The following is a 72,089-nucleotide window of genomic DNA, read 5'->3' on the forward strand; positions in this document are numbered from 1 at the left end:
CACAATTGGTGAAAGAAAAGAGAAAAGTGGTGGTTGAATGAAATTTCATTTTTGGGCCTTCAAAATAAATTGGTGTTTGTTGAATTAAAGGAAATGAGTGAATCAATGTAAATGAAGGTATAAGGAGTTTTGATCATGTAAAAGAAAAAAAATCTAATCGTGATGATTCGAAGTCTTGTAAATAATTATTTGATGCTCTTACATTGCGAGTTCCTTGGACTTTGTATTATCCATACCTTTCATTTCTTACTCACCTTACACCCTTGGCCCAATTACAACCTATGTTAAAGACCTAAATTGATCTTAAATGTCATATGGTTGAATTGCATTCATTTTTCTACTTTTAAGTGTTTGGCATCCTTCTTGAGATCATATTAATGCAAGTTCTTCATCTTTCTATTTCGAGTTAAGTCCTTATGGTTTAACTCTATTCTCATGTTTATAACTGAGTGATGCATTATAGCCCTCTTCTGAGTGATTCATTTGTGAGAGGACAACTTTGGTGAGATTTAAAGTTGAACTTATGCTTTGTATGATTTTTGAAATTGTGTGAAAACTAAGATTGGGGAATTTGTTGCATTTGGCTATCACACTACTACACTTTGAGCATATTGTGTTTAGAACTTTGCCGCTTTGTAAATAATGTCTAAAAATTGAGCTTTTACTGTTAAAACGTTTAAGTCATGTGCATGAGTCATTTCTCTTCAGAAAATGTTCCGAAAAATTGTTTTAAGTTCTTTGTGTTTTTTGTGTTTGTTTTTGTTTTTGGTTTTGCTTAAGGACTAACAATCTTTAAGTTTTCTAATTACTTTGTTTTACAGAGTCAGTAAAACGTTTGTGGGTATCGTATCTGTTAAACCCTCAGGAGACACAACTCCTCCTACTAGGGATGCCTAGAGGTTTAAAGGCTTGTTGCATATGCTAAATGCAATCGAGTTACCTACGAAAGTGGTTTAGTTAACTTCTAGTTTTGTTTTTAACTTTGTTTTGTGTTGTTTTGCTCGAGGACTAGCAAAATCTAGGTTTGGGGGTATTTGATCGGTTCATAATTGTATATTATTTCTTACCCTTCTAGCTTATGATTTGGTTATGTTTTTGAGTTAAACTTGTGCTTTTAATCCTTTTTGTGTTTATCTTTCAGTTAATTGAGCTTTAGGTAACAATGATGGCTTTGGAGAACATAATTCATGCAATTCAAGCATGTTAAGGCCTAATTTGGATGAATTGATGAAGAGCTTAAAGACAAATTCATTATGGCTACAGCCCCTTGCCAGTCCAGTTCCGTAGGTCATATTGCAAGCTTTGTTTCAGCAACCTACATAGCTCGGATGAGGCCACATTCTTCATGAAAGTTGTTCCAATGGGTGTGTACTATAACATATCCAAATTTCAGGCCCATTGGATATATCTGGAGTCTGTTACCTAGCAAACACAGAGCCATGCTCAGGATGGATTGTTTTCAGCGCGGAAAATGAGTTAGCAATTTGTTTTGGCCTTAACTTCTTACTCCGACCTTGGATTGGCCCAAATAACATATGGCTGGAAAGAAGACATTCTGAACTTCAATTTCAAGTGCTTAAAGTCCTAATTTGATTAAGAGAAGCCCAAGTTGTAAGCCCTTGAAGTTGCTGGTCATGCTGATCTCAGCATGTGCTGGTTGGATGCTTGGTCATGGTGAGCTAGGCATGAGCTATCATTTCTGGTTGGAAGCTTGGTCATGGTGACATGAAGATGAGCTAGGGCTGCTGGTGGGATTTATTGGGGAAGTGCATCACCCAATTTAGATTTTCTAATACAAGTGCATCAACCATTTCAGATTTTATAAAACAAGTGTTGTATGCATTAGCCATATTGAATTCAGATTTTCACTTCTCCTAGGCCTATAAATAGGGAGGTTCTCTAAGCTTGTAATAACACCCCAAGGGGGGGAGCTCTCAAGCACTTCTCTAGAGCTCCCTTCCCTTCTCTCCCTCAAATTCTCTTAGTTTCCCTTTGTAGTTCTCAATTGTTGTAATAAGATCATTCTATTAAATTTTCTTTGTACTAAATATCAAACACTTTTCCTTTCTCTTCTTCTAAATTCTTCAAATACTCTCTTCTCCAAACACTTCCCAAACACTTCTCCCATTTCCTTCATCAAATTCTCTAAAGCTTTCAAACACATGTTCTTCCAAAATCCTCAAAGTTCTCAAACATCTCTCTACTTCCCTTCTCTTCCAAAAGTCTCCATGTCTCAAACACTTCACAAACACATTTCTCTTCCTTCCCTAAGTTCTCAAATTCTCCAAGTTCACAAACATCCTCCAAGTTCTCAACCACTCTCTTCCAAATTCTCAAAGTTCCTAAACACTCTCTTCCAAAATCCACAAAGCTCTCAAAACACCTCTCTACTTTCTTCTCCAAATCCTCCAAGTTCTCAAACACTCTCTTCCAAATTCTCCATGTCTTAAACACATTCCCTTCCAAAATCCTCAAAGCTCTCAAACACATGTTCTTCCAAAATTCTCTAAAGTTCCCAAACACTTTCTTCTCCCTCCTCAAAGTTCTCAAACACTTCCTTTCTTCCTCAAAGTTCTCTTAGTTTCCTTAATGTTTTCTTAGTTGTAATTTATTTTTCTTTGTTATGTAAATTCTTTTCTTAAGTTTTCAAGTTGAATTAGTTTCCAAGTTTCAATTATGGTTTTTGTTCTTATTCATTATGCTTATAAGTTAATATGCTAGTTTGAATGATTGATCACCATTTAGGCTTGCATGTTAGCTATCTTGGTTTGAATTAAGAGTATACACCATGCTTTAATTCGAATTGAACTATGAATAGGAAGAGTATGTATGGACATTCGACAACAGGGATTAGATACATACTTGGTTGTTTAAAATGTTCTTCTATGCTTAATGGGTTCCTAATGCTTAATTTTAGGTTAGACAACAAATGATCAAATTAGGGAATTAGGAACACAAGGTTATGACCACACACCATGGCTTAATCATACTTTAGCTAGAATCAATCCATTAATCTAAATTGAACTTGGGAACTTATTTGCTTGAGTTACTTTCTTATTTTCTTCCTTCTTTCATGTTCTTTGTTTTTGCTTCTGTTTTGTGTAGGAAAACTGAATTGGATCATTCAATCACCAATCCCTGTGGAATCGACCTCGCACTTACATACGCTAAACTACCAACGGTTCGTGCACTTGCGAGTATCACAAGTTGAGGATGCAGCTTAATCCATTTTGGTGGAGCTAAATCTACGCAACATGTGCCACATGTATTTGTGTGAACCCACAACTTAGATGAGTCAACCTTAACTAGTCAAATGGTAAACTTTAAATTATTGACCACTAAAATTTTGATATTGTTAAGGTTCAAGAAATCCAAGGTTGGGCCCAGGCTTATTTCTGGACCAGCACAATATTTAACTGGGAGAGAAGCCCAACTGGGACATGCGAGAATTTGTCAAACACACCTGCGCTAGTTGTGGGCCACATGCCACGCCAAGCAAACGCACAAACCCGCCATGTAGAAGGGTCAAAACGAGCTCATAAGACCTATCGGCTCTGTGAACCCGCACTTGCTAACCCGTTAAGTGCTATTTGGTCCGGGCATGGCCTATTATAGCACGATAGAACTCAAGCATGAATGTGCCAAATAAACACACAATGCCAAGCAAAAGACCGCTCTTCTAACACCAAGCCACACTACAAGCTTAAGTGGGCCCAAGCCATGTGAATACCTAGGGCTTGCTGAGAAGGTTGTGGTATGGATGGTTACGAGTACTCACAAGGCCCATTGAGGGTTCAAGGGATGGAAGTTATGGGCTACTTGGGAGCACCAAAACTCAAGCCCATTTCTTGAGCCCAAACACATGGGTAAGCAATAAAGAGAAAGAGAAGGTGGCCCAAGGCCTTAGGAGAATATACAATAGTCTGCAACACTTAGGAAAGCCACACATTAGCTAAGGCATCCAGCACCTCATCAAAAGGTAGAGCAAATAAGCTACTTCCAGCAGCTTGATGAAACCATAGAAGACTTAGCAGACTGCCAGAAATAAGATGCCAATGACCCAATGCTTAGGAAAAAGCCCAGCCCAGCGCCTTATAAAAAAATCTAGCATCGTATCTAGCCATTAGAACCAAGTTAAACAGAAGCCATCGCAAGGACTAGAGGAAATTCATAGGATAGGAAGGATACCCATTAGATTAACATCCCTACCCTTGCATCTCTCTTCTCCAAGCTCTAATAGGAGAACCAGAGGAAAAAATGGGTGGCGCCTCACCCACATGAAGAGGTTTAGCTGCTTGAGGACTTTGGAACCCCAAAAAGCTGCATGCCTATGGGTTCAGGTTGGGAAAGTTTCACCAAATAAGATTAAATGGAAGAAAGTGAAGGAAAAGGGAGAGGGAGGCGTGATAAAATTGAGGGTTCCAGTGCCCATAAAAGGAGGCTTCTTCTACCCAGCAACACCATGATCCAGAGTGCGACCAAGCTTTGTCAAGCAATTGAAAATTTACTCAAGACACCCCATTCTCTTCTCCTATATATATCTCTCTCTTCTTTAGTCAAAATCTCTCTAGCTTGCTTTCTCCCCCACTTTGAACCTTCGTTTCTGTAAGAAATTCAAGCTTTTTCTCTCAATTGCTAAACTCGTGAAGGCTTAACTCCCATGCCACAAGCTTCTCAAGCCAAGCCATATTGTTAATTTGTCACATTTATTTGGCTTACTGGTGAAAGGAATCCAAGGTGTTTTCTAAAGTTCTCACTAACTTTTCAAAGCTCTCTTGGAGCCTGGTTCTTGAACTCAGATACAGGGGACAACTTTATCTGTCTTTTCTTTACGGCAGCCTAAGCCCATTCGTCAGGCTGCTGGAATAAAAAGACCCCTACAAATATCTACACTTAATAAAAACTTAAATAATTAATGAAGTTGAAGAAACACTTAAACAAGCACATAATGTGAAGTTGCAGAAACTTAGCAAAAGCTTGAATAATTAGTTTGTAGAAACACTTAAACTCTTGAATAAAGAATTCAATAGTTGCATAAGGACTTTCTTATTGAGGTTGCAGAAATACCTAAATCAAGAATCAAATTATAAATATATTTGTCACATACTTACACTGAAACAACAACAACAAAAATTATCATATATATTACATAACTTGTTCTAATTGTTTAATAATTGGAATCTAAATTGTTCCACATTATATTATTTTTACCAAACCAAATACCTTTTGTAAGTATTATTATAATGTAACAATGTGCATTATTATTTGTTAAAATTCCTTTAAATTGTAGAAAAAGTATTCTATAGTTTGATGAGAAAGTTGATCTATCAAGTAAATTAAAAAAAATTAAAAAAAAGGGTGATAGGTTATTGTATGAAATGATCTCATGCATGTACCATCGAACATGATGAAAATATAAGAGAAAAAATGTGGTAGGTGGCCATCAAAATTTAGCAGTTTGCCTTCACGAGTGAGATAATATTAGATAGTTAGAAGAACTAATTTAATAAGTGAAAAAGTATACAAGATAATTTTCATGAACCAATTTATTGATATAGAAAGAAAAAGAAAACTACACAGAAACACATATTTTTATAATTTTTTTCCCTTTTTTTTTCGGGCTGCAAAACTTTTCTAGTTTCTTGTTCTATAAGATCTGCAAGACAGAATTTAAAAAACAAAGAAATCTATACCCGAGGATGAAACACATTATTACACCCAAATTAGTCCCCACTTTTTTTTATTTATTGTTTCAAGCCTCTCTGCATCAAAAATTTATCACCATACACACATGTTCCATCAACTATAGCCAAGCATCTCCTCCTTCCTTGCTCTCCTCCATACTCATTTATCATAAAACACTCAAGTGGGTACTTGAACAAACTTAAATAGTGCATGAAAATCCAGTAGCTGGGTATGTCATTCTTGGATATGAAATACCCACAAAGAGAGAAAAAGAACCCATTGTCCCTGCAATTAAAGATGTTCCCAAGATATAGTTTGGCACAAGAGCACTAAAACATGCAACAAAAGAATTGGACATGAGAATTGATAACAAAAGTGAGATTTGCAGAAAGAGATAAGAAGGAAGAAAGCTAGGGAGAGAACACAGAGATTTCTAAGAGATCTTTACTGTTTGTATTTTATTAATGAACAAATACCGTACACACAAGAGCTTTATACAATTGCTTAACAACTCCTAAATGACCACAAGATATACATGTGATCTACAGCTAATATGCTGACTAGACATGTACAGTCATCATTCCCCCTCAAACCCAGCTGGGTTCCCCAATCTAAGATTAATACAGTGTTTGAGGAAAATAGGACTATGAAGACCTTTGGTAAATACATCAGCCACTTGTTCTTCAGTTGGTATGTATTGAACAATCAGGTCTCCTCTTTGAACTCTCTCTCTGACAAAATGAAAATCAGTATCTAAATGCTTGATATGTGAATGAAAAACAGGGTTAGAACTGAGTGCAATAGCTGACAAGTTGTCACAATGCAAAACAAGTTGCTGAGGCAGACGAACTTTTAAATCTTGCAACACTTGCCTTATCCAAGCTATATCAGCGGAGGTATGTGCCAAGGATCGATACTCAGCTTCTGTTGAACTCCTAGCCACAGAGGTTTGTTTCTTGGATTGCCATGAAATAGGATTAGGACCTAAGAAAACCACAAATCCCGTAGTAGATCGTCTGGTATTCACATCTCCTGCCCAATCTGCATCACTAAAAGCATGTAATTGCCAAGGACCACTAGAGAACTTCAATCCATGATCTAGAGTGCCCTGAATGTATCTGAATATCCTTTTAACAAGTAACCAATGAATTTCTGTAGGAGCAGTCATGTATTGGCAAACAGAATTGACAGCATAGGATAAATCTGGTCTGGTAAATGTTAAATATTGTAAAGCTCCAACAAAACTTCGATATAATGAGGGATCAGATAGAAGTGTACCCTCAGACTGCAATACTTGAGTATGTGGCTTACTAGGAGTTGAACAGGGTCTGCAGGAACTCATACCTGCTTTATGTAGAAGTTCTGTAGCATATTTCTTCTGACTTACAAATATATCACTCTCTGCATTATAATCAATCTGTAAACCCAAGAAATAGGTTAGCGCTTTCCCATGTCTTTCATTTCAAAAACTGAACTGAGGTCATCAACCACTTCTTGAATACAAGATGCCTTGGAACCTGTAAGAATTATATCATCCACATATAAAAGAAGAATGACAATATCAGATCCAATATGTTTGACAAATAGACTTGGGTCAGAATGAGAGGATTTGAAACCAATAGTTGGTAAATAACCAGTGAATTTAGCATTCCAAGCCCTTGGAGCTTGCTTAAGACCATAAAGAGATTTCTTTAATTGACACACAAACTCTGGATGTGCAGAATCTTCAAAACCAGGGGGTTGCCTCATGAAAACTTCTTCTTCAAGATCGCCGTGTAAAAATGCATTTTTAACATCTAATTGTCTTAAAGACCATTTGTTCATAGCAGCAATACTCAGAATTAATCGAACTGTAGTATGCCTAACTACAGGACTAAAAGTCTCACTAAAATCCAATCCAGGCTCTTGACTAAATCCTTGAGCTACCAGACGAGCCTTATGCCTAGAAACAGTTCCATTTGAGTTCCTTTTAATCCAGTAAACCCACTTACTGCCAACAACATTTTTATGGCATGGTTTTGGAACTAAAATCCAAGTACCCTGCATGTGTAATGCATCAAGTTCTTCCTGCATAGCTTTTATCCACACTGGAGATTGAGAAGCTAACTTATAAGTGGCAGGCTCAGTTTCATCAGGCAGTGAAGGAATAGAGGTATAATAGCATTGATAGTCAGAAAAAGGCTTTCTACAAACAATACCATCCTTGGACCTTGTAGTCATAGTATGGGTATTAACAGAACCACTAGGAACTGAAACATCACCATCTTGAGAACTAGCTGGTAGAAGCACTTGTAACTGATCATCCCTTAGCACGGGTACGGGTACTGACATAGAATCAAGAGGTACCCTGTCACCAATAGAAGCATTGCTAGAAGAAGCACTAGAAATCGGATCACTATCAGAAACTTGGTGAGGTAAAATGACATCCTGAGATACAGCATGTTGTAAACCAGACTGTAATAAACTCATACTATGCGCTGGAGCTGATGAAGACACAGGAATAGGAAGAGAAACCAATACTGGAGTTGTCTTTGAATTTCCATGAGACAAACCCAAAACAGATGAAGACACTTTATTTGCAAAAGGAAAAACTGTCTCATCATGCAAAACATGTCTTGAAACAACAAATTTATTAGTAAACAGATTAAAACACAAAACTCCCTTGTAACCTTGTGCATAACCCATGAACACACATTGAGCAGTCCTTGGTTGAAGCTTGTGCACATTATAACATCTCAAGTAAGGATAAACAGCGGTGCCAAAAAACTCTCAGATGCTGAACAGTAGGAGCATGGCCAAACAACTTAAGGAATGGAGATTGATGATTCAAAATTTCACTCGGCATTCTATTTATTAGATAAACAGCATGAGCAACAGAATGAACCCAAAACTTTGTAGGAAGTGAAGCAGCAGATAAAAGAGTTATGGCTGTGTCAATAACATGACTATTCTTTCTTTCAGCCAGCCCATTCTGCTGAGGAGTGTAAGGGCAAGACAAGTGATGAATAATGCCTTTAGAATCAAGAAAGGCAGTGAATAATGTGCTAGTAAACTCACCCCCTCCATCAGTTTGAAATATCTTAACTTTAGCATCATACTAATTTGTGAGCATAGCATAAAACTTCTTGAAAACTCCAAAAGCATCTGATTTATTAAAAATGGGATATAGCCACATAAAACCGGTACATTCATCAACAAAATTGACATAATATCTGTAGCCATCAATGGATTTTACAGCAGAGGGACCCCATACATCACTGTGGATACATTGAAATGGCATAGTAGCTCTAGAATGACTAGTAGGAAAAGACAACCTATGCATTTTGCCTTGTAAACATGCTGAACAAATAGCTGAAGACAGATCATCAGAAACAGAAATAGCAGAAGCTTGCAACATTTTCTTTGTAACCTCATTAGTGGTATGTCCTAACCTCTGATGCCACAGAGAGGACTTTATTTGCTGGCCAATGTAAGCTTTATGCATTGAAGAAACTGAAGATATTGTAGACTGAGGAAGCAGTGGAATAGGATATAAGCCATGGTCACTCTTTCCCTTGAGAAGCACCTGATGAGTGACTTTGTCCTGTATTAAGAAACCAGAAACATCAAACACAATATAGCAGTTGTTATCCTTACAAAGTTGGTGCACTGACAAAAGATTTGCTTTGAGTTGAGGAACATGGAAAACAGAGGGCATTGTAAGCCTAGATGTGGCACAAGAAAGATTAGAAGTGCCGATATGAAGTATATTCAGACCTTCCCCATTTCCAACTGTGACATTTTCCTCAGTAGCACATGGAGTCACATTTTGCAACTGAGACACATCACCCACCATATGATGTGCGGCTCCACTATCAGCAATCCATACTTGTTCAGGAGAATAGGAAGTCTGTGCTGTCAGAGCAGTTAAGGAAGAAGGAGGAGCTTGACCTTGAAATGAGTAATTCGACCTGTGATAACAGTCCAAAGCACCATGTCCACGCTTGCCACAGATTTGGCACTCAGGCACTGTAGAAACCGAAGATTGAGAATTGGCATGCCTATAGAAGCAGTTAATAGCCGTATGACCCCTTTTATTACAAATCTGACATTCAGGAACAAACTTGGAACCAGAAAATGTGTTGTGGCCTCGATAATCAGGAGTAATGCCTCTGAAATTTGGACGAGTTGGAGAGCTAAAATTCCTTCCACCATTGAACTTGCCTCGACCAAAACCAATATGAGAAACAGGACGAGGACCAAAAGACAGCGAAGGAGGTTGAGAAGATGCATTACCAGAATAACCAACATGAGAAGCAGGTGTAGGAAGCAAACCTTGTCCTGAAGACATAGAGACAGACGATGAACCACTTTGAGCTCCTTGAACCCCATAGCCAGAAGATGTATAAGGCACAAACATAGCAGAATGAGAGGTAATCCGAGCCTCAGCAGTTTGCTCAGCATCCAGTAACTGAGCGCGAAAATCTTTCAACGAGATTGGTGTATCACGAGCAATCAAGATCGTTTTGATTATGTCGTATTCATGTGGTAAGCCATTTAATGCAGCAATGATAAAGTCATCATCAGAAATCTTAGTACCAGCAGCATGTAACTGATCACGCAGATGCTTGAGACGAAGAAGAAATCGCTCAATGGAATCACCACCTTTTTGCACATTCTGAAATTCAGTTTTCAAATGATTGATTCTGGCACGAGAAACCGACGCATAACGATCGGTGAGACTAAGCCAAGCATCCCTGGCAGTCTTACAGCCAATAACATACTCAATTGCTTCGTCAGAGAGAGAAGCAATGAGAAGACTGAGAAGAGCTTTATCAGTGCGCATCCAATCCTTATACGCAGCAGTTACTTCCGATGTCACTCCCTCTTCATCAACAATCGCAAATTTGGGCGGAGGAAGAGCAGAGCCATCAAAATGGCCAAAGAGGTCGTAACCTTCCAGAACCGACTCAATTTGATAATTCCACTTAAGAAAATTATCATCAGTAAGACGAATAGTAAGTAATCCAAGGAGTTGTTCAATTTTGAGAGAAGATGATGAAGAAGCAGCCATGGCAGAAATCTAGGGTTTTCTGAAACAAAATTTTTCGATTTTGAGAAGAAAATTCGTCGAAGAAAGATGACGAAGACACAAAAGCAGAGAAAAGAACAGAGATATGCGCAGAAGAAGAATGGATCAGACAGCCACTGAGGGCTCTGATACCATGATAACAAAAGTGAGATTTGCAGAAAGAGATAAGAAGGAAGAAAGCTAGAGAGAGAACACAGAGATTTCTAAGAGATCTTTACTGTTTGTATTTTATTAATGAACAAATACCGTACACACAAGAGCTTTATACAATTGCTTAACAACTCCTAAATGACCACAAGATATACATGTGATCTACAGCTAATATGCTGACTAGACATGTACAGTCATCAAGAATGACCATTTAAACCACTAGTGAAAAATAGAGAAACCCATCAACTTCCTTTCACAATCCGACTAACCAGTAGACCAGGACGGCGAAAAGAAGAGCAACAATTAGAAGGAAGGAAAGGGAGGAACACTAGAGTGCTTGATATGACATAAGAGGAGACTCTATAAGCTCCTCTTGAGGTTTCTGTCATTAGTATCCTTCTTTCTCGCAAGTATATTGGGAGGCCTTCTGTTGTGCATGAAAGCAAGAAGGCTAGGCTGAAGGCGAAAAACCCCGTTAGTGTTTGTAGTTTGGCTCCTCTTGGGTCTTTTGCAGCATTCATAAAAGTAGTGCCCAGAACAAACGCAGACAACAATGCTTGCATTGTTCTTGCAACAAACAATTGTTTGGTTCCATAAATATTGCTGGTAAATCTCTGGCCCAATATATAAATTTATTTTAATCGAGGATTGGGGAAACGAAATTTATTTCCTTCAACCCTACATGTGGCCAGACCTGCTCTGATGTACTCATATTCTTCCTTAATTTCTTCCATTCCTATAAGGTCTTTCGTCGCGTCCATAGCAAACTTAAGCAAGTTAGCATGCTTAGGAATGAAATGGCCTATGTATTTAAGCTGCTGCTCGAGAAGTTGCAGAGATCCATGGTGAAGAAGAGTTCCATTTGACAGCAACATAACTTGATTAAACAGCTCCAGAATTCGAAAACCAGGTTGGTGAATGGTTAACGCAATTGTCTTCCCTTGTTTTGCAGCCATGGATTTCAGCAACAAAGCCACATCAAGAGCTGAGGCTGAATCCAACCCGGATGTTGGTTCATCAAGCAGAAGAATTGCTGGATCATGAACTAGATCAACCCCAATTGAGACTCTACGCTTTTCACTGCCTGAAATCCCTGTTGTTAATATTATGTTAACTCGCAATTGTACGGGGCAATTAGTAGTATAGCAAGACAAGTACGAGGTCGTACCCACGAAGACTGAGAAGTTAAAACTAGTTATGTACTTAGATTACCAAATTCAAGAAAGTAGGAGGTTATGTCTAAAACAGAATTTAAAACAAGAGTGGTTGTGATTGTTGAACAAAAGAAGCAAAATGAAATTGCAAACAAAAACAAGTAAACAAATGTAACAAAGAGTGGTTTTAAGAGTTGGAAAACAGATTTTGAGACTAGGGTATTCGAATCACCATAACAATTCAATTCCGGGTTATAAAGATTCAAGTAACAAGTCTAATTCAGATTCAAAGATTGATTCTAGCTAAAGTATGATTAGGCCATGGTGTTTGGTCCTAACCTTGTGTTCCTAATTCCCTAATTTGATCATTTGTTGTCTAACCTAAAATTAAGCATTAGGAACCCATTAAGCATAGAAGAACATTTTAAACAACCAAGTATGTATCTAATCCCTGTTGTCGAATGTCCATACATACTCTTCCTATTCATAGTTCAATTCGAATTAAAGCATGGTGTATACTCTTAATTCAAACCAAGATAGTTAACAAACAAGTTCTAATGGTGATCAATCATTCAAACAAGCATGTTAACTTATAAGCAAAATGAATAAGAACATGAATCATGAATCAAACTTGAAACTCCAAACTTATAAACCCAGAATATTCATGTTAGGTTACATCGAAGCCCTAGTTATGGATTTAGCTACTCATAATGGAAAAGAGACTTGAACAGAAATGAGAAAACATAATGAATGCAATAAGAGTAAAAAAACCCTTTTTCTGAAGTTCTTGTGGTGTCCAAGGCTTCTCCAAGTGCTTCTCCACTTCTAATGCTTCTCCAAGAGCTTCCCCACTTCTAGAAAGATGTATGAAGGATATGGAGGTGATTTGGGATGAGTTTGAGTGAGTGGTGATGGCTAAGGAAGATGAAATTCGTAGGGAAATGGAAGAGAAGTTTGCTGGAGTTGTTTTGGTGATTGTTGGAGTGTTTGGGATTGTGAGAGTGTTTGAGGATGGTTGGAGTGAATTGTGGGGTTGTGAATCTCAGGATTTGTTGTGTCTTGAATGTGGAATGGATGTGGTATTTATAGGGAGAGGGGAGTGATAAATCTGAATTCAATATGGCTAATGCATACAACACTTGCATTATAAAAGATGAATTGGTTGATGCACTTCACTAATGCATACAACACTTGCATTAAAAAATCTGAATTGGTTGATGCACTTCACCAATAAATCCCACCAGCAGCCCTAGCTCATCTTCATGTCACCATGACCAAGCTTCCAACCAGCTACAATAGCTCATGCCTAGCTCACCATGACCAAGCTTCCAACCAGCTCATCCTGAGGTCAGCATGACCAGCAACTTCAAGGGCTTACAACTTGGGCTAGGCTGAATCAAATGAAGACTTTAAGATGTCCATTGTGAAGTTCGGAATGTGTATGATCCAACCACACAAGTATTGGCCCAATCCAAGCTCGGAGGAGGAAGTTAAGGCCGAAACAAATTGCTAACTCAGTTTGCTCGCTGACAAAAAACCATCATGAGCATGGATCTGTGTTTGCTAGGTGACGGACTCCAGATTTATCCAATGGGGCTGAATTTTGGATATGTTATAGTACACACCCATTGGAACAACGTTCATGAAGAATGGTGCCTCATCCGAGCTATGTAGGTTGCTGAAACAAAGCTTGCAATATGACCTACGGAACTGGACTGGCAGGGGGCTGTAGCCAAAATGAGTTTGTCTTTAAGCTCTTCTTCTCTTCATCCAAATTAGGCCTTAACATGCATGAATTGCATGAATTATGCTATCTTGCTCTTTTGGCCTACAAAACACACAAAGGGAGGCAAATAACTCAAAATTATAAGAAACTAAGCAAAAGAAGTAAGTAAATTGGGCATGTATATGTATGAAATTATGAGCTTAACACACCCCCAAACTTAGATTTTGCTAGTCCTCGAGCAAAACAAAAGAGAAACAAAGATAAAAACAAAACAAGAAGTTAACTAGACCACTTTCGTAGGTAACTCGATTGCATTGAGCGTATGCAACAAGCCTTTAAACCTCTAGGCATCCCTAGTAGGAGGAGTTGTGTCTCCTGAGGGTTTAACAGATACGATACCCACAAACGTTTTTCTAACTCTACAAAACAAAATGGTTAGAAAAACAACTTTGAAATCAACTAATGAAAATGAAAGAAAGTTTTAGTCATACCTCCAACACCATAGAGTTGCCAAGATATGTGATCAATCAGTGTGTACAAGTGGAAGCTATAGCTCAAAGGCACACGGTTTCAAAGCAAGCACACTCAAACCTTGAATAGAGAACATGCTTCGACTCTAATTCTCACAGATAACACTCAATCACTCAGAACCTATGTTTTAATTCTCTCAAGAAAGCATAAGTGAGTGTAAGAAATAGAAGCACAAATTGGGTTAGATCTTTTGAAAGGAATCAAATACTAAGAATAGAGATACACACATACTTACCATCACACATGAATACATCCTCAAAGATCAGCTAGGTCTTTCACAAGGTTGTAATGAAAGGCTAAGGTTTAGGGGAAATGGAAGAATTGGAAGGAAAAACAAGTAACTTAAGAACACACCAAGGTTGCATGCTTCATTAATCTGCAAGGTATCATTGATTTAGATTGGCATGGCAGCAAACTTCATGGTATCACCTGGCATGGACTTTATTTTTCACACTTAGATCAAATCGAAACACTTTCATCTTCGTTGATTTGATCTGCATCTTCATTAACTTCATTGCACAGATTCACATCATCTTTATTTAGGTACATGGCTGCAACTTCCTTGCTTCAAACTTTATCTTGGCACACCTTGGTATATTTCTAAGCTATAGGGTATGGCTACAATAGGTCAAGTATCTCAGATTGAGATACAAAGGTAGGGAAATGATGAGGGTGATAGAAGAAAAGGCTTTAAGTGTTTGGCTTCAAGAGGGTTGATGGAACACACATATAGGTAGGGTGAAAAGAAAGCACATAGAATGGTTATGCACACATAGCCTAGCATCACTTCAATGAGTTCATTCATGAATGAGAGCAAGCACATGATATCTACAAAAGAGAATCATCCTTAGTATTCAATCAAAATGAAATGATGAGATCAATTAGAGTGAATTGAAGAAAATAAGTATGGATGAGAAATAGAACACTTTAAACCCTCTCAAGAAAGCAATTAGGCTCGATATAGCTCACTAGGGTAGTCTCCACTATTTTCCTTCAAGAATTTGAGCATGGTACTGATCGGTGCATATTTACATATCATTTTGTACCCTTCTAGCTTATGATTTGGTTATGTTTTTGAGTTAAACTTGTGCTTTTAATCCTTTTTGTGTTTATCTTTCAGTTCATTGAGCTTTAGGTAATAATGAGGGCTTTGGATAGTAAATGATGCAATCCATGCATGTTAGGGCCTAATTTGGATGAATGGATGAAGAGCTTAAAAACAAACTCAATTTTAGCTACAGTCCCCTGCCAGCCCAGTTTCGTAGGTCATATTGCAAGCTTTGTTTCAGCAACCTACATAGCTCGGATGAGGCCACATTCTTCATGAAAGTTGTTCCAATGGGTGTGTAATATAACATATCCAAAATTCAGCCCCATTGGATAAATATGGAGTCTGTTACCTAGCAAACACAGAGCCATGCTCAGGATGGATTTTATCAGCGCGCAAAATGAGTTAGCAATTTGTTTTGGCCTTAACTTCCTCCTCCGACCTTGGATTGGCCCAAATGATATATGGCTGGAAAGAAGACATTCTGAACTTCAAGTTTGAGTGCTTAAAGTCTTAATTTGCTTAAGGGAAGCCCAATTCGTAAGCCCTTGAAGTTGCTGGTCATGCTGACCTCAGGATGAGCTATTATTTCTGGTTGGAAGCTTGGTCATGGTGACATGAAAATGAGCTAGGGCTGCTGGTGGGATTTATTAGTGAAGTGCATCAACCATTTCAGATTTTATAATGGAAGTGTTGTATGCATTAGTGAAGTGCATCAACCATTTCAGATTTTATAAAACAAGTGTTGTATGCATTAGCCATACTTAATTCAGATTTTCAGCTTCCTTAGGCCTATATATAGTGAGGTTTCCCAAGCTTGTAAACACACCCCAAGGGGGGGAGCTCTCAAACACTTCTCTAGAGCTCCCTTCCCTTCTCTCCCTCAAATTCTCTTAGTTTTCCTTTCTTGTTCTCAATTCTAGCTTTCTTTAATGTTTTCTTAGTTGTAATTTATTTTTCTTGTAATGTACATTCTTTCTTAAGTTTTCAAGTTGAATTAGTTTCCAAGTTTCAATTATGGTTTTTGTTCTTATTCATTATGCTTATAAGTTGATATGCTAGTTTGAATGATTGATCACCATTTAGGCTTGCATGTTAGCTATCTTGGTTTGAATTAAGAGTAGACACCATGCTTTAATTCGAATTGAACTATGAATAGGAAGAGTATGTATGGACATTCGACAACAGGGATTAGATACATGCTTGGTTGTTTAAATTGTTCTTCTATGCTTAATGGGTTCCTAATGCTTAATTTTAGATTAGACAACAAATGATCAAATTAGGGAATTAGGAACACAAGGTTATGACCACACACCATGGCTTAATCATACTTTAGCTAGAACCAATCCATTAATCTAATTGAACTTGGGAATTTATTTGCTTGAGTTACTTTCTTATTTTCTTCCTTCTTTCATGTTCTTTGTTTTTGTTTCTATTTTGTGTAGGGAAACTAAATTGGATCATTCAATCACCAATCCCTGTGGAATCGACCTCGCACTTACATACGCTAAACTACCAACGGTTCGTGCACTTGCGAGTATCACAAGTTGAGGATGCAACTGAATCCATTTTGGTGCAGCTGTATCGACGCAACAAGTTTTTGGCGCCGTTGCCGGGGATTGGCAACATAGTTTGGTTCTATTTCTTTTCCCTACTTGTTTTATTTTTATTTTTCATTTTCATGTTTTTCTAGACAATTTCTTGTTTTAAAGTTAATGACGTTAATGGACAAGTTGTGTTTGTAGTCCAACAGAAAAGGACAATTGCCCAACAAGCAAGAGAACTGGGTTTAAGTCCCAGCTTACACAACCCATTGGTGCTTGTTGCTTTGAAGCATGGAATTGGACTTGTGTTGATTTTCCTTTTCATTTTAGTTTTTATTTCCTAATCCTTTTAATTCCATTTCAAGTTTGTGTGTTTGTTTTAGCAATTTATGATAGCTTAATAAAAATGGAGAGAGATGGCAACCTCAATCATAAGAATGGAAAGTGTGGAGCAATGGGAGAAGTCGCGACCTCCAAGTGCATCACATTCGACCTAATCGCTTCAAGGGGGAGCATTTCAATCCTTTCTCTTCTTTGAATTCTGTTTATTTTCGTAGTTGTTTTTGCCTTTTGGTCCGCGTTGAGTTCTTTGTTTTTCTATGCTGAATCCAACCATATAAAGAACGTAAAATTTGGACTTACGGTTGGAAAGTTATAGCCTAAAAACTGAACATAGGTCGAAGCTGAAAAACATAGAAACGAATCTGTCCAAATGGTGATAAATAGGTGATAGAAAGTGCTGTTTGTTTTTTTTTCTTTGGTTTCTTGGTTTGTTTCTTTTAGTACAATAATTTATATCGTTTGTTTGAGTTTGTTTAGAGTACTTAGTTCATTTTCGTTTATGGTTTGTTGTTTCATGTTATCTTAATTTGTTTTTGTTTCTTTTTCTTACGAGAATATATTTTTAAATTTTTTTTTTTTTCATATGAGCCGACTTATGGTAACCCCAGTGAGCACTTCCGTTAATACAGTGTCTAGGAGTTCTTTAGGCGACACCTTCGGTGTCTAAGAAGTTTGGGTTTTAAGCGGGACCATTGTGACCCCTCCAACCTTCCCGGATCCCCTGGCTGTGTTTTCTGAGGCCCTTAACTGGTCATCCGTGAGTTGCTTGTATATTCGTGTGTTTTTAAATTAAGTTTTATTTATTTATTTATTTTCTTTGTTTTCTTTTCTGTATAGTCTTTGTTTTTGTTTTGTTAAGTTAGTTTATTTATTTATTTACGTGGTATGGTTAGTTAGTTTATTTCTGAGTGTTAAAACACATTTTTATTTCAAACGCTGCATTAAAAACAAAAAACAAAAAACAAAAAACAAAAACAAAAAAAAAAAACAAAAAAAAACAAAAAAAACTTCTTCTTCTTCTTCTTCTTCTTCTTCATCTTCATCATCATCATGGCTTGCCTCTATTTTCTCTTACTTGCAGAATCTGCAGCAGCTCGACATGGTCCTCATTTTTCCTCTGCAGTGCTTCCACGTGCTGATTGGCACAGTAGAGCCACTTCTGCAAGTCCGCCACCATAGCCTTCAAGGAAGCTATTTCCTCGCTCATCGCGGCACACTCCCTTGTCCTCGCTAGTAGGCGCATGCCCAAATTGGTAGCGGAGACCGCGTGGAGCACAGTTAAATTGTGGGACTCCTCCACCGCTGCCTTGTCAGACCTCTGTGCCACATGCAGATGATCTGTCGGTGTGAGCTTGCTGCCAATCATGCCTCCCAGCAGCGCTGCTCTGTTCGGCATTGCCTCAGAAAAGTTTGGTATTATCTCAGCAAAGTTTGAGGCCGTGCCGTGATGATATGTGGAGTTTGGGAAGACAGGAGTTGGAGGAGCCCTTGTCTGGGCATTCGGTGGTGCAAGTGAGAGCTCAAGGTTGAGATCATCAAGGTGAGTGCATGAGGATGCCATTTGTTTTGCTTCTGAATTTTTTGATGTTTTTCCTTGAGTTTGCAGGAAGAAATGCTGGGTATCATCCGCTTGCAGAGGTGTGGTTTAAATAGACATACGCTGATGAGAGAGAGAGTCAACACCATTTCGGATTTCCCGGGCATGCTCGACCTAATCGCTTCAAGGGGGAGCACCTTTACTTTCACTTTACTTTACTTTTTTCCGTGTTTTCTGGTGTTTTATGTTTTTGCCCGTTACTTTCATTTTCTAGAGCTTTGTGTTTTTGCTTTTTCCTTTCGGCTGCCATCTTTATTTTATTTTAGTTAGGGAACTGTGCTTCCATTTCCGTTTGTCGTCTTCGTTTGATTTAAGTTTGGAAAGTGTGCTTTCTTTTCCGTTTTCTTTTTCCTTCTGCAAATTTACTCTTTTATTTCCAAAACAAAATAAAGACAAAAACAACAAAAAAAAAAATTAAATTAAATTAAAATAAAAACATCAATAATGCAGTAGAAGTCATTTCTTCACAGTGCTCGGTGTCTCGACCATTGGAGCTTTGAGTTTGGCCCTCTGGCTGTCCTCTTCATGGGCTTCATGCACAGCCTCTTGGGGCTCACCACTTGAGCTCCCAAAGATCGCAATCTTAGCTTGAGCGTAACTACTCTCACGATCTGCTTGCTTGCGTTTACCCGGTCGGTCTAGGTCTTCCAGCTGTTTTCGCATGTCGCGAGAGTACAACTCTACCATCTTTGATAGGTTTCTATTCTCGTCCCGCAATACTTCTAGCTGGTGTCGATTCACCTCCACTATCCTTGACCTCTCCCTTTTCAAGCTTTTTATAGCAGTCTGACAATCTTCAACCATACTTCGCTCCGCCGCCAACTGAGCTTTGAGCACCTCTACCTCATGGGACTTCGCAAGTAGGCGATGACCCAAACTTGCGACTGTTGCTGTACTCTGCACGCTCAGTGCCAAGGCATCGCTCACGACCCGGTTGTCATCCCTTGTCCCCAGAACATGTATATCTTTAGGAGTCACTAAATTTCTAGCCACTCCAATGGCAACATCGTTGTCCAGGAGTATTGAGTCAGTTACTGTCACAGGCCCCCGTGCGGAAGCAAAGTAGGGCATCCATACTGGTGCCGCTGCTTGGCCTCGTGTTTGAGTCGGTGGAGCTAGGTTGAGATCCAACGAAAAGGGGTAGGAAGAGGCCATTTGATTTCTCACTTCTTATCTTCTTTCTTTTCTCTTTTGTGTGTTTCTGAGTTTGTGTTTTTTACCCTTTCTTTTTTTTACCTTTTATAGACTTAGTTTTTGCTAACCCTAGCCATTGCGGTTCTGAGTTCTGTGTGGCCCTTACGGCTTATCTCTATATGTCGCCGCACCCGTTTCCCAACCCCCCTTAATTGCATTTTCACCTTTCACCACCTTCTAGTGAAAAAGTCGTCCCGCTTCACCCAAGAAGACAATAATTCTGGCTTGGGGGATGTGACAGCTGCTTCTGCGCGGCGACACGTCCCTCACCCCTTTCACCCGTGACTTCCCAGGAACCAAGGCATCAGGGACCACACACTTTCTTTTCAGAAATCCCGCCTTTGCTCTCCCAATTCAAGTTTCATTTTATTTAAATAAAAAATAATAATAATAATAACAAACGTTTGGGCTTCAAAAATTTTTTGGGTTTCGGAATTGTGTGATTAGGGTTTACTGTTTCATTTTTTTGTTTGTTTGTTTGTTTGTGTTGTAATTTTTATTTTATAATTATTTTGTTTTTGTTTTCTTTTGTGATTTTGTGATTTTTTTTATATTTATTTGCTTTAATACCTTTCATTTGTTGTTATGACATTGTTTGTGGCTAATTTTTAAACATTGAGGACAATACTCATTTCTAGGTTTGGGGGTATTGGAGTTTAGCAAGTAAACTTGGTTTTTCTTAACATTTTAAAAAAAAAAAAAAAATTTAAATTTCTTTCTTGTTTTGAATCTTGTTTTGTTTAGTCACTTTCCGAACACATTTGATGAGATTGTGATAAATGTTGCATGACTTAAATAAAAAAATTGAATTTTTTTTATTTTTTATTTTTTATTTTTTTTCCTTGTAAATTTTTATTGTAAAAAAATAATAATTAATTAATTAATTAATTTGGCATCGTTCTAGCATGACATGTTTGAAACCTTCTTTGCACTTGCCATTTGTTTCATAATTTTCCAATTAAAGGATTTGCATGATCTAAAGAATTGTATGAATCATAAATTAGACTTATTTAACCAACTATATAAAGTGAGCTTTTGAGCCTTGTACTTCAATTCATGAGTGTTATATACATACTCTTATTTTCTTGTCATCAAAGTTGTTGTTTGATCTCATTATTCATTGATTTGGTTGAACACTTAAAAGTCATTCATTCTTATGCAATTTGATTTCATGACATTAAGAAGTGATATTAAGGCCCTCTTTGGATCGTTTGTGCCTTTCAAGCTAACCTTATGCATGCTTAAGCATGATTTTCCATTGTTAACCATTTTGAGCCTACATGTAAACCTTTTCTTTCATTTTACCAATTATATTTCCTCGCCTTAGCCCGAAAAACAAGAATTTACCTTTCTAAGGAACTCATGAGCTCTAATTCGGATGTGTTTTTCATGCTAAGTTTGGGAAGGGATATTACATAAAGAAAAAAAAAATTCACTCAATTGGTGAAAGAAAAGAAAAGAAAAGAGAAAAATTGTGATTAAGTGGTGGTTGAATGAAATTTCATTTTTGGGTTTCATTTTTGGGCCTTCTAAATAAATTGGTGTTTGTTCAGTTCAAGGAAAGGAGTATGAATAATTGTAAATGAAGGTATAAGGAGTTTTGATCGTGTAAAAGAAAAAATCTAATCGTGATGATTCGAAGTCTTGTAAACAATTGTTTTATGCTCTTATATTTTGAGTTTCTTGGACTTTGTTTTATCCATACCCTTCATTTCTTACTCACCTTACACCCTTGGCCCCATAACAACCTATGCTAAAGACCTAAATTGATCTTAAATGTCATGTGGTTGAATTGCATTCATTTTTCTACTTTTAAGTGTTTGGCATCCTTCTTGAGATCATTTTAATGCAAGTTCTTCATCTTTCTATTTCGAGTTAAGTCTTTATGGTTTAACTCTAATCTCATGTTTATAACTGAGTGTTGCATTATAGCCCTCTTCCGAGTGATTCATTTGTGAGAGGACAACTTTGGTGAGATTTGAAGTTGAACTTGTGCTTTGTATGATTTTTGAAATTGTGTGAAAACTAAGATTGGGGAATTTGTTGCATTTGGCTATCACACTACCACACTTTGAGCATATTATGTTTTGAACTTTGCCGCTTTGTGAATAATGTTTAAAATTGAGCTTTTATTGTTAAAACTTTTGAGTCATGTGCATGAGTCATTTCTCTTCAGAAAATGTTCGGAAAGATTGTTTTGAGTTCTTTTTATTTTTGTAATTTTTTTGTTTTGTTTTGTTTTTGTTAATGTAATTTTTTTTTTTTTTTTTTGTTTTTTTTTTTTATTTTGCTTAAAGACTAACAATCTTTTAAGTTTTCTAATTACCTTGTTTTACAGAGTCAGTAAAACATTTGTGGGTATCGTATCTGTTAAACCCTCAGGAGACACAACTCCTCCTACTAGGGATGCCTAGAGGTTTAAAGGCTTGTTGCATATGCTCAATGCAATCGAGTTACCTACGAAAGTGGTCTAGTTAACTTCTTGTTTGTTTTTATCTTTGTTTTCCTTTTGTTTTGCTCGAGGACTAGCAAAATCTAGGTTTGGGGGTATTTGATCGGTGCATATTTACATATCATTTTGTACCCTTCTAGCTTATGATTTGGTTATGTTTTTGAGTTAAACTTGTGCTTTTAATCCTTTTTGTGTTTATCTTTCAGTTCATTGAGCTTTAGGTAATAATGAGGGCTTTGGATAGTAAATGATGCAATCCATGCATGTTAGGGCCTAATTTGGATGAATGGATGAAGAGCTTAAAAACAAACTCAATTTTAGCTACAGTCCCCTGCCAGCCCAGTTTCGTAGGTCATATTGCAAGCTTTGTTTCAGCAACCTACATAGCTCGGATGAGGCCACATTCTTCATGAAAGTTGTTCCAATGGGTGTGTAATATAACATATCCAACATTCAGCCCCATTGGATAAATATGGAGTCTGTTACCTAGCAAACACAGAGCCATGCTCAGGATGGATTTTATCAGCGCGCAAAATGAGTTAGCAATTTGTTTTGGCCTTAACTTCCTCCTCCGACCTTGGATTGGCCCAAATGATATATGGCTGGAAAGAAGACATTCTGAACTTCAAGTTTGAGTGCTTAAAGTCTTAATTTGCTTAAGGGAAGCCCAATTCGTAAGCCCTTGAAGTTGCTGGTCATGCTGACCTCAGGATGAGCTATTATTTCTGGTTGGAAGCTTGGTCATGGTGACATGAAAATGAGCTAGGGCTGCTGGTGGGATTTATTAGTGAAGTGCATCAACCATTTCAGATTTTATAATGGAAGTGTTGTATGCATTAGTGAAGTGCATCAACCATTTCAGATTTTATAAAACAAGTGTTGTATGCATTAGCCATACTTAATTCAGATTTTCAGCTTCCTTAGGCCTATATATAGTGAGGTTTCCCAAGCTTGTAAACACACCCCAAGGGGGGGAGCTCTCAAACACTTCTCTAGAGCTCCCTTCCCTTCTCTCCCTCAAATTCTCTTAGTTTTCCTTTCTTGTTCTCAATTCTAGCTTTCTTTAATGTTTTCTTAGTTGTAATTTATTTTTCTTGTAATGTACATTCTTTCTTAAGTTTTCAAGTTGAATTAGTTTCCAAGTTTCAATTATGGTTTTTGTTCTTATTCATTATGCTTATAAGTTGATATGCTAGTTTGAATGATTGATCACCATTTAGGCTTGCATGTTAGCTATCTTGGTTTGAATTAAGAGTAGACACCATGCTTTAATTCGAATTGAACTATGAATAGGAAGAGTATGTATGGACATTCGACAACAGGGATTAGATACATGCTTGGTTGTTTAAATTGTTCTTCTATGCTTAATGGGTTCCTAATGCTTAATTTTAGATTAGACAACAAATGATCAAATTAGGGAATTAGGAACACAAGGTTATGACCACACACCATGGCTTAATCATACTTTAGCTAGAACCAATCCATTAATCTAATTGAACTTGGGAATTTATTTGCTTGAGTTACTTTCTTATTTTCTTCCTTCTTTCATGTTCTTTGTTTTTGTTTCTATTTTGTGTAGGGAAACTAAATTGGATCATTCAATCACCAATCCCTGTGGAATCGACCTCGCACTTACATACGCTAAACTACCAACGGTTCGTGCACTTGCGAGTATCACAAGTTGAGGATGCAACTGAATCCATTTTGGTGCAGCTGTATCGACGCAACAGGTACTTTAGCCACCAGAATTCTAAGAGCCAAAGCTTTGTGAAGTGCAAAATTCTGATATGAAAACCTCAAATAGCAGCTCCATAGCATTGATTGTATGACATTCTTAAAAAAAAAAAAAAAAAAAAAAAAAAAAAGTGACAAGAGAACGAAAATTGAAAACACAAATGGATAAGAAAATTGAAATTGAAAACCTTCCCCCCAGACCTGAATTGAACATTGTCCTCAATGTGAAAGCATACAAAAGATGATTGAGAACAAACAAATGATAAAGGGAAAAGTTTAGAAGAAGGTTTAGGAAAAAAAAAAAAAAAAAAATTGAATATATAAGCAACTCACGGATGACCAGTTAAGGGCCTCAAAAAAACACAGCCAGGGGATCCGGGAAGGTTGGAGGGGTCACAATGGTCCCGCTTAAAACCCAAACTTCTTAGACACCGAAGGTGTCGCCTAAAGAACTCCTAGACACTGTATTGACGGAGGTGCTCACTGGGGTTACCAAAAGTTAGCTTATATGAAATTTTTATTTATTTTTTATTTATTTTTAAAATTTATTATTATTATTATTTTTAAAATTTATTTATTTATAAAAAGGAACAGAAACTTAAAATGACTAAAATAAAAACAAAACAAGTAAAGAGAAAGGATTGAAATGCTTCCCCTTGATGCAATTAGGTCGATTGCTACCAAGCACCTTCTTCTTGAACACATGGGTTGCCTCCCAAGAAGCGCCTTAGTTACTGTCTTGGCAAGACATTGTGCAATCAGCTAAGTTGATGGTACGAAGGGAAGTTGATCTACCACATGGCCAGTTTGGATGCCAGCTGAAACTCCCTCATAGAATGGCTTTAAACGTTGTCCATTTACTTTGAAAGTCGAGCCATCTTTAGGGTTTTGAATCTCCACAGCTCCATAGGGAGAAACATTGACCACGGTGAATGGGCCTTGCCATCTAGACTTCAATTTTCCTGGAAAGAGACGCAAACGTGAGTTAAACAAAAGAGCTGACATACCTTTGGAGAACTCTTTCCGTTGAATGTTTCTGTCATGGTAACTCTTGGTTCGTTCTTTGTAAAGCTTTGCATTCTCATAAGACTCATGTCTAATTTCTTCCAATTCATTGAGCTGAAACTTTCTTGCATGGCCTGCCTTGTCTAGATCAAAATTCAACTTCTTGATGGCCCAAAAAGCATTGTGTTCAAGCTCCATTGGCAGGTGACAAGCTTTCCCAAACACAAGACGATAAGGGCTCATTCCAATGGGAGTCTTATATGCAGTCCTATAAGCCCATAATGCATCATTGAGCTTGGCTGCCCAATCTTTCCTTGTATTGTTCACCACCTTCTCCAGGATGTGCTTAATTTCTCTATTGCTTATTTCCACTTGACCAGAAGTTTGCGGATGATATGGTGTAGAGACTCGATGGGTGATGTTGTACTTTTTCATGAGTGCTTCGAATGGCTTGTTACAGAAGTGGCTGCCTCCATCACTAATGACAGCCCTTGGAGTACCAAACCTTGTGAAAATATTATCCTTCAAGAACTTCAGCACCACCTTATAATCATTGGTTTTGGTGGCTATGGCTTCCACCCATTTAGACACATAATCAACAGCAACAAGTATGTAAGTATAACCAAAGGAAGATGGGAATGGTCCCATGAAATCAATACCCCACACATCGAAGAGCTCCACAACAAGTATGTTATTCAATGGCATTTCATTCCTGCGACTTATGTTCCCCATCCTTTGGCACCTATCACACTTAACACAAAAATTAAACGCATCTTTGAATAGAGTGGGCCAAAAGAAACCAGATTGCAAAATTTTAAGTGCTGTTTTCTTAGCTCCAAAGTGACCTCCACAAGCCAATTCGTGGCTATGCCTAAGTATGCTTTCTTGCTCTTCTTCTGGAACACATCTTCTGATGAGTTGATCCGGGCAATGCTTGAATAAGAAAGGTTCATCCCAGACATAATGTTTCACCATGGAAAAGAACTTCTTCTTGTCCTGAGAAGTTAGATCATTTCTAAGAACACCACAAGCAAGATAATTAACAAAATCAGCATACCATGGCTCTTTGACTTGGGCAGCATATAGTTGTTCATCAGGGAAAGTCTCATTCAAGGGTAGAATAGCTGCTCCTTTTTCTTCAACCACAATTCTGCTCAAATGATCAGCTACCACATTCTCACATCCCTTCTTATCTCGAATCTCCAAATCGAATTCTTGCAGCAAGAGAATCCATCTAATCAAGCGTGGTTTGGCATCCTTCTTAGTGAGCAAGTATCTAAGAGCTGCATGGTCAGAATAAACAATTACTTTAGAACCAACAAGGTAAGAATGAAATTTTTCTAAAGCAAAAACCACAGCAAGCAACTCCTTCTCTGTTGTGGAGTAGTTGATTTGAGCATCATTCAAGGTCCGGCTAGCATAATGAATCACATGGGGCAGCTTGTTCTTCTTTTGACCTAAAACTGCACCAATAGCAAAGTCAGAGGCATCACACATTATTTCAAATGGTAAAGACCAATCCGGAGCTATGATAATAGGGGCTGAAGTTAGCTCCCTCTTCAAGGTAGAAAAAGCTTCCATGCAAGCTTCATTAAACTCAAAAACAGCATCCTTAGCAAGGAGATTACACAATGGCCTTGTAATGCTTGAGAAATTTTTGATGAACCTTCTATAGAATCCAGCATGACCTAGAAAGCTTCTAATTCCTTTAATAGAGGTAGGGGGTGGAAGATTTGAGATGAGATCGATCTTGGCTTTATCCACTTCGATTCCCTTGCTTGAAATCACATGGCCTAGCACAATGCCTTGTCTCACCATGAAGTGACACTTCTCCCAATTCAAAATCAGATTTGTTTCCTGGCATCTTTTAAGCACTAGAGACAAGTGGTGAAGACAATTATCAAAAGAGGAACCAAAAACTGAAAAATCATCCATAAATACCTCAATGAATCGTTCCACCATATCTGAAAAGATTGACATCATGCATCTTTGGAAAGTTGCTGGGGCATTGCACAAACCGAATGGCATCCTTCTATAAGCAAACGTACCAAATGGGCATGTGAATGTGGTTTTCTCTTGGTCTTCCGGAGCAATGGGAATTTGATTATAACCTGAAAAACCATCAAGAAAACAATAGTAAGCATGGCCAGATAAACGTTCAAGCATTTGATCAATAAAAGGTAAGGGGAAATGATCTTTTCTAGTGGATGTGTTCAACTTCCTGTAATCAATGCAAACTCTCCAACCAGTGACAGTTCGTGTAGGAACTAGCTCATTCTTCTCATTCTTCACAACGGTGATTCCGGACTTCTTTGGAACAACTTGCACAGGGCTCACCCACTTAGAATCTGAAATTGGGTAGATGATTCCTACATCGAGTAGCTTTAAAACTTAAGCTATAACCACCTCTTTCATGTTGGGATTTAGCCTCCTTTGGGCATCACGAGATGGTTTGCTGTCTTCTTCCATTAAAATCCGGTGCATGCACATGCTTGGACTAATTCCTTTGATGTCTGCTATGGTCCACCCAATGGCTGTTTTATGCTCTTTTAGAACTTTAATTAAGCTCTCTTCTTCATGTGAGGAGAGACCTGCAGCAATTATAACAGGGAGAGTTTCGTTAGCACCCAAATATGTATATTTAAGATTATTGGGAAGAGGTTTAAGTTCTAGCTTTGGTGGGATGACAATGGATGGCTCCAATTTCGTGGATGATGGTCCAAGAGGCTCGATTGGTGGCCTAAAGGATGGTGGGTATGGCGGAAATACTTCTAAGGCAGCCACCACTTCTTGGAACTCCAGTTCACAAAGATCTTCCTCTTCTTGTGTTAAGACAGCTTCTAGAGCATCATTAGACTTTCTCTGCAAAATTTTGGAAGAAACCTCATGATCCACAACATCAATTGAAAAGCAAGAATCAAGAGAGATAGAAGGTTGAGATAGAGCATTAAGCATTTTAAATTCAACAGTTTCACCCAAAACAGTCATGGAGAGGGTGCTATCTTTCACTTTGATGATTGTGTCTGCAGTGGCCATGAATGGCCTGCCTAGGAGAATGGGATCAACACGATCTCCATTTGGATTGTCTTCCATGTCCATCACTACAAAATCAGCAGGGAGAATTAGTGTATTAACTTGAACTAGAATATCTTCTACAATACCTTTTGGATATTTTATAGAATGATCAGCTAGTTCAAGTCGCATTGAAGTCTTCTTCATCCCTTCTAAGCCAAGCTCTTGATAAACTGAATATGGCAAAACATTGATGCTTGCTCCCAAGTCCAACATGGCTCTTCCAACCTTCTTGCCTCCAATGTTAATGGGAATGTCAAAGCTGCCAGGATCATCTAGTTTTGGTGGAAGCTTCCTTTGCAATACAGCACTTACATTCTGGTCGAGCTTTACTCCTTCATTTGGAGCGAAATTGAGCTTGTGAGTTTTCAAGTCCTTGATGAATTTTCCATATGCAGGAATCTGTTCAATAAGATCAAGCAAAGGCAAATTGATATTAACTTTACTCAAAATATCATAAATCTCTTTAAAAGCCTTATCTTGCTTTGCTTTCTTAAGACGGCCTGGAAATGGAATCTGTGGAACATATGGAGCGGGTGGCACGTATCTATCTTCTTGAAGATGTGGTGGCACAAATTTGTCATCCCTTTTATGCAATTGGAATTGATCGGATTTTTGAGAATCTGATTTGGCCTTAGGAGCAGATTGAGAAGTTTTGAATTGTTCTCCTTCCGTGGCCATGGTCTCCTCCTCTTCATTTTCTACAATCACAACATCATTTGAAAGATTAGAATCATCTTTATTATCAATGATCTTACCTGATCTGAGCACATGAATGGCCTTGGCTTCTGGGTTCTTTGGATTGATCTCAGTTTGGCTTGGCCATTTCCCAGGCACTCTTTGAGTTATTTCAGCAGCTATTTGGCCTAATTGGACTTCCAATTTGGAGATGGCAGCTTGTGTAGTTTGCTGAAAATTGGATTGGTTGATTGCCATCTGCTTCACTATATCTTCCAATGATGATGATGATTGTTGTGGCCTTTGGAATGAAGGGGGATTTGCTTGATTCTGGGTATTTCTCCATGAAAAGTTTGGATGATTCCTCCAACCTGGATTATAACTTTGAGAGTATGGATCATTTCTTGGACCTTGGTTGTAGGAATTTACCAACTTAGCTTGTTCTTGCACAAATTCTGGATATCCAGCCCCAAGTGGACAAGCTGTGGTAGCATGGTCATGAGATTCACAAATGCTACACACTTCCTTCGGAGGGCTTCTTGAGTTTAATGCAAGAAGAGCATCTAGCTTTTGTTCCAGTTTTGAAATCTGCATACTAGAAGCATCATTAGAACCACTAATAACACGTTTACCTCTTGTATCCGTATGTTGGGTCTCCATTGCTATCTCCTCAAAGAGTTCGTACGTTTCTTCTGGAGTTTTGGTTTTAAAAGAACCACCTGCAAAATTGGTGACTATATTATGACTAGAAGGGGTTAGTCCTTTATAAAACATACGCATTTGAAGCTTCAATGGAATCCCATGATGAGGACATTGGTTGAGCAGCCCATTGAATCTCTCCCATGCTTCACAAAACGATTCATCATCTTGCTGTGCAAATAACAAGATCTTATACCTAAGCATGTCGGTCTTTTGCGTGGAGAAGTATTTCTCCAAGAACTTCTTTTGAATGGCAGCCCATGTAGTGAGTGATCCCGGCTTCAAAGAATTCAACCAATATTTTGCCTTATCCTTCAAAGTGTATGGAAACACTCTCATTCGAAGTTGATCTTCTGTCACACCTGTCAAGGGAAAAGAACTCACAACATTAAAAATATCCTTTATATGAGTTAATGGATCTTCATTAGGTAAACCATAAAAGGAAGGCAACATATTAAGATGAGAAGATTTAAGCTCATAGTTTCGAGCTACAGTGGGCAGTGAAATGCTTGAAGGAGATGCTGGAATTGTTGGGATATCAAGTTCTCCCATGAACTCAATGGCAGCCATCATTTCTTCTTCTTCTTGGTCTGAACTTGCTTCCGAATTTGAAAGTGAAGAACCAGGAAGTTCAGTGTGGAGAGCAAGACTTGTAAATGTAGCAAGAGCTTGCTCTTTTGCAGTTGACAACTCCCTTTCTAGACGATTATGAATTTCATAGGTCACACGATTTGGTTGCAATGATGGTCCTGCGTTCAAAGATCTGGAACGTTGGAACGAAGACCTTACTTGTTCAAGGAATGGCCTGTTAGACATAAACTACCTGAAATAGAAAATTAGATTAATTAGAAACACTAAAAAGAATAGGGTAACCTTGGGCACATAACCAGGGAAGAACTTTCGTTCAGTCCCCGGCAACGGCGCCAAAATTTGTTGTTAATATTATGTTAACTCGCAATTGTACGGGGCAATTAGTAGTATAGCAAGACAAGTACGAGGTCGTACCCACGAAGACTGAGAAGTTAAAACTAGTTATGTACTTAGATTACCAAATTCAAGAAAGTAGGAGGTTATGTCTAAAACAGAATTTAAAACAAGAGTGGTTGTGATTGTTGAACAAAAGAAGCAAAATGAAATTGCAAACAAAAACAAGTAAACAAATGTAACAAAGAGTGGTTTTAAGAGTTGGAAAACAGATTTTGAGACTAGGGTATTCGAATCACCATAACAATTCAATTCCGGGTTATAAAGATTCAAGTAACAAGTCTAATTCAGATTCAAAGATTGATTCTAGCTAAAGTATGATTAGGCCATGGTGTTTGGTCCTAACCTTGTGTTCCTAATTCCCTAATTTGATCATTTGTTGTCTAACCTAAAATTAAGCATTAGGAACCCATTAAGCATAGAAGAACATTTTAAACAACCAAGTATGTATCTAATCCCTGTTGTCGAATGTCCATACATACTCTTCCTATTCATAGTTCAATTCGAATTAAAGCATGGTGTATACTCTTAATTCAAACCAAGATAGTTAACAAACAAGTTCTAATGGTGATCAATAATTCAAACAAGCATGTTAACTTATAAGCATAATGAATAAGAACATGAATCATGAATCAAACTTGAAACTCCAAACTTATAAACCCAGAATATTCATGTTAGGTTACATCGAAGCCCTAGTTATGGATTTAGCTACTCATAATGGAAAAGAGACTTGAACAGAAATGAGAAAACATAATGAATGCAATAAGAGTAAAAAAACCCTTTTTCTGAAGTTCTTGTGGTGTCCAAGGCTTCTCCAAGTGCTTCTCCACTTCTAATGCTTCTCCAAGAGCTTCCCCACTTCTAGAAAGATGTATGAAGGATATGGAGGTGATTTGGGATGAGTTTGAGTGAGTGGTGATGGCTAAGGAAGATGAAATTCGTAGGGAAATGGAAGAGAAGTTTGCTGGAGTTGTTTTGGTGATTGTTGGAGTGTTTGGGATTGTGAGAGTGTTTGAGGATGGTTGGAGTGAATTGTGGGGTTGTGAATCTCAGGATTTGTTGTGTCTTGAATGTGGAATGGATGTGGTATTTATAGGGAGAGGGGAGTGATAAATCTGAATTCAATATGGCTAATGCATACAACACTTGCATTATAAAAGATGAATTGGTTGATGCACTTCACTAATGCATTAAAAAATCTGAATTGGTTGATGCACTTCACCAATAAATCCCACCAGCAGCCCTAGCTCATCTTCATGTCACCATGACCAAGCTTCCAACCAGCTACAATAGCTCATGCCTAGCTCACCATGACCAAGCTTCCAACCAGCTCATCCTGAGGTCAGCATGACCAGCAACTTCAAGGGCTTACAACTTGGGCTAGGCTGAATCAAATGAAGACTTTAAGATGTCCATTGTGAAGTTCGGAATGTGTATGATCCAACCACACAAGTATTGGCCCAATCCAAGCTCGGAGGAGGAAGTTAAGGCCGAAACAAATTGCTAACTCAGTTTGCTCGCTGACAAAAAACCATCATGAGCATGGATCTGTGTTTGCTAGGTGACGGACTCCAGATTTATCCAATGGGGCTGAATTTTGGATATGTTATAGTACACACCCATTGGAACAACTTTCATGAAGAATGGTGCCTCATCCGAGCTATGTAGGTTGCTGAAACAAAGCTTGCAATATGACCTACGGAACTGGACTGGCAGGGGGCTGTAGCCAAAATGAGTTTGTCTTTAAGCTCTTCTTCTCTTCATCCAAATTAGGCCTTAACATGCATGAATTGCATGAATTATGCTATCTTGCTCTTTTGGCCTACAAAACACACAAAGGGAGGCAAATAACTCAAAATTATAAGAAACTAAGCAAAAGAAGTAAGTAAATTGGGCATGTATATGTATGAAATTATGAGCTTAACAATCCCACGGTTTGATTTTATACCAACACGTACATTGGCAATGTGCTCAAGTCCAAACTCGTCTAGCAACTTTTCAACTCTGGAAGTGGCCTTCTCGAGCCCACTGCGCAACCTGAGACGAGTGCTGTACATGAGCGTCTCTTTTACCGTGAGGAGTAGGAAGAGGGCTTCATCTTGAGTGACATAGCCTGATATTCGGCGAAAATATTGAGCATTCATTGGTTGCTTATTCACAAGAACTTGGCCTACAATATTATTTAGAGGTATCATTCCCGCAAGTATTTCTAGCAAATTTGTCTTTCCTGCTCCACTTGGACCCGCAATAGCTATGATCTCTCCTGGTCTAGAATCACAACTTACATTCTTCAGAATATATGATGCTTTTGGAGGTTCCTCTGGCCACACCATTCAGTGGAATTCGACTCTGTGAGATAATTTGTAAGAAACTTTTCAGGTCTTAATTCTATATCGGGTTTTTTCGGCATCACAATTTGCTGTCTTTGTTGGTAATTCCATTGAGAAACAGAAAATAGAAGTCTATGAAAATGTGATAGCAATAGGTTGAGGTAAATACCGTTTCAGTTTTTCTTTTTCTATCCCCAAAAAAAGAGATACGAGAGAGCTATGAAACCATGAGCTACACCACAACCCCAGCTTGTTTGATATTTTCTGAAGGGTGCAGTGCAAATATTCTGAAGACAACCACATGTAGGTTGGAGGAGCCAAGACCACCCATGGCCTGCATGTGGCCTGCATGTGGTTCTCATTCGGAGTATAGTGTCACCCAATTTCCTCTCTCAGCATTTGTCTACAAATTCAAAATGTATACCCTTTATTTTAATAAAATCCAAACTCAATTGAAGAAAATAAAAAGAGAAAATTTTCGAAATGTTTTCTTTATCGGTTAGCTTGTAATTATTATTATTTTTTTTCTTTTCATTTTTAGCGCATGTACAAGGGAGTATGCAAAGGAGTAGTCATCATTTTCATGCTACAAGCAAGTAGCTCAAATAAATCTACTGTTCTAAATGAGACAACGTTACCTACTTCAAAATTAATAGGTATATTGGTCCCACCTATATTTTATAATACAATATCCGGTCCTGACTTTTGGGTGGCCCTAGGCGATAAACTAAATGAGGCCCCTTCCCTTAGTATACAATTGCCAAAAAAACAACAAATTGTTTGTGCCTAATAAATCACAGCCATGAGCTGGCCGAAGGAGCTCCTTTTCTCGGCCCTGGCACTTCCTCGTAAAACTGAAACGCAGCGTTTCAACAGGGTGCTTTGCCTTCCTGAAGACAAAAGAAAAATGCTAAGGCATGATCATCTCGGCCTCGAGTGCAGGCCGAGGCCGAGGCCGAGCAAAATCACGGCCAAAGGCATTAAAGGCGAATCATCACGTGACAACAGGGTCCCAGGCTTCATTTAATGAAGTAGTACCTCTGTTTATTGCAGCAAACCCACTGACCACGAATAAGCATTTAATGCACGAGGGAAGGTGAGAAGTGATGGAAGTCAGGATTTGGTGATGAGGATCAGAGTGATTAGACGTAGACATTCTCACAAGAATTCTGGCAGCTTGAGATATTAGGTCACTAGCTATCAAGGCCATAAATGCGTCTCCACGGCCAGAAGTGCAGAGTCCATGATCGGGGCGGCGGCCGAGATTCACCAGGATTTATGGGGTCACACCACCATACTTCACGATCCCAAATGTCGATTGGACTACCCACTTGCTCTAATCAGGCTCCACCATGCAGATTTTCAGCCTCGATTACTCCTCCAGGAATTCTTCCTATAAATACAAGGCTCAAGCTACATTCAAAGGGTTTAAACACCAAACCAAAGCCTCCCACGGAGCAACTTATTTTTTTCCTGTAATGCACTTTCAATATCTTTACTTGCTTTCCTAGGAGTAGTGTTAGACTGTAAGGAAAATTCATTCATCAATATATCATACGACCCTTGATTTTCAAGGCGCCGGAGCACCATCCCTGTTGTTCGTTCACTCACCCCATATATCATACGACCGTCGCTCCCTGAGCAATGCGCCGGAGCACCGCCCAAAACCCACCACCAACACCATCACTCAACGGCCTTGTAGTTCAGGCCGTGAACCTAACAGCCGAGACTAGTTCCTCTCTCGGCTACAATCGTTTGATTAGAAGACGAGTTCAAACAGGCGCACCACTTATCCATCTTACACTCATCAACATCTCGACGCACGGTAGACCGTGCTGGCACGCCCGCGCACAATCGTACCGCACCCAAAAGCAGGAAGCCGCGTGTCAACGCATATCCCCTCGGCCCGGAACTCCAGGCCGTGAGATTTGCTCGGCAGACACTTTTGGCACGCCCGGTGGGATACTTGTGAAAAACTTATGGTGGAAACTAGGGCACAGGCAAAGCTCAAAAACAAAGCAGTCGAAATGACTTCTGAGACTCCTGAGTCCACCTCACCAATCACAATTACCGAGATCGAACATACGGTCGGGATCTCGGCTAGCGTTCCAGTAACGACGGATCGTACGGCCGAGGCCATGCAGGAACAGGCAGTAGTGGAGGAGCTGAAGTCCAAGCAGGCCTACAGGATAGAAACATCCTTCATGGCCGCAATGGACAGATTCTCTTCAGAACTGCGAACGCTTTTTTAGGAGAGGATGCCGGTAGCCTCGCCCGCGACACCTCCCAGAGCCGGACCGAGGAACCAAGAGCGCGAGAGAATCGAGCCTTACGGCAAAAGCAGCAGCCTCGGCGCCTCGGCCCACACCCAAGCATCAGGCTACGGCCAGCATCCTTTGCAGCCGACAAACAGCTGGGGGCAGTCCCAGCCCACGTGGACAAATTCCGGACCAATCTATCCAGCAAAAACAACATGCGGCCCACTCCACGTTTTAGCCAAAGCATTAGGACGGAGTAGCCCTGCGGTGTCTACGGCCAAGAAATTCGGCCCAACCCATACCTCGACCGATCAGGCGCAGTTCGACCAGAACAACGTGACTGGAGAGTCACCACAACCATGCGATCAGAATGGTTCAACCGCTGCACTACTATTACAAATACACGATCCGGCCATTCCAACGACAACGCAAACGCACCTAGGTTCCCATTATGATGCAGATCAACGGAACCAGGTGACCATACCTTTATGGCCAGTGGACCGAGCTCATCTCGGCCAAACCCATGGCGTTCCTCTGAAACTACCTGGCTCGGTCGAAATGACCGGGCCCCGTGCTCAAAAGACCCAGCAGGAAAGGCCGCGAAACGATTCGCGACAGGGCGAGCCTTTTCAAGGGTTTCAGATGAAAGACATCCGATCTATCTTGAAAGACGTTTCAATACAGGGGGAGCCGGGGGCACCAGGGTGCACAAAGCCGTGCCTATTAAGCGAGCCCATGGTTTGGCGTAATTTATTTCCTAAAGTTTTTTGGGCACGCCGCGTTTGAAAAAACTCGGCCGTGGGCACATCTACTTATGTCTCGGCCATTGGCCGAGACACTAATAAGCTATTAAGCTTGACGGTTCGATTTCTTCGAGATGTCAAGCAACACGGCAGAAAGAAGGAGGACTACTCGCAAATGATGCCCAGGAGTTCAGAGAGTTCAAAACAGTTGAAACTCGACGCCTACAACTAGGCGCAAGTTCAAAAGGAAATGGCGCCGAGGACCTACGACAAAAAGGTCAAGAAGAAAAAAAGGGAAAGTAGGCAGACGAGCTAAAACGAAAAGGCGCGGCCAACGTATAGAGAAAGAAGGTATACATTTAGTCTTTTAGAAAAGAAGGCCCTTGCCTTACATTTAGATAAAAAGGTCTTTTTTTTACAAAAGAAAAGAAAGAACGGCCAGTCGCAGCCAAAGTAACATATACATATATCTGTCTGTGGTCATGAACAAAAGAGAAAATATATATGTAGATAAAATAAAATGTATGTTTGTGGTTGTTTATTACATCCCAAAAAGAGAAAAAAGGAAAAAAGTAGTTAAAACAGCCGCTCATCGCCCGCCTAGACCCCTTCGCTGAACATCCCCCAGATCAGGTAGGTGATCCTTCTCCAAGCAATATCCCCGCCGTCGATGTCTGCCTGCCACCTAGCTCGGATCAGCTTCCGCTCGGCCAGGGCCTTCTTCGTCTCGGTCGCTGCCTTGAGGATTTGCTTGGCCGAGGACTTCAGCTCATTCCCGATAGCGACCACGCCATCTCGGCGTTGGAGTATAAGATCTCGGCGAGCCTGGAGCTCGGCAATTTGGGCCTCAACCTGCGCAAGCTCTTCATTCTCTCGTTGGACGACGAGATCATTCTCCTTCAATCGGGCCATTGCAGGTTGGACTTGTTCTTTGATCACCTCCAGATCCTGCTCGAGCGAGCTCCCTTAGGCCATCCTTGTGACGACTTCAGCATACCGGCCGATCATTTCCTCGCCTTCGGCCAGACGGGCTTGCAATTCATCCAGTTGAGCCGAGTTTAGCAGACCAAGCGCCATAGCCATATCCAAGCAGGACCTAAACTCCATAATCGCCCCAGTAGCGGTCATTTGATGGACCCCAAGGAGTAGGAACTCTCGGAGCCGTTCAACAACGGTCTTCGAATCCTCGTCCAAGGGAGCCGAGGCCGAGCTACCTCCTTCCTCATGAAGGCTGGCGTATAGCTCCTCGAGATCATCAGAGGAGGTGGCCTCCTAGACATGTGAAAGAGTTTGGGTGAGAAACAATTAGCTAGGACATAAAGGAATAACAAAAAAGGGAACTGAATACCCACGGCGAGCGAGAGGTCGGTCATGACCGCCGAAGTAGTCCGCAGGAGACTCGGCACACTCACGACTGTGGCTCCAGTTATCGCCGGCTCAGACATGACCGTTGAGTCTTGGGACGACGGCGCGGGGGGCATGGTCGCAACAACCGTGGACAGCAGCAGCAACGGCTGGGGAGGCTGGAAGCAAAAATTTGGTCAAGAACATAGTGCAAAATTCTGAAAAGAAAAACAGTTAAGTCAGGCATAAGCAAAGCAGGCTCTTACCGAACGGAAGACAATGCCGCTTGGACGATGAGGGATGGACGGCGACGGCTCAACAGGCATGTCCGCAGCGGCCTCTTCGGCGGCCTCTTCGGTAACCTCCTCGGCGGCCTCTTCGATGGCCTCCTCGGCGCCCTCGTCGGCATCCTCTTTGGTGGCCTCGGCGGCAACCTCTTCGGTGGCCTCGTCGGCAATCCCTTCAACAGGTGGCACTTCTACAGACACAGTCTCAGCGTCCAGCATTTCAACCACCTCATCAGCGGCCGCCTCCTCAATCTCCATCTCGCCCGCGGCCTCCTCTTCGACTACCATCTCGGTAGCAGCTATTTCCTCGATCGGCATCTCGGCCGTTGCTTCCTCCTCGACCACCACTTCATCCTAAGGAAAGAACCAAATTACCAAAGTGAATAAAGAAGGGTGGGGGTGACCTGGAGAATAGAGAAGAGAGGAAGAATCAAGAAATACTTACGGTCACGGGGGGAGCTTCACTCACAACCACAGGGGGGGACTTCTTCCTCACCTCCGCCCTCCGAGAAAGCAAAAGGGTCCTTCTTCTCGGCCTCTTCAAGGCTGCCGTCTCAGCCACGGCACTCTGGGCCGGTGCGGCCTTGGTACTCGGTGCCTCTCAACCCATCTTGCGACCCGGGGCTGCGTACACGAAGAAAAGAAATAAAAAGAGGTGAGGTAACCAAAGACAAAAGCGGCTTAGAGAGGCCGACAAACAATAATGATAAATATGTAAAATAAGCAAAGTTTACCAACGGCAGCGATCGGTCGAGCCGGCGGGGAAGACGGCACGGTCCTGTGCGCCAGCGTTTTTCGCGCCCTCACCACAGGCGTCGCCCTGGGAGCTGTGGCCGCAATCGGGGATGGAGCCGCAGTCAGAGATGGGGCCGCGGATGAAGCCACGGCCGTTGTTCCAGCCGAGGGAGGGGACGTCACCTTGGGGGCGGCCACGGCCGGGATACTCGGGCGAGGAGGCCCGGCTGATACCTTCTTCACTTTGCTGCCCTTGGAGAGGAGAGGATCCTAGTCCGCATTCTTCAAGGCCCCCCTCACGGCCTCTTCAACATGCCGAATAAATCTGGCCGAGATACATTCCTCGCATCAGACCCTCCCATCCTCGTCATAGGCATTACGACGCAGCCAAGGCGTCAGAGTGAGGAAGGTCATCCCCCTTTGCAGCTGGAAGGTTATGCCAGCTACGCCGTGCTGCTGGGAGACCGTTGGTACCTTGCATGGCCTGGGGGCAGGGCCGAACCGCTGACGAAAACCCAACTGAGGAGAATGCAGAGACAGGTTCAGCAGGCCAGAATGCAGACAACCGAGGCTGAAGGCTTCAAGCGCCAAAAGAAAGTGGCGACTGCGGACGGGCCATCATCCAAATCGGTTGTTTCCCCGGCGGTAAAAATAGCCAGCACCAAGCCTCTGAGGACGTGGCGCCCTAGGCAAGACGAGAGTCCCCGTGGATCATCGGCCAATTCAGCTCAGCCAAAGGCCGCGGTCATGGAGAGGACACACGAGGGTGTCGTCGACATCTACCACGGGAGTGACCCCCCTTTTTCGGCCAACGGTCTGTCCTTTCTCAAAGAATTCCATAAGGACCATTCGGCCACAGACCTATACGACATGACCCCTGAAAGCCGTGAAATCGTGGAGTTGGCTCTAAAAAACACAAAGGCAGAAGCGCTCCTCATCACCAGCGGTTCTGACTCGGCCATTAAGGCCGTATACCAGGCGAACAGGGAAGCCAGAGCAAGAGGCCTGCCAAGTTACCAGCACGACCTGGGAGGATCAGAGGCTAAAATCCCCTTCAGTAGGGGCGATTTAGAATATCTCCGCCAGTACTTTACTGTGACTCCGGCGGACACTGTCTTTGGCCTGACGACCGAGGAAAAGGGCCGGGTAAGCCGCCTAGACGATTACCTAATGGCCAGGGACACATTGGCAAAGGCTAGACGGGCTCTCAAGTTGGAGGTTGAAGCCTCGGACCCCCCTGAGATCAAAGCATCCACAACCGATAGCCCGAGGACCACAAGGCCTATGGTCGAGGGTTTCGAAGATCCTCTCTTCGGGCAATTTCCTCTCTCAGCTTGAGATATTAGGTCACCAGCTATCAAGGCCATAAATGCGTCTCCACGGCCAGAAGCTCAGAGTCCATGATCGGGGTGGCGGCCGAGATTCACCAGGATTTAGGGTTTAGGATTTATGGGGTCACACCACCATACTGCACAATCCCAAATGTCGATTGGACTACCCACTTGCTCTAATCAGGCTCCACCATGCAGATTTTCAGCCTCGATTACTCCTCCAGGAACTCTTCCTATAAATACAAGGCTCAAGCTACATTCAAAGGGTTCAAACACCAAACCAAAGCCTCCCACGGAGCAACTTATTTTTTCCTGTAATGCACTTTCAATATCTTTACTTGCTTTCCTAGGAGTAGTGTTAGACTGTAAGGAAAATTCATTCATCAATATATCATACGACCCTTGATTTTCAAGGCGCCGGAGCACCATCCCTATTGTTCGTTCACTCACCCCATATATCATACGACCGTCGCTCCCTTAGCAACGCGCCGGAGCACCGCCCAAAATCCACCACCAACACCATCACTCAACGGCCTTGTAGTTCAGGCCGTGAACCTAACAGCCGAGACTAGTTCCTCTCTCGGCTACAATCGTTTGATTAGAAGACGAGTTCAAACAGGCGCACCACTTATCCATCCTACACTCATCAACATCTCGACGCACGGTAGACCGTGCTGGCACGCCCGCGCACAACCGCACCGCACCCAAAAGCAAGAAGCCGCGTGTCAACGCATATCCCCTCAGCCCGGAACTCCAGGCCGTGAGATTTGCGTGGCAGACACAAATAAAATGATTTGGGTTATTCACAGCAATGGTCCCTCAACTATACCCGTAGTTACACTTTGGTCCCTCAATTCAATTATTAGTTGCAGGGGTCACTCAAGTAGGTGTTATGTTGCACCAGTAGTCCTTCCGTCAAGTCTCTCTAATGTGGCGTCAATTTCAAGGGCAAATTTGTCTTTTCAAGTCTACAATGTCCACCAACCCATCTAAAGTAACTTCCCTCTGAAAAATGTCGAATCTGGCGCCAAATAAATCCCTAATTCCCATTTATATTCGATGAAATCCACATGAAAACAGTAGATGTGTTGAAATTTTTGGAAATTCAAAGGAAATCTGGCGAAACCCACACAGTACATGTGCAAAGATGTTGTAGATTTCCTCTTCATCAACAAATCAGAGCCCTAGTGCAAGGAAGCTATGCAGGTGCGGGGGATATATCAAAACCTGGACCTCATGGACTAATTTAAATCCTGGGAGAAGATTTGAGGCTTGTGAGATGAGTCGAGTAAGTGGATCTGTGAAATTTGATTTTATTGCTTGATGGGTTTAGCTTTAATGTTAGAAAACATACTTTGCAGAGAAACATAGGAAATGGGCATCATTGGGAGTGGCTGGATGCAACGACCTATGCAAGAGGAAAAGAACTAATTCCTGGGTTGCTGAGAAGAATAAGAGCAATGGAAGAGGACCTAAAGTTAATAGAAGAACAGAAGAAAGAAGTGGAAGATAAGCTGAAAATGGTGGAGAGAGAAAAGAGTATTGGAAGAGAACATAATGGGCCAACGACCAAGAGAGAATTGGATTTGGGGGGTTTCATTTCTGTCATTGGGTCTTGGGTTTTTTTGGTGATTATGATGATGCTTTGTATCTTGAGCAATTGGTTGACATTTCCTAGTGGAAACTCTAAAAAGCTTATGATCAATTAGGTGGAAATGTAACCGATATGTAGTTCATTTTGCAATGAAATTTCAGTTTGAGTTTGGTGGACATATTGGTGTTGGTGTAATCAATTTGTTTCCATTTTGTTGATGAGAGGGCATGAGTGGATAATTGTGATATGAACAAATATAGAAAAGCTGGACAAAATAGTAGTGGGTGTCGATCAAGAGGTGTGAGAAATATAAAACAATTTCTTCAGCGTATATAACAACCAGTTACAGGTTCCAAAATGGACCAAATCAAGTTCCAAGTGAAACACAAGCATAAAGATAGATGAACATAAACACCTAGTTCAGGTTCCAAAATGTACCAAATACAAAACATCCCTTACCAAACATCCACAATAAGTTCCAGCCCAAAGACTCAAAAACCACATCCAACAAACCATTCATAACTAACATGTTGACAAAACACATCCAACTAGTTCAAAAAACATATCCATCTAGTTCAAAAAACACATCCTCCTAGTTTTCTTCATCACATCCATGGTCTAAGCTTCTTGGCAGGAGACTTGAATCTCTTAATAGGAGACTTCGATGGTTGTGATGCAACCTCAGCAATGTTGGGTGATTGTGATGATGATGATGTAGCTCCAGTGTAAGAGAGTGGCTGTGATGATGGGAGTGGTTGTGATGACGATGGCATTTGTGTTGTCCCATTTCCAACCTAAAATAAAATGGAACCATATCAACTAACCAAAGTACATGAATTAAATTTGAACCATATTAACCAACCAAAGTAGTATGATAGAGTTGTCACTTACAGAGCATCCTCCATTTCCAGTTCCAATTGGCATTTGTCCTCTCCCATTTCCTCTCCCTCTTCCTGTAGTAGTACCTCTACCTCTCCCTCTCCCTCTCCCTTTAGTTGGGTTAGGCTGATTGGGCTGGGCCTAAAAAACAAATAAATAAATAAATAAATAAACTAAACAATAACAAAAAGCAGGGTAAAATGTTCCTTAGTTAGGCCTAAAGAACAAAAAGAAATTAGGAAGGGCCTAAATACCTGAGCCGCTCCTTGGACTGTAGAAGAGCCAAATGTTCCTTGGTTGGGCTGATTAGGAAGGGCCTACAATAACAAAAACAAAAAACTAATTAAAGTAAATAATAACAAAAGGAAATTAAACAGTCAGAAAATATAACCCAAATACCTGTGCTGCCCCTTGGTTGGCATGCTGTGTCATATTATGTCCCTCCTGGCCACAAACAGAGCATCTTACTGTTTGTGCCTGATAAATCACGGCCATGAGCTAGCCGAAGGAGCCCTTTCTCTCGGCCCTGGCACTTGTTCGCAGAAGCTGAAGCGCAGCGTTTCGCCAGGGTATTTCGCCTTCCTAAAAATAAAAGAGGAAATGCTAAGGCATGATCATCTCGACCTCAAGCATAGGCCGAGGCCGAGGCCGAAAAAAATTGCGGCCAAGGCATTAAAGGCAAAATCATCACGTGACAGCAGGGACCCAGGCTTCATTTAATGAAGTAGTGCCTGTTTAATGCAGCGAACCCATTGGCCACAAAGCAGCATTTAATGCACGAGGGAAGGTGGGAAGTGACTGAAGTCAGGATTTGGTGATGGAGATCAGAGTGATTAGACGTGGACATTCTCACAAGAATTCTGACAGCCTGAGATATTGGTTCACCAGCTATCCAGGCCATAAATGCGTCTCTATGGCCAGAGTTTCAGAACCCATGATCGAGAGCGGCGGCCGAGATTCACCGGGATTTCTGGAGTCTCACCACCATACTTCACGATCCCAAATGTCGATTGGACTGCCCACTTGCACTAATCAGACTCCACTATGTGTAAATTTAGCCTCGATTACTCATCCATGGACTCTTCCTATAAATACAAGACTCGAGCTACATTCAAAGGGTTCAACACCAAAACAAAGCCTCCCACGGAGCAACTTATTTTTTCCTGTAATGCACTTTCAATACCTTTACTTGCTTTTCTAGGAGTAGCGTTAGATTGTAAGGAAAATCCATTCATCAATATATCATACGACCCTTGATTTTCAAGGCGCCGGAGCACCATCCTTGTTGTTCGTTCACTCACCCCATATATCACACGACCGTCGCTCCCTGAGCAGCGCGCCGGAGCACCGCCCAAAACCCGCCACCAACACCATCACTCAACGGCCTTGTAGTTCAGGCCGTGAAGCTAACAGTCGAGACCAGTTCCTCTCTCGGCTACAATCGTTTGACTAGGAAGACAGATCAAACAGGCGCACCATTCATCCATCCAACACTCATCGAAACATCAACGCACGATAGACCGTGCTGGCACGCCCGCGCACAACCGCACCGCACCCAAAAGCAGGAAACCCCGTGTTAACGCACATCCCCTCGGCCCGGAACTCCAGGCCGTGAGATTTGCGCGGCAGACACTTACGTTTACATAAATCCTTCTCAACTTAGTAGGTGGTGGATTGTAAAATGGGGGCAAAGGGTTTGGAGGAACTAGAGCAGGTACTTCGACCTCAGCTGGTTCTTTGTTCCTTGATTTCTTAGGTCTTCCAGGCTGCTTCTTATATGGAGGAGGTTTAATTGGAGGCCAATTAGTTCTCTGCCACTGGTCCATGGATGGTATTGGGTGTACCATAGGTTCATATGAACTCAGGTAGGCTTCTTTCTTATAACAGTCATGTGCATAGTCAAACACATTGGCCTCCTTTTGAAAGATACAAGAAATAGCATGAGAACATGGGATGCCACACAAATCCCATCTTCTACAAGAACAAGTCTTGACTTTTAGATCCACTACATACTCTCCCCCATACATATGGCTCACTTGGTATTTGCTCTCACTTGCTAATCTAGGAATGCATTGACTAGCTCCCAACTTGTTCTTCTCAATGATCTTGAAAATCCTAGGCCCAACTGGATGTCTCCAAACCGTACAAGCAATCCTTCTATTAGCCATTCTTAACATGATATAAACTCTAATCCTTTCTAGACATGTTAAGATAGACTTGTCTCTTGAATCTAAAATGCAAGAGTTAAAGGATTCACAGAGGTTATTCAACAACAGATCACACTTAGAATGTGGCTCAAAATGAGATCTACTCCAATTTTTGGTTGGTCTTTTGATAAGCCACTTCCACGCCTCTTCATCTTGCTGTTTCATCTTCTCCATTTCTGCTTCATACTAGGGAATGGTAGTTGCTCTTGCCGCAGCCCAGAGAATGTTTTTCAGTGCAAGTCCAACATGCTCTGTCTTGAAGTTGCTGTAGATATGCCTAACACACATTCTGTGCTCAGCTGTTGGAAGCAATGTCTCAATTGCAGGTATTATACCTTTTTGCTTGTCACTTATAAACACCCAAGCTTTCCCATTCTCAATTTTTAAGTCTGCAATCAAAAGTTCAAGGAACCAAATCCAACTACTTTTTGATTCCACCCCTACAACAGCATAAGCAACTGGGTACATTCCATTATTCCCATCAACACCAACAATTGTTAAAACTTGCCATGTGTAAGGTCCCTTTAAATGGCATCCATCTATACCAACGAGAGGTCTACATCCTGCCAAAAATCCCCTCTTACAAGCTTCCAAACATACATAAATTCTTTGAAACACAGGTACATCACTCTTCATCTTATTCTTTATAATCACAGTGCTGCCCTTGTTAGCCTTCTTCAATTCTTCTGCATAGTCCCATAGCCTCGCATATTGCTCCACATAGCTTCCTTCAATGATCACCTTGGACAAGCTCTTTGCTCTATAAATCTGATGCCTTGAAACATTCATATGGTACTTTTCCAATACCTCAGACTGGAATGTGTTGTTAATATTATGTTAACTCGCAATTGTACGGGGCAATTAGTAGTATAGCAAGACAAGTACGAGGTCGTACCCACGAAGACTGAGAAGTTAAAACTAGTTATGTACTTAGATTACCAAATTCAAGAAAGTAGGAGGTTATGTCTAAAACAGAATTTAAAACAAGAGTGGTTGTGATTGTTGAACAAAAGAAGCAAAATGAAATTGCAAACAAAAAAAAGTAAACAAATGTAACAAAGAGTGGTTTTAAGAGTTGGAAAACAGATTTTGAGACTAGGGCATTCGAATCACCATAACAATTCAATTCTGGGTTATAAAGATTCAAGTAACAAGTCTAATTCAGATTCAAAGATTGATTCTAGCTAAAGTATGATTAGGCCATGGTGTTTGGTCCTAACCTTGTGTTCCTAATTCCCTAATTTGATCATTTGTTGTCTAACCTAAAATTAAGCATTAGGAACCCATTAAGCATAGAAGAACATTTTAAACAACCAAGTATGTATCTAATCCCTGTTGTCGAATGTCCATACATACTCTTCCTATTCATAGTTCAATTCGAATTAAAGCATGGTGTATACTCTTAATTCAAACCAAGATAGTTAACAAACAAGTTCTAATGGTGATCAATCATTCAAACAAGCATGTTAACTTATAAGCATAATGAATAAGAACATGAATCATGAATCAAACTTGAAACTCCAAACTTATAAACCCAGAATATTCATGTTAGGTTACATCGAAGCCCTAGTTATGGATTTAGCTACTCATAATGGAAAAGAGACTTGAACAGAAATGAGAAAACATAATGAATACAATAAGAGTAGAAAAACCCTTTTTCTGAAGTTCTTGTGGTGTCCAAGGCTTCTCCAAGTGCTTCTCCACTTCTAATGCTTCTCCAAGAGCTTCCCCACTTCTAGAAAGATGTATGAAGGATATGGAGGTGATTTGGGATGAGTTTGAGTGAGTGGTGATGGCTAAGGAAGATGAAATTCGTAGGGAAATGGAAGAGAGGTTTGCTGGAGTTGTTTTGGTGATTGTTGGAGTGTTTGGGATTTTGAGAGTGTTTGAGGATGGTTGGAGTGAATTGTGGGGGTTGTGAATCTCAGGATTTGTTGTGTCTTGAATGTGGAATGGATGTGGTATTTATAGGGAGAGGGGAGTGACAAATCTGAATTCAATATGGCTAATGCATACAACACTTGCATTATAAAAGATGAATTGGTTGATGCACTTCACTAATGCATACAACACTTGCATTATAAAATCTGAATTGGTTGATGCACTTCACCAATAGATCCCACCAGCAGCCCTAGCTCATCTTCATGTCACCATGACCAAGCTTCCAACCAGAAATGATAGCTCATACCTAGCTCACCATGACCAAGCATCCAACCAGCACATGCTGAGGTCAGCATAACCAGCAACTTCAAGGGCTTACAACTTGGGCTTCTCTTAATCAAATTAGGACTTTAAGCACTCGAAATTGAAGTTCAGAATGTCTTCTTTCCAGCCATATGTCATTTGGGCCAATCCAAGGTCGGAGGAGGAAGTTAAGGCCAAAACAAATTTCTAACTCATTTTGCGCGCTGATAAAATCCATCCTGAGCATGGCTCTGTGTTTGCTAGGTAACAGACTCCATATTTATCCAATGGGGCTGAATTTTGGATATGTTATAGTACACACCCATTGGAACAACTTTCATGAAGAATGCTGCCTCATCCGAGCTGTGTAGGTTGCTGAAACAAAGCTTGCAATATGACCTACGGAACTGGACTGGCAGGGGGCTGTAGCCAAAATGAGTTTGTCTTTTAAGCTCTTCTTCCATTCATCCAAATTAGGCCTTAACATGCTTGAATTGCATGAATTATGCTCTCTTGCTCTATTGGCCTACAAAACACACAAAGGGAGGGAAATAACTTAGAATTATAGGAACTAAGCAAAAGAAGTAAGTAAATTGGGCATGTATATGTATGAAATTATGAGCTTAACACACCCCCAAACTTAGATTTTGCTAGTCCTCGAGCAAAACAAAAGAGAAACAAAGATAAAAACAAAACAAGAAGTTAACTAGACCACTTTCGTAGGTAACTCGATTGCATTGAGCGTATGTAACAAGCCTTTAAACCTCTAGGCATCCCTAGTAGGAGGAGTTGTGTCTCCTGAGGGTTTAACAGATACGATACCCACAAACGTTTTTCTAACTCTACAAAACAAAATGGTTAGAAAAACAACTTTGAAATCAACTAATGAAAATGAAAGAAAGTTTTAGTCATACCTCCAACACCATAGAGTTGCCAAGATAGGTCATCAATCAGTGTGTACAAGTGGAAGCTATAGCTCAAAGGCACACAGTTTCAAAGCAAGCACACTCAAACCTTGAATAGAGAACATGCTTCGACTCTAATTCTCACAGATAACACTCAATCACTCAGAACCTATGTTTTAATTCTCTCAAGAAAGCATAAGTGAGTGTATGAAATAGAAGCACAAATTTGGTTAGATCTCATGAAAGGAATTAAATACTAAGAATAGAGATACACACATACTTACCAGCACCCATGAATACATCCTCAAAGATCAGCTAGGTCTTTCACAATGTTGTAATGAAAGGCTAAGGTTTAGGGGAAATGGAAGAATTGGAAGGAAAAACAAATAACTTAAGAACATACCAAGGTTGCATGCTTCATTAATCTGCAAGGCATCATTGATTTAGATTGGCATGGCAGCAAACTTCATGGTATCTCCTGGCATAGACTTTATTTTTCACACTTAGATCAAATCGAAACACTTTCATCTTCGTTGATTTGATCTGCATCTTCATTAACTTCATTGCACAGATTCACATCATCTTTATTTAGGTACATGGCTGCAACTTCCTTGCTTCAAACTTTATCTTGGCACACCTTGGTATATTTCTAAGCTATAGGGTATGGCTACAATAGGTCAAGTATCTCAGATTGAGATACAAAGGTAGGGAAATGATGAGGGTGATAGAAGAAAAGGCTTTAAGTGTTTGGCTTCAAGAGGGTTGATGGAACACACATATAGGTAGGGTGAAAAGAAAGCACATAGAATGGTTATGCACACATAGCCTAGCATCACTTCAATGAGTTCATTCATGAATGAGAGCAAGCACATGATATCTGCAAAAGAGAATCATCCTTAGTATTCAATCAAAATGGAATAATGAGATCAATTAGAGTGAATTGAAGAAAATAAGTATGGATGAGAAATAGAACACTTTAAACCCTCTCAAGAAAGCAATTAGGCTCGATATAGCTCACTAGGGTAGTCTCCACTATTTTCCTTCAAGAATTTGAGCGTGGTACTTTAGCCACCAGAATTCTAAGAGCAAAAGCTTTGTGAAGTGCAAAATTCTGATATGAAAACCTCAAATAGCAGCTCCATAGCATTGATTGTATGACATTCTTTAAAAAAAAATAAAAAAAAAAAATAAAAAAAATAAAAAAAATAAAAATAAAAATTGTGACAAGAGAACGAAAATTGAAAACACAAATGGATAAGAAAATTGAAATTGAAAACCTTCCCCCCAGACCTGAATTGAACATTGTCCTCAATGTGAAAGCATACAAAAGATGATTGAGAACAAACAAATGATAAAGGGAAAAGTTTAGAAGAAGGTTTAGGAAAAATAAAAAATAAAAAAAATGAATATATAAGCAACTCATGGATGACCAGTTAAGGGCCTCAGAAAACACAGCCAGGGGATCCGGGAAGGTTGGAGGGGTCACAATGGTCCCGCTTAAAACCCAAACTTCTTAGACACCGAAGGTGTCGCCTAAAGAACTCCTAGACACTGTATTGACGGAAGTGCTCACTGGAGTTACCATAAGTTAGCTCATATGAAAAATCTTTTTAAATTTTTAAATTTTTTTATTTTTTTTTAAATTTTTATAAATAAAAAAAAAAACAGAAATTTAAAATAATAACGAGTAAAGAGAAAGGATTGAAATGCTCCCCCTTGATGCGATTAGGTCGATTGCTACCAAGCACCTTCTTCTTGAACACATGGGTTGCCTCCCAAGAAGCGCCTTAGTTACTGTCTTGGCAAGACATTGTGCAATCAGCTAAGTTGATGGTACGAAGGGAAGCTGATCTACCACATGGCCAGTTTGGATGCCAGCTGAAACTCCCTCATAGAATGGCTTTAAACGTTGTCCATTTACTTTGAAAGTCGAGCCATCTTTAGGGTTTTGAATCTCCACAGCTCCATAGGGAGAAACATTGACCACGGTGAATGGGCCTTGCCATCTAGACTTCAATTTTCCTGGAAAGAGACGCAAACGTGAGTTAAACAAAAGAACTGACATACCTTTGGAGAACTCTTTCCGTTGAATGTTTCTGTCATGGTAACTCTTGGTTCGTTCTTTGTAAAGCTTTGCATTCTCATAAGACTCATGTCTAATTTCTTCCAATTCATTCAGCTGAAACTTTCTTGCATGGCCTGCCTTGTCTAGATCAAAATTTAACTTCTTGATGGCCCAAAAAGCATTGTGTTCAAGCTCCATTGGCAGGTGACAAGCTTTCCCAAACACAAGACGATAAGGGCTCATTCCAATGGGAGTCTTATATGCTGTCCTATAAGCCCATAATGCATCATTGAGCTTGGCTGCCCAATCTTTCCTTGTATTGTTCACCACCTTCTCCAGGATGTGCTTAATTTCTCTATTGCTTATTTCCACTTGACCAGAAGTTTGCGGATGATATGGTGTAGAGACTCGATGGGTGATGTTGTACTTCTTCATGAGTGCTTCGAATGGCTTGTTACAGAAGTGGCTGCCTCCATCACTAATGACAGCCCTTGGAGTACCAAACCTTGTGAAAATATTATCCTTCAAGAACTTCAGCACCACCTTATAATCATTGGTTTTGGTGGCTATGGCTTCCACCCATTTAGACACATAATCAACAGCAACAAGTATGTAAGTATAACCAAAGGAAGATGGGAATGGTCCCATGAAATCAATACCCCACACATCGAAGAGCTCCACAACAAGTATGTTATTCAATGGCATTTCATTCCTGCGACTTATGTTCCCCATCCTTTGGCACCTATCACACTTAACACAAAAATTAAATGCATCTTTAAATAGAGTGGGCCAAAAGAAACCAGATTGCAGAATTTTAAGTGCTGTTTTCTTAGCTCCAAAGTGACCTCCACAGGCCAATTCGTGGCTATGCCTAAGTATGCTTTCTTGCTCTTCTTCTGGAACACATCTTCTGATGAGTTGATCCGGGCAATGCTTGAATAAGAAAGGTTCATCCCATACATAATGTTTCACCATGGAAAAGAACTTCTTCTTATCCTGAGAAGTTAGATCATTTCTAAGAACACCACAAGCAAGATAATTAACAAAATCAGCATACCATGGCTCTTTGACTTGGGCAGCATATAGTTGTTCATCAGGGAAAGTCTCATTCAAGGGTAGCACAGCTCCTCCTTTTTCTTCAACCACAATTCTGCTCAAATGATCAGCTACCACATTCTCACATCCCTTCTTATCTCGAATCTCCAAATCGAATTCTTGCAGCAAGAGAATCCATCTAATCAAGCGTGGTTTGGCATCCTTCTTAGTGAGCAAGTATCTAAGGGCTGCATGGTCAGAATAAACAATTACTTTAGAACCAACAAGGTAAGAACGAAATTTTTCTAAAGCAAAAACCACAGCAAGCAACTCCTTCTCTGTTGTGGAGTAGTTGATTTGAGCATCATTCAAGGTCCGGCTAGCATAATGAATCACATGGGGCAGCTTGTTCTTCTTTTGACCTAAAACTGCACCAATAGCAAAGTCAGAGGCATCACACATTATTTCAAATGGTAAAGACCAATCCGGAGCTATGATAATAGGGGCTGAAGTTAGCTCCCTCTTCAAGGTAGAAAAAGCTTCCATGCAAGCTTCATTAAACTCAAAAACAGCATCCTTAGCAAGGAGATTACACAATGGCCTTGTAATGCTTGAGAAATTTTTGATGAACCTTCTATAGAATCCAGCATGACTTAGAAAGCTTCTAATTCCTTTAACAGAGGTAGGGGGTGGAAGATTTGAGATGAGGTCGATCTTGGCTTTATCCACTTCGATTCCCTTGCTTGAAATCACATGGCCTAGTACAATGCCTTGTCTCACCATGAAGTGACACTTCTCCCAATTCAAAATCAGATTTGTTTCCTGGCATCTTTTAAGCACTAGAGACAAGTGGTGAAGACAATTATCAAAAGAGGAACCAAAAACTGAAAAATCATCCATAAATACCTCAATGAATCGTTCCACCATATCTGAAAAGATTGACATCATGCATCTTTGGAAAGTTGCTGGGGCATTGCATAAACCGAATGGCATCCTTCTATAAGCAAACGTACCAAATGGGCATGTGAATGTGGTTTTCTCTTGGTCTTCCGGAGCAATGGGAATTTGATTATAACCTGAAAAACCATCAAGAAAACAATAGTAAGCATGGCCAGATAAACGTTCAAGCATTTGATCAATAAAAGGTAAGGGGAAATGATCTTTTCTAGTGGATGTGTTCAACTTCCTGTAATCAATGCAAACTCTCCAACCAGTGACAGTTCGTGTAGGAACTAGCTCATTCTTCTCATTCTTCACAACGGTGATTCCGGACTTCTTTGGAACAACTTGCACAGGGCTCACCCACTTAGAATCTGAAATTGGGTAGATGATTCCTACATCGAGTAGCTTTAAAACTTCAGCTCTAACCACCTCTTTCATGTTGGGATTTAGCCTCCTTTGGGCATCACGAGATGGTTTGCTGTCTTCTTCCATTAAAATCCGGTGCATGCACATGCTTGGACTAATTCCTTTGATGTCTGCTATGGTCCACCCAATGGCTGTTTTATGCTCTTTTAGAACTTTAATTAAGCTCTCTTCTTCATGTGAGGAGAGACCTGCAGCAATTATAACAGGGAGAGTTTCGTTAGCACCCAAATATGTATATTTAAGATTATTGGGAAGAGGTTTAAGTTCTAGCTTTGGTGGGATGACAATGGATGGCTCCAATTTCGTGGATGATGGTCCAAGAGGCTCGATTGGTGGCCTAAAGGATGGTGGGTATGGCGGAAACACTTCTAAGGCAGCCACCACTTCTTGGAACTCCGGTTCACAAAGATCTTCCTCTTCTTGTGTTAAGACAGCTTCTAGAGCATCATTAGACTTTCTCTGCAAAATTTTGGAAGAAACCTCATGATCCACAACATCAATTGAAAAGCAAGAATCAAGAGAGATAGAAGGTTGAGATAGAGCATTAAGCATTTTAAATTCAACAGTTTCACCCAAAACAGTCATGGAGAGAGTGCTATCTTTCACTTTGATGATTGTGTCTGCAGTGGCCATGAATGGCCTGCCTAGGAGAATGGGATCAACACGATCTCCATTTGGATTGTCTTCCATGTCCATCACTACAAAATCAGCAGGGAGAATTAGTGTATTAACTTGAACTAGAATATCTTCTACAATACCTTTTGGATATTTTATAGAATGATCAGCTAGTTCAAGTCGCATTGAAGTCTTCTTCATCCCTTCTAAGCCAAGCTCTTGATAAACTGAATATGGCAAAACATTGATGCTTGCTCCCAAGTCCAACATGGCTCTTCCAACCTTCTTGCCTCCAATGTTAATGGGAATGTCAAAGCTGCCAGGATCATCTAGTTTTGGTGGAAGCTTCCTTTGCAATACAGCACTTACATTCTGGTCGAGCTTTACTCCTTCATTTGGAGCGAAATTGAGCTTGTGAGTTTTCAAGTCCTTGATGAATTTTCCATATGCAGGAATCTGTTCAATAAGATCAAGCAAAGGCAAATTGATATTAACTTTACTCAAAATATCATAAATCTCTTTAAAAGCCTTATCTTGCTTTGCTTTCTTAAGACGGCCTGGAAATGGAATCTGTGGAACATATGGAGCGGGTGGCACGTATCTATCTTCTTGAAGATGTGGTGGCACAAATTTGTCATCCCTTTTATGCAATTGGAATTGATCGGATTTCTGAGAATCTGATTTGGCCTTAGGAGCAGATTGAGAAGTTTTGAGTTGTTCTCCTTCCGTGGCCATGGTCTCCTCCTCTTCATTTTCTACAATCACAACATCATTTGAAAGATTAGAATCATCTTTATTATCAATGATCTTACCTGATCTGAGCACATGAATGGCCTTGGCTTCTGGGTTCTTTGGATTGATCTCAGTTTGGCTTGGCCATTTCCCAGGCACTCTTTGAGTTATTTCAGCAGCTATTTGGCCTAATTGGACTTCCAATTTGGAGATGGCAGCTTGTGTAGTTTGCTGAAAATTGGATTGGTTGATTGCCATCTGCTTCACTATATTTTCCAATGATGATGATGATTGTTGTGGCCTTTGGAATGAAGGGGGATTTGCTTGATTCTGGGTATTTCTCCATGAAAAGTTTGGATGATTCCTCCAACCTGGATTATAACTTTGAGAGTATGGATCATTTCTTGGACCTTGGTTGTAGGAATTTACCAACTTAGCTTGCTCTTGCACAAATTCTGGATATCCAGCCCCAAGTGGACAAGCTGTGGTAGCATGGTCATGAGATTCACAAATGCTACACACTTCCTTCGGAGGGCTTCTTGAGTTTAATGCAAGAAGAGCATCTAGCTTTTGTTCCAGTTTTGAAATCTGCACACTAGAAGCATCATTAGAACCACTAATAACACGTTTACCTCTTGTATCCGTATGTTGGGTCTCCATTGCTATCTCCTCAAAGAGTTCGTACGTTTCTTCTGGAGTTTTGGTTTTAAAAGAACCACCTGCAAAATTGGTGACTATATTATGACTAGAAGGGGTTAGTCCTTTATAAAACATACGCATTTGAAGCTTCAATGGAATCCCATGATGAGGACATTGGTTGAGCAACCCATTGAATTTCTCCCATGCTTCACAAAACGATTCATCATCTTGCTGTGCAAATAACAAGATCTTGTCCCTAAGCATGTCGGTCTTTTGCGTGGAGAAGTATTTTTCCAGGAACTTCTTTTGAATGGCAGACCATGTAGTGAGTGAACCAGGCTTCAAAGAATTCAACCAATACTTCGCCTTATCCTTTAAAGTGTATGGAAACACTCTCATTCGAAGTTGATCTTCTGTCACACCTGTCAAGGGAAAAGAACTCACAACATTAAAAATATCCTTTATATGAGTCAATGGATCTTCATTAGGTAAACCATAAAAGGAAGGCAGCATATTAAGATGAGAAGATTTAAGCTCATAATTTCGAGCTACAGTGGGCAGCAAAATGCTTGAAGGAGATGCTGGAATTGTTGGGATATCAAGTTCTCCCATGAACTCAATGGCAGCCATCATTTCTTCTTCTTCTTGGTCTGAACTTGCTTCCGAATTTGAAAGTGAAGAACCGGGAAGTTCAGTGTGGAGAGCAAGACTTGTAAATGTAGCAAGAGCTTGCTCTTTTGCAGTTGACAACTCCCTTTCTAGACGATTCTGAATTTCAGAGGTCACTCGTCTGGGTTGCAATGATGGTCCTGCGTTCAAAGATCTAGAACGTTGGAACGAAGACCTCACTTGTTCAAGTAATGGATTTTTAGACATAAACTACCTGAAACAGAAAATTAGATTAATTAGAAACACTAAAAAGAATAGGGTAACCTTGGGCACATAACCAGGGAAGAACTTTCGTTCAGTCCCCGGCAACGGCGCCAAAATTTGTTGTTAATATTATGTTAACTCGCAATTGTACGGGGCAATTAGTAGTATAGCAAGACAAGTACGAGGTCGTACCCACGAAGACTGAGAAGTTAAAACTAGTTATGTACTTAGATTACCAAATTCAAGAAAGTAGGAGGTTATGTCTAAAACAGAATTTAAAACAAGAGTGGTTGTGATTGTTGAACAAAAGAAGCAAAATGAAATTGCAAACAAAAAAAAGTAAACAAATGTAACAAAGAGTGGTTTTAAGAGTTGGAAAACAGATTTTGAGACTAGGGCATTCGAATCACCATAACAATTCAATTCTGGGTTATAAAGATTCAAGTAACAAGTCTAATTCAGATTCAAAGATTGATTCTAGCTAAAGTATGATTAGGCCATGGTGTTTGGTCCTAACCTTGTGTTCCTAATTCCCTAATTTGATCATTTGTTGTCTAACCTAAAATTAAGCATTAGGAACCCATTAAGCATAGAAGAACATTTTAAACAACCAAGTATGTATCTAATCCCTGTTGTCGAATGTCCATACATACTCTTCCTATTCATAGTTCAATTCGAATTAAAGCATGGTGTATACTCTTAATTCAAACCAAGATAGTTAACAAACAAGTTCTAATGGTGATCAATCATTCAAACAAGCATGTTAACTTATAAGCATAATGAATAAGAACATGAATCATGAATCAAACTTGAAACTCCAAACTTATAAACCCAGAATATTCATGTTAGGTTACATCGAAGCCCTAGTTATGGATTTAGCTACTCATAATGGAAAAGAGACTTGAACAGAAATGAGAAAACATAATGAATACAATAAGAGTAGAAAAACCCTTTTTCTGAAGTTCTTGTGGTGTCCAAGGCTTCTCCAAGTGCTTCTCCACTTCTAATGCTTCTCCAAGAGCTTCCCCACTTCTAGAAAGATGTATGAAGGATATGGAGGTGATTTGGGATGAGTTTGAGTGAGTGGTGATGGCTAAGGAAGATGAAATTCGTAGGGAAATGGAAGAGAGGTTTGCTGGAGTTGTTTTGGTGATTGTTGGAGTGTTTGGGATTTTGAGAGTGTTTGAGGATGGTTGGAGTGAATTGTGGGGGTTGTGAATCTCAGGATTTGTTGTGTCTTGAATGTGGAATGGATGTGGTATTTATAGGGAGAGGGGAGTGACAAATCTGAATTCAATATGGCTAATGCATACAACACTTGCATTATAAAAGATGAATTGGTTGATGCACTTCACTAATGCATACAACACTTGCATTATAAAATCTGAATTGGTTGATGCACTTCACCAATAGATCCCACCAGCAGCCCTAGCTCATCTTCATGTCACCATGACCAAGCTTCCAACCAGAAATGATAGCTCATACCTAGCTCACCATGACCAAGCATCCAACCAGCACATGCTGAGGTCAGCATAACCAGCAACTTCAAGGGCTTACAACTTGGGCTTCTCTTAATCAAATTAGGACTTTAAGCACTCGAAATTGAAGTTCAGAATGTCTTCTTTCCAGCCATATGTCATTTGGGCCAATCCAAGGTCGGAGGAGGAAGTTAAGGCCAAAACAAATTTCTAACTCATTTTGCGCGCTGATAAAATCCATCCTGAGCATGGCTCTGTGTTTGCTAGGTAACAGACTCCATATTTATCCAATGGGGCTGAATTTTGGATATGTTATAGTACACACCCATTGGAACAACTTTCATGAAGAATGCTGCCTCATCCGAGCTGTGTAGGTTGCTGAAACAAAGCTTGCAATATGACCTACGGAACTGGACTGGCAGGGGGCTGTAGCCAAAATGAGTTTGTCTTTTAAGCTCTTCTTCCATTCATCCAAATTAGGCCTTAACATGCTTGAATTGCATGAATTATGCTCTCTTGCTCTATTGGCCTACAAAACACACAAAGGGAGGGAAATAACTTAGAATTATAGGAACTAAGCAAAAGAAGTAAGTAAATTGGGCATGTATATGTATGAAATTATGAGCTTAACAGAATGCCCCTACATCCCACTCAGGATTTTTCCTAATCTTGTCAGCAAACCTATTTAACAGCCACCTTGAATTAGTATATTTTAGTTTGTCCACTCTAGTACACTCGTGCTCTAAGGAGAGAGTCTTTATGGCAAATGTCTACTCATCTCTATCTATCTTGGAAGGAAACAGAATAAATGGGCATCTCGTGTGACCTACACACTTTGCTTGAATCCTTTTATTATCATTCCTCACCAATTTAACATTCCTCCCTTGCACAATTGCATACTCCCTAATAGCTTCCTTTAGTTCATCCTTATTGGCAAATTGCATTCCAATTCTAAACTCTGGATTTCTCAAATCAGTTTCTTTCCTAAACTGTTTAAAAGTTGGCATCTTCCATTTCCTCTTGCTTGTCTTTTTTTTGACCATCTTCCTCACCACCAGAGCTATCACCATCAGAAGGAAGTCGATCACTATCTTCACCATCATCTGATATCTCCCCTGTAGCTTCATTAATAGGCATTTTCTTCATCTCTTCAAAACATTGTGCATATTCAACATTTGGTGCATCGTGAACATATGCAGCTTCTTGATTACCATTTTCTTCTTCACTTACTTCATAATCACTGTCAACAATAACATCCTCTTTTTCCTCCTCTTCCTCTTCATTGCCAATTTCAGTTTCACTATGTTGTTCTTGCTTTTCATCTAGACTCTCTACCTTGTTGTTATGAGTAGGATCATGGTAATACAACACCAAAACCTGATTTGATGAAATGCTCCCAACCAACCCTGGAATACAACTATCATTTACAACCTCATTCACAGCATGCTGACCACTTTTTGCAGGCCCCTTATAGTAAACTTTTTAGTTTGTAACCCTTTGTGTTATATCAACTTTGTACCCAAGATCTATCCCAATTTTCTTTAAATCCAATAATGACAGATAGTCATGAATACAGTTGTCAACATAGCATACTTTGCCTCCCTTATACATGCCATTATCCAACAGACCAAAGTGGTGGAGTTCAAGAGTACACATCTCTACTTTATCTACCACATTACACAAAGGTATGCTTACATTTTTTTTTCATGACAATGAAGACAAAGTAAACAATGAAGACAAAGTAAGTGTAGGCATGTGCAAGTGTGAAATCATTTCCATGACAAACCGACAAAAATGGGACCACAGACAATAATAAAGACTCCAACTTACATTTTTTTCAACCTTAAAGCCAAAACTTCATTGTCAACAGGAGGACCACACATTTGCAAACAGAATATAAACCAATATAAAATGAAGAAGGAATATTTAGGGCCTCCACACACAGTAGACCTGACTCTTTTATCTGATGCTTTTTTTAAACATATTCTTTTCAATGCATAAGATTGCCAATCCATTCAACCTTTCTTGTGACATAGTTGAACGCAAGTAATATTTTATTAATTTTAATTTTGAAAAACTTTTTTCTGCAGATGCCACAATCACTGGCACAGTCAATATAATTCTATAAGCAACCGAGACATTTGGAAAGCAATCTATAGATTTTACATAACCAAGAACTTGAATGGTTGTCATTGCCTCTTGTGGTAAATACAATCATAAAACTTCCAATTCAGAACACAAATCATCAGCATTAATATCAGATTCATCGCCATGTGTTAAAGCATTTTCAAGATTAACACAACATTCATGCAACATTTGATAATTCATTCCAAATAACTTTTTAGGATTCAACAAAAAACCAAAAGTACCTTCAAATATTTCTAATTGTTCAAATCTACTCCTCAAAGAAGAAATAGCAGCATCAACCACAACAAGAAAATAATTAACCCTAAAAGATTCTTCAGTAGATTGAAAAGTCTCTTCATGATCATTTTCATCAAATTGTTTTCTCCTACGACTTTGACATTTTTCATGAAATACTGGGTTAATTTCCATCTTAGATGCAATATCTTTGGCAGAAAGTAAGGCAGATGTGAACCCATTTTGCATATAGTCTTCAAAATAAGAAACAAGCCCCTTCAAATGTTTTATTGCAGCATCAATTTGGATATCTCCAGATTGTAATTTTTGGCTAACTAAGTCAATTTTTTTCAAAATGTTATGCCATATAGTCATGCTCAACAAAAATTCAAAACTTCCAAGTTCATGTGTTGCTAAAGATTCAGCTTCACTCTTTGTTTTGTCATCTTCACTAACTCTAGACAATTCAAACAAAGCTTCTCTTATATCATCAGTTTGGGTTATTATGGCTCTAACACTATTAATATGACTTTCCCATCTTCTTGTTGACAATGGTTTAAGAGTTAATCCATGGACATGATCTTGAAAAATTTTCCACCTCTTTGTAGAACTAGCAAATAGAGTATACAAGCGTTGCACAACTCCAAAAAGTGACACAGCTTTAACACTTGAGTTTGCCATATCACAAACTATTAAATTAAGAGAATGACAAGCATATGGCATATAAAATGCCCTAGGATTTATTTTAAGAAGCCTCTTTTTGCACACCACTGTTTTTCCCCTTCATGTTAGATCCATTATCATAACCTTGGCCCCTTACATTATTAATATCAAGTTTAAGAGACTGTAATACATCTTGTAACTCATTAAAAAGCCCAAATCCAAATGTATCATTCACTATCAAGAACTCTAAAAAATACTCTTCTACCTTTATTGGGACATTTGACACATCTACACATCAAATTATTAAAGTCATTTGCTCATGGTGACTTGCATATGGAGTACGATCAAGTATCACAGAAAAATATTTTGCCTCTTTGATTTTTTCAATTATAGCACTTCTAACTTTAGAGCCCAGCATACCAATCAACTCATTTTGAATTTTATGGCTAAGATAGTGATAATGATTCTCATTATTTTGAATACGTCTAAAATGACGGGACCCGACCCAAATTCCACTTTGAAATCTGAGCCGAACCCTATGCGTGTCCGACACCTGGCAAGTGCCGGCCACAAATGACCTAATTGCCCTTCTAGTCAAGCTTCACTTAAAACTGGGGTTTGACTTCTGCTGAAAAATTGAGCATAGTCTCCCCTATAATTAGACCAATCCCAAGATTACACCTATCAAACATGCATATAAAAATATACACCAACTGCTAGCATACAAAAATTTACATACTAACAGTTAGACAAGTTTTCTAGGGCAATATCAGAGCTCTACACAGATTAGATTACAGGTATAAAATAATTATACAAGACCCTACGTTGTCAAGGGATGTGGCGGAAGATGGACTTGGCCCGGTGGTGGCTCACTGTGCACGATTACTGCCTGGGGGCGCAAAACATTAAAAGGGTGAGTGGACCAAAAACAAAGTTTAGAAAATAGAATATGAACATACTAACCCCTCTATAAAAACAGTTAAGAAACTATAACATTTCTTTATTCATAATCGTACTGAAATCAATGTAATCATATATATATATATATATATCAATCATATACTTGATCAAACATTAAGTCTTTGAAAACATTGAAAACACTTTAAATCTACCACCTAGGTGTACCCATTTAGCAATCCGTCAATTCCTTTAATTTCCGTCAATTCCTTTATAATCCGTCAATTCCATTCTCGTGCCACCGGAGTGACACGTCCTAGCAGACCTCGGGAAACACAAAATCAACCCGAGCCGCAACCCTAGCAGAATTCAGGGGACACTTGGTCGGCCTGATCCGCATAACTCGCTCCCACATGGTCCCTGGTACCTCTTAGGACTCGCAGAGCGTAAGTCAAGCATGCTGACATATCTAAAGGCAACTGGATGTCCGTAGACATCATTATAACCGAAGGCAACTGGATGTCCGTAGACATCGTTATATAACTGAAGGCAACATAATTTTATTCCGAAGGCAACCTTATTTCCGAGGCAACATTTATTATACTGAAGGCAACCTTTATTATCCTTGGGTACCTATGGTGGTTTCTAAGAAAATATAATTTCAAAAAAGTTAATGAGAAATGAATTGCATTCTTACTTATCCTTGAACTCTGCTGCCATTTATCTGTTAATTATTTAAAATTCTGCTATGCCATAAACTCTAGGCACTCTCAACTCGGCAGCGTATAAAATAAAATATATAAAAGTGATAAATCAAGCTATTAAAACTCTGATCAATGAATAACTTATTCAAGATCAAATAATGAGATTAAATTGCAGAAAAACCATTTATAAAACGAAAAGTCCACTCACATGTACTCTGAGTTAGCTAGACCCTTTGAAGGTCCCTCCTGCGAGTCACCTGGTGCCCGGGTGCCTAATTCGTCCAATTTGGTGGCCGGATGACGACGAACGGAGCCGACGAAATTCAACCAAAACTGACGCGATTTTCTGGTTTTTCCGGCAGATTCATGGCGGCTGAACAGCGGAGCAGGCGGGGCTGGGTTGCGGAGGTGGCGGCGGTGCTTCCTTGGCCTGTCAGGTGCGATGTGGTGGCGGCTGGAGGTGGCTGGGTGATCGGCTGGAGCAAGAAGAAAACAAGGGAGAGGGTTTGGTGTCGCGCAAGGAAGAAGAGAGAGTGAGGAGAGAGAAAGGGAGAATCATATTTAAAAATATGATTTTTCCCAAAATTATCATTTTGCCCTTTTTCTTAATTTGCTCATAATTTCCTCGTTACAAGTCCGATTCGAGTTCACTACCTGTCTACAGACTTGTTTCGTCATGCTCTACGCAACGGTACGAGTGGATTTCCCAAATTCTTTCCTGGTCAAAAAGTCAACTTAAAACCTAATAAAATATTCTAAGGGCATTATGGTCTTTTCCTCCATTAAATTATTAATTAAATATTAATTAAGGTTTGGGTTGTTACATAAAATGCTCTTTCATTACCAAATCAAATTCTGCAATCAATTCAAGCAGCCCCAAAAAGTTACCATTATTATCTTGGTAAATTTTCTCATTCTCTCCACGAAAAGCTAAACTTCTTTTAGCAAGACATCTCACAACAGAAATTATTCTTACTAAAACTAGTTTCCAATATTCTTTCTCTTTTTTAATTTGCATTTGTATGTCTTTATCAATTGTTTCATTCTTTTTCAATCTAATTTGCAAATCAATCCAAGTTCTCATGTTAGTGATATGTTCAATACTTTCCAATCATTAAGCCCTTCATTTGCTAACAAACTTTTATTCTGTTTGTGCCTGATAAATCATGGCCATAAGCTGGCCGAAGGAGCCCCTTCTCTCGGCCCTGGCACTTGTTCGTAAAAACTGAAACGCAGCGTTTCGCCAGGGTACTTCGCCTTCCTAAAGACAAAAGAAGAAATGCTAAGGCATGATCATCTCGGCCTCAAGCGCAGGCCGAGGCCGAGGCCGAACAAAATCACGGCCAAGGCATTAAAGGCAAATCATCATGTGACAGCAGGGTCCCAGGCTTCATTTAATGAAGTAGTGCCTGTTTAATGCAGCAAACCCACTGGCCACAAAGAAGCATTTAATGCATGAGGGAAGGTGGGAAGTGACTGAAGTCAGGATTTGGTGATGAGGATCAGAGTGATTAGACGTGGACATTCTCACAAGAATTCTGACAGCCTGAGATATTGGTTCACCAGCTATCCAGGCCATAAATGCGTCTCAACGGCCAGAAGCTCAGAACCCACGATCAAGAGCGGCGGCCGAGATTCACCGGGATTTCTGGGGTCACACCACCATGCTTCACGATCCCAAATGTCGATTGGACTGCCCACTTGCTCCAATCAGGCTCCACCATGCAGATTTTTAGCCTCGATTATTCCTCCAGAGACTCTTCCTATAAATACAAGACTCGAGCTACATTCAAAGGGTTCAACACCAAAACAAAGCCTCCCACGGAGCAACTTATTTTTTCCTGTAATGCACTTTCAATATCTTTATTTGCTTTCCTAGGAGTAGTGTTAGATTGTAAGGAAAATCCATTCATCAATATATCATACGACCCTTGATTTTCAAGGCGCCGGAGCACCATCCTTGTTGTTCGTTCACTCACCCCATATATCACACGACCGTCGCTCCCTAAGTAGCGCGCCGGAGCACCGCCCAAAACCCACCACCAACACCATCACTCAACGGCCTTGTAGTTCAGGCCGTGAACCTAACAGCCGAGACTAGTTCCTCTCTCGGCTACAATCGTTTGATTAGGAATACGAGTTCAAACAGGCGCACCACTTATCCATCCAACACTCATCAACACATCGACGCACGGTAGACCGTGCTGGCACGCCCGCGCACAACCGCACCGCACCCAAAAGCAGGAAACCGCGTGTTAACGCATATCCCCTCGGCCCGGAACTCCAGGCCGTGAGATTTGCGCGGCAGACATATTCTGCACAGATTTAAACAACTTACAGCAAAAACAATATACTTTGTCCACATCTTTTGAGTACACTAGCCATTTTCTATCTTGTTTCTCTCCATTTGGTAACTTTCTTGTATAAAATGAATATGAAAAATGCCTAGAAAGCCCATCCACAAGAAACTTGAGATTACTTTCTCTTATAGGACCCTTTTCTACTAAAAGATCCTTTTTGCACTTCCAGATTCATGTTTCCTAACCATTTTCTAGTGCAACTCTTAAGTCTAGAAAGTAAAAAAACAAACAACCAATGAACAAAACAAACACACCAAACACAACCAGCACAGCAAACACAACCAATGAACTAAAGTGTTACCAAAAAAAATTTAAAATTAAGTAGCAAACAAAGAGCAATAAAACCTGGTTAAATCTTATATAAAAAAGCCTCAATCTTGCAGAGCTTTATTTAGGCTAGCTGTGTTGAAACTAAAATTTGAGAAACTCCACTCCGTACCTCTACCTGATTCATGTACATCTGCAATGATAAGATACATGCAATTCAATCAAGTATTCATAATCATAAATCTGATTACCACTCCGTATCTCTATGTGTTTTGTTCCTATTGGAAATTGAAACAATAGTTTGCTGGGTAGGAACAAATATAAAGAAAAAATTATAAATCTGATTACCTTGTCAATTTCTAATGCTCCTCCCCTCTTGGTCACCATCAATCTCAAAGACAATTTGTGAGCTTTTTAGTGTGAGATTGATTCTTAGGGTTACAATATGATATGAGAAAAGAGGGATTAGAGAAACTGAAAATAAAATATATGGATTGAAGGGAGATGGAGAAAACAGAGAAAAATATGGTGGTTGATTATTAAGAGATCGGTGGATTAAATAGAGTTCCATGGAGAAAGAACTAGGAGAGGGGTTGTTGCTCTTGCTGGCTGCGTAGGAAACGGGGAGCTTCTGTCTGAATGGGAAGAAGAAACGTCTTCCTTATTCAATTACAATCGTTGACTTTTTTTTTTTTTCAAGTTGGAAAATAATATTTATAAAAAATTTGGGGCCCCCTTAATTGGAGGCCCATGGCCAAGGCCCTTCTTGCCTACCCCGAAGGCCGCCCTGAATATCATTTCTTATCACCCACCTACTTTTTCTAAAGATAAAAGTAAATAATATAACAATAGTTGGTATAATTGCTTTGTCTAGTCTATTGGAGTATCCAACTTTTTTCACGAGGCAAATGAATAAGCAACATGTCACTTATGTTGTGATAATACATATTTGCCTAACTACACTATTGTGTGATAGTTAAACCAATATATTCTCGATATTAAAAAAAAAAAAAACCCCTTAATTCCTAAGTCCAAGAATTATAAACACCTAAATAATATTAGGTCTCGTTAAAATGGAACTCATTTAGCATCTATGCATTTCAAAACCATTCATTAGCCCAACTGTTGGGCAAAAAAAATTGAGATTTTCTATTTAAACCCCGCACTTCTCTTTGTTCACCCCAATACTTAAATCATTAAGCTATAAGTTTTATATTGTGTAAAAAGACAAAAAAGGTCATCCAACTTAATAATTAACCCTAGTACATCTATACATACACCCCACACCCCCCACACCCCACCACTCTTCATATCAAATTTTAGAAAAATACAAACTCCTCTACATCCTATTGCCAGATTACTCTTCTCTTTTAAATACATAGAAAATTGACGAGCTTACCTCTTTAAATATGTGTGGGAGTTGATAGAAATGCTTGTTGATTATCAACTCAACAATACCCAAGTGTTGGAATTCCAGTTACAGTTCTTGGAGAGAGGTAAAGTTGTTCTCTTTCTCTAGAAAATATTAAATTTCGGGTTTAGGGTTCTATTTGTTTGTGTTTTTTTTGCTGGGAACAAAGAAAATTGTGGGGTTTAAATAGAAAATTTCTTTTATTTCTTATTTTTTCAGTTTGAGGTGTATTTAAGGGTAGTTTGGGAAGATAGTGGGGTTTTCTTAGAAATTGTGAAAAATTATATTAAAAGATGGGGTGAACTTAGAACATGGGGTGAACTAAGAGAAGTGTGGGGTTTAAATAGAAAATCTCAAAAAATTTAAGTTAGTGATTTTAATTTAGGAATTCTATTTAAGATTTTAAACAAACATTTTTTATTTATACAAGTTCGACTAGAAAGGGAGTATATATGACCCTTGATTTGCAAGTCAATCACGTAAATTGGGCCCACGATCTACAAAATGGGCTCACAACCCATATGCTCACATAAACCTTATAACATTCGTAAATTTGACAAGATTTTGCTTGAGACATAACCATTGAACCAAAAATTAAAGACAATGACATTAGATTGAAGAAGTAGTAAACGAAAGAAATGTCTAAATTTGACAAAAGATAAATGAATTAATCCAAGAAGAAGATACAAAAACTAAATGAATGATGATCTACCTGGACTATAAGTCTTCAAGATTTTTCTGAGAAGATAAAATAACCACAGAAACGTTAATGAAAAATTAAATCTTTGACATTTTGTTCAGTAACTTTATTACTTGAGTTTTTCATCAACAATTTAGAACGCAGAATTCATTAGAAAAAAAAGGACAATAAAATAGCAAAAATCAAGTTGAGAAAACAAAATAATCCAATAGAATCAGAAAAGATGGAACAGAGGACTCTGTTTTTTGGTCTGCAATGTTTTATTTTTTTAGGTCATTCTTATTTAGAGGGAAAATTGAGAGAGCCCATGAATGAACCAACAAGAAGAAAGCTTTTATCCCCTGGTCAATCAAGATGCTAATTCATGACGTTTGGCACTTGAGCTCCTTTTGTGATACCATTCTGTTTGGTCATGTGTTCCGAGAAGCAAACTTCCTTGCTGATGGCTTAGCTAATCTAGGCCATGGGCTGTCCCCTTCCTTGCTTTGGAAGACTGGGCTCCCTCTGTCTGTTGCTCCTGCTTTCTTTTTTGACCTCTTTGGGTCTGCGTGCCCGTGAGGTTTTGATTTGTAATTCTCTTTTTCGCCAAAAATAAAAATAAAAAGAAATGCAGTTGAAGTGAACATTCTGGGAAGCTGTGTGAAATGAAGATTAAATATCCAAATAAAACAAAATATACCAGGGATTTGCAATTGCATACAAACACCATCATACATACCAGGGATATGCGATTGCTTACAGACACCAACATACTTTATTAAGTTCCAAAAAAGAAACAAACAGATACATTATTTTTTTTTGGTCGAAACAAACAGATTATAACTACTTACTGATTCTGTAAGATCTGTACCACAGAATCAGAAAACCAAGCCATCTGTAACCAATGATGAAACCCAACATTATACCTAAGTTGATCCATTTCTGTGATGGTTTCAGACCTTGCTGCATCAAGAACCAGTCCCCATACAGAATGCAGTCTCCTTCAACACTCTGCAAACATCTCCCTCTTCCCTGCTCTCCTCCATACTCATTTATCAGGAAACACTCAAGTGGGTACTTAAATAAACTCAAGTAGTGCATGAAAGTCCAGTAGCTGGGAATGTCCTCCTTTGGGATGAAAAACCCAGAAAATAGAAAGAAGGAACCCATAAGCCCTGCCACTAAAGATGTTCCCATGATGAAGTTCGGCACTAGAGCGCTGAAGCACGCAACCAAAGAATTCGACATCAAAATGACCATCCACACCACCAGTGAAAAGTAGAGAAACCCATCAATTTCCCTTCTCAATCCAACTAACCAGTAGACTGGGGTAGCATAGAGAAGAGCCACACCTAATAGGAAAGGAAGGAATACTAAAGTGTTTGATATGACATAAGAAGAGATTCTATAAGCACCTCTTGAGGTTTCCCTCATCAATATTCTCCTCTCTTGCAGGTAAATTGGTAGTCCTTCAGTTGCGGAAGACATCAAGAAGGTGAGGCTGAAGGCAAAAAACCCAATTTGTGTTTGTAATTTAGCTCTTCTTGGGTCATTAGCAGCATTCATAAAAATAGTACCCAGCACAAATCCTGCAAGTAAAGCCTGCATTATTCTCGCAGCGAAAAGCTGTTTGGTTCTAAAAATGATGTTGGAGAATCTATGGCCCAGTATGAAAACCTCCTTGAACAGTGGATTGGCAAAGAGGACTCTGTCTTCATGAACGTTACCTATGATTGAATTTGGTCTAACATGCTTAAATTCTCCTTCTATTTCACCATATTCTATTTCACTTTCTTCAACATGTATGATCAAGTCTTCCATAACTTCAATAGCAAACTCAAGCACATTAACTTGCAGAGGAATGGAATGACCTGCATATCTAAGCCGTTGCTCTAGCATATGCAGGTGTCCATTGTGAATCACAGTTCCATTTGATAGTAATAGAATTTGATCTATTAGCTCAAGAATTCGAAATCCAGGTTGGTGGATGGTTAAAACAATTGTCTTACCTTGTGTTGAAGCCATAGTTTTAAGCAACAAGGCTACATCAAGTGCTGACGACGAGTCCAATCCTGATGTAGGTTCATCAAGCAAAAGAACAGCCGGATCATGTACTAGGTCAACTCCAATGGAGACTCTGCGTTTTTCACCCCCTGATATGCCGCGGTTAGAGTCACTACCAATTCTTACATTGGCAACATGTTGTAGTCCAAGCTCCCTCAGTAGCTCACTCACTCTAGCTGTGGCCTTTTGGTGCCTGCCATGGAACCTTAAACGAGCACTGTACAAGAGTGTTTCTTCCACAGTAAGAAGTGGGAAGAGGGCTTCTTCTTGCGTGACATAGCCTGATACTCTCCGAAAATGTTGAGCATTCATTGGCTGGTCATTGACAATAACTTGGCCAGCAGTACTACTTAGAGGGATCATGCCAGCTACTATTTCTAGCAATGTTGTCTTTCCTGCTCCGCTTGCACCCGCAATAGCTGTGATCTCTCCCGGTCTAGCTTCAAAATCGACATTCTTCAAAATGTATGCTTTAGGGGTCACCTCCCTCTTGAACAGCCACTTGAACTGATCAACTGTGGAAGATAATCTGTAACAAAGTTTCTTGGTCTTAATTCTGTATTGGGTTTTCTTGCCAGTCATGGTATTTTGTGCCTTTGTTAGTAACTCCATTGAGAAACTGAAGGGGTAAAGCTATGAGATGTGTGGAAGAATAGGAAGAATTAGAGTAGAAAAGATGAGCTAAAACACTGAACTAGCTTTTCTTTGTACACGCCACTCTCATTGCCCAACTATGTATGTATGCTTGTTGTATGGTTAACTTCTTAACCCTTTTGTAGCATTTTCCCTTTCTAGAGAATAATTAGATCAGTTAAGGAAAACTAGTAGACTATTATATTCTTTACTAAATTAGGCGTAGAGGAACATCAGTGACTAATAAAACTTTCTGTATTTTTGACAGTTTCAAAAACGCTTTTTTCAGGTGAAGGGAGACTGAGTACATGTTCGGTGCAGAATTGTCTCATCCATGTGACTTCTGTGGGTAAGTGAGAGTTGCAGTTATATATTTAACTGAGCAGCTGTTAAATGGGAGAAACACTTACATGAAATGGGGTAGCATTATTTTGCTATCTCCGGCCAATCACGATTTACCACGCATGATAACTTTTCCACGTAGCAATCTGTGATTGGTTGGGGATAGCAAAATAGTGCTATCCCCGTTTCATACAAGTTTTTCTGGTTAAATAGGCCTTTGGTGATACCAAGGATGTGGATAAGATTTGGGGCTCCATTTATTGCCAAATGAGGTGATATTATATGTTGATGTGTGAGGTACTAGATTTTCCTATTTGGGAGTTTTTTATGGCAAGATTTTAACGAAGCTACATTTTCAAACTTGAATTCAGTATTTGTGGTTGTAACTTGTATGTTTTCTTGGTCTTTGGTTGAAGTAAAAAAAAAAAGAACAGGAAAGGTCGCTGTGTGAGGTGGTTTCATGCTGGTAAATCTACAAGACCAAATCTCAATGGTGATTTTAGGTTAAATCATGTCCCTTAGAGGAAAGAAAAAAAAAACAGAAAAAAGAGAAATGGTTTGTGGGGTTGAATTGTGAGCTATCACATTGGACTGAGTAAAGGTAAAATAATGCACACTGATTTCACCAATAGCATGACCTGGGCCACTACTAGTACTACTCACCTACACAATGACATTGCGCTTGAATTGGAATTCATATAATTCATAAACGAAAAACCAAGTACCAACTACCAAGAGTAGATGAGAGTTGACCATGGAACCCTCTCATGAAACCCTAAGAAGATGAAGAGTTCACCATGATTTTTACCTCTGGCGGACGAGTTTTCTAGTAACGTGATCGAGTTGATCAGGTTGGTGGACGGTAAAAACTGGGCGAGTCAGCCATAACTAAATGCAACTTAAACAAACCAACAATAACTTGCACGGATAATTGAGTGCTAAAAAAGATTAAGGTTTGAGGGCGAATTGTAAACAAACAGTTGAAGGAAGAGTGACTCAAGAGAACTTTCCCTATTTATGCGAAAAACAACAAGTAGCCAAACTCAACCAACAATGGAGCAACGCTACCCACTAACTCAGGCTTAGGGATATAAATGGGAAATTTGGGTCCTGGGAGTGGTTCAATGGCTCCATATTGTACCAATTTTAGGTAAAAACAAAAGAGGTATTAAATAGGATTCACATGAATGATTCCGCATGTGGCGAAGATAAAGGTATTAAATATGGTTAGTTTCCATCGGAATTTATATAAGAGCAAGGCTTGGCTCGTTAAGTTCCTCCTTAAAACCAATGAAAGTTTTGACACTTATCAAATTTCAGCAACATTGATAAAATAAATTGTAGCAACATTGATAAAGTTGGATAATGCTTCCCTCCTTACCCATAAGGAGGAACTCATCCTTACCTACAAATGTGGCTCAACCACAAACTAACACTTGTCTTTTTTTAATTTATTTTTTATGTATATATATATTAATTCTCAAAGGTGCATTTATTTTTCACTTTAATTATTCTTAACAAAAAAGACATGTGTCAGATTGTGATTGAGCCATATTAGTAGGTAAGGAAGAGTTCCTCGTTATGGGCAAAGAGGGAACCATTATCCGATAAGGTTTCAACAAAAAAGAAAAAAGAAAAAAGAAAAAAGAAATATTGACATGTGTCAAAATCACATTGGTTGTAAGAAGGAGCTCCTCCTCAATTTGAAAGAACAAGCTTTGTTCAATAAAAAAATAGATATTACATAAGATTTCCATGAATTCCCAGGAGGCTGGTGCTTAGTGGTCAAGAAAATCTAGCCTCATAATCTTATCTGAAATTTGATATCTGAATGCTATAACAAAATATGGACACGTGGCAATCGAAAATCTTATCTGAAAATTTAATCCGACAATCTTATCCGAAAATGTTATCTGAAATTTTAGATGAGAATTTTATAATAAATAGTGACACGTGGCAATTGAAAATCTTAACAAAATTAATCGTTGAAGTATAAAAAATAGAAAATAAATTAAAGTGAATAGTAATTGCCCTTGCCCATAGGGGTGAAAGCAATAAAGGCAAGGGCTACCACTATTCACCTGACAAGTGACAGACATTGCCTTGCCCTTACCCTTTGGGGTGGAAGTGCTCTTAGGGGTCGTTTGGCACGACGGACTATCATGGACTGGACTAATAAATCCTGGGACTGTCTCGGATTAGCTCGGATTGGCCTAAGTTGAATTAAGTACGGACTTAAGTTTGGTGCTGCGTCGGACTAAGAAGCTGGATTGTAAAAATAGTGAAGACCTATATTTGGTGTTGTGTCGGAATAAAAAATAATTCTTATAATATTTAAATTTAATTGGGGTTTTTGACCTAAAAGATAAATAAATGCTACAAAGAAACCCAATTCAAAGATTTATAACAATATCTGGCCAAAAAAAATTATATTTAAAACAATAATAAAAAGAAAACAAATAATTTTATTTTTATTTTTATGAAGAATAAAATTATGATATTTGTGTTTTGGCTTCTCAAGATTAATCTTAGTTGGTCGAAACATTGTTAATGGAGCTAAGCTCACTCTATATAATTCCAGGTTTTTCAAGGACCAAGTAAAACAATAATTAAAAAAATTATATATATATATATATATATATATATATATATATATAATTTTTGTATATTTGACTTTTGACTTCAAACTGAAAAATATAATTTGACAAAGTAAAAATTGCTTGCGATAAAGAAAGCATCATATCATGAATTATTAAACTTGTTTCAATATAATAAAAAAAATATAAAACTTTTGTAAATTACTATAGTTTGATTTTCCAAATGCAATATCAAAATAATTATTGTAATATTTAAATTTAATTAAGGATTTTTATCTTTACAAAAATAAATGCTGCAAAAAAAAAAAAAAAAAAAACCCATTCAAAGATCTAAAACAATAATTAAAAGAAAACAAATAAAATTCTAATATTTTTTAAAGGGAGGCATCAGACTCACGTGTTCTATTTAGCGAGTGTGCTATTTAGTGAACCACTTTTCAGGCTCACTGTATTAGACGAGCGAGTGAGGCATTTTTTTCACTATTGGACTATACAGTCTCATTTAAGTTAGTCTCGTCTCTTACCAAACAAGGGTTTCGAGTGATATTTAACCCAGTCCAGTCCAGTGAGGAGTACCAAACATGGCCTTAGAGTCATAGGTTGTCCCTATCCTTTGACTCTAATTTGACCATCCATTTGGCAACGGTTAACTAACATGTCACTGATGCACAATGGCTGAATTAGGTGTATGCCTAGGTGGACCACCCTACCCCTCCCCCAAAGGTGCCAACACACCAGGTCGTTTGGTACGACGGATTGTTATGGACTGGACTAAATCCTGAGACTATCTTGGATTGGCTTGGATTGGACTAAGCTGGATTACGCACTGACCTACGTTTGGTG

The 72,089-nt window shown here is 39.5% G+C and overlaps 2 non-coding genes and 2 pseudogenes across 2 annotated transcripts; 2 read left to right on the top strand and 2 right to left on the bottom strand.

The window, feature by feature from the left end:
• Positions 1-5,634: 5,634 nt before the first annotated feature.
• On the bottom strand, positions 5,635-33,107 carry LOC110747469 (ABC transporter G family member 10-like; annotated as a pseudogene).
• On the top strand, positions 29,780-29,886 carry LOC148295642 (small nucleolar RNA R71). The gene has a single exon (XR_015834834.1). It is a non-coding gene; the product is annotated as a small nucleolar RNA R71 (small nucleolar RNA).
• A 20,967-nt stretch (positions 33,108-54,074) lies between the features above and the next one.
• LOC148295643 (small nucleolar RNA R71) lies at positions 54,075-54,181 on the top strand. Its single transcript, XR_015834847.1, has one exon. It is a non-coding gene; the product is annotated as a small nucleolar RNA R71 (small nucleolar RNA).
• Positions 54,182-66,271: 12,090 nt separating this feature from the next.
• On the bottom strand, positions 66,272-68,370 carry LOC110764413 (ABC transporter G family member 10 pseudogene; annotated as a pseudogene).
• Between the last annotated feature and the right edge of the window lie 3,719 nt (positions 68,371-72,089).

The sequence above is a fragment of the Prunus avium genome, chromosome 3, assembly GCF_965620075.1.
Source record: "Prunus avium chromosome 3, drPruAviu1.hap1.1, whole genome shotgun sequence".
NCBI classification, from domain to species: domain Eukaryota; kingdom Viridiplantae; phylum Streptophyta; class Magnoliopsida; order Rosales; family Rosaceae; genus Prunus; species Prunus avium.